This window comes from Equus asinus, chromosome 5, assembly GCF_041296235.1.
Source record: "Equus asinus isolate D_3611 breed Donkey chromosome 5, EquAss-T2T_v2, whole genome shotgun sequence".
NCBI lineage: Eukaryota > Metazoa > Chordata > Mammalia > Perissodactyla > Equidae > Equus > Equus asinus.
The window spans coordinates 43,162,749-43,234,837 of NC_091794.1; the positions used below are offsets into that span (position 1 = coordinate 43,162,749).

General features: G+C 41.3%; 1 long non-coding RNA gene across 1 annotated transcript; it reads left to right on the forward strand.

The window, feature by feature from the left end:
• Positions 1–27,845: 27,845 nt before the first annotated feature.
• On the forward strand, positions 27,846–33,680 carry LOC139045409 (uncharacterized). The gene is made up of 3 exons (XR_011503742.1): positions 27,846–28,010; positions 30,946–31,058; positions 32,259–33,680. It is a non-coding gene; the product is annotated as an uncharacterized lncRNA (long non-coding RNA).
• The last annotated feature ends 38,409 nt before the right edge of the window (positions 33,681–72,089 follow it).

The following is a 72,089-nucleotide window of genomic DNA, read 5'->3' on the forward strand; positions in this document are numbered from 1 at the left end:
TGGTTGATTGAGCTGCTCATTCTGCTCTGAAACCTGTCTGTCTGTTCCACTACTTAGAATTGTCAGTAAGGCCCTCATCACCCTTTGCCCCAGCATGATTTTGATTGGACACAAATTCCCTATACCACACACCTGGGTTATTACATAAGCGTACTGGATGCTTTGCTGCTTGCCTATGTTCTTTGCACCGGGTTGATGTACCCAGCCCCAGCTGTCATGACTGTTGGCTGCAAGAGACACAGAGCTATGCCCGTCTCAGGAGAATTGCCCAAGACCAAATGGAGCTGCTTCACCTTGGAGGTTATGCCAGTGACTGATGATCAACTACCTTAGGCATGGAAATCTGGCCCCTTGCTTAAAGGGGCAACCATTTCTGAGGTGCAATTTGCTACCCACATCTCCTCATAGGTCCTAGCTTAAGCTAGGCTCCAGCCTTTAACTTTCTTTCCTGCTCTCCCTCCTGCTTTCCTTACTCCTTCTGCTAAGGGCACCTCCTCAATAAGTCATGTACACGAGAATCTGTCTCAGGCTCTGCTTCTAGAAACTAAGACAATGATCTTAGCCACTCTTCCAGACCCAAGACTCTTTTCATTCACCCTCTCCCACCTGCTACTTCTAGCATATCCTTCCTGAAACACAATTTTCAATTCACCCAAGATCCTGCCTCCTCCTGCCTAGCAACTCCTCAGCCTGATCAGCTCCAAACTTCCACACAAGGCATCATGTGGTATTTCAATCACCATATGATGCTTTTCCTACCTAGAGACATAGAAAATTTCCATAATTTGTCATCACTTTCCTGAGCAAGCTATGTCAAAAATTTTCTAGGTTTTGTTCTGCCAACGTAGCTGCAGGTTGTGCACTAGGAAAAATGAATATGCCTAGTTTTAGGAAGCCTCCTGCATCACGCTATTCCCCCAAGGCACGGAAGAGCAGGCTTGCCCCTCGTTTCATATCTAATAAGATTACTTGGGGGCCGGCCTTGTGGTTTAGTGGTTGAGTTCGCACACTCCGCTTCGGCAGCCTGGGGTTTGCCGGTTTGGATCCTGGGGGCGGACCCACCCACTGCTTATCAAGCCATGCTGTGGCAGGTGTCCCACATATAAAGTAGAGGAAGATGGGCATGCATGTTAGCTCAGGGCCAATTTCCTAAAAAAATAAAATAATATTATTTGGGCGAGGACAACTGCCTACTGACAATTAATAAGATTCATCTTCAGGTTAGTGAGCAAAGTTTTGTCATCAGGTAACAACCTCTGCTTTCTTGGCCCTGAGACCAGGGCACACTTCCAATCGTGGGAACATGGAGACTGGACACTTCTCTCAGAGTTTAACTGTAAGTGCACTTGCACACTTGTAAGCTCACATGTGCACACGAATGCACATACATATGTACACACTCTCTGGCCCAAAAAACAAGTAGTTCCAGCTTGGGAAAGGATGAGGGCTGCAGGGTACGAGGGCTTGGACAGGCTTGGACAGGCTTGGACACTGGGAAGTTTCCCACCTTCAAACAGAAGAGCTTAAAGCAATGCATTTCCTATCTGAGTAAGGGTGGGTATCACACTGAATGGGCAGCCAAAGTTTATATGAAGACTGTTGACCAGCTTCTGACCCATGCTGCAGTGAAAAGTTCATTTCATTGCTATTAAAAGACTCATTACCTGGCCCAGGGAAAGGAAATCAACCTTCATATGAGGCAGAGCCCTAAACACCGGGTATCTTCTTCCTTCACATCTGCCTTCCTTGTTTTTCAAATTCCATTCCAGTGTGCATGCTTGTCCCACTTATCTTGGAGTGTAGACACTGTCTTGCTACCTCCTTTTTAAACAAAAAGAGGATTGAACTAGAATCAGGAAACAAAAGCTTCTATGTGACCTTGGGCAAATTATTCTCTCTCTGTGTGTCTCATTTCCCTTATCTGGTAAAAATAAGGCACTGGACCAGGTTGAGCTAAGGTCCTGTCCTTTTCTAATAGCCTATGAGACTTTACTGGAAGCACAAGAGGGTGGGCTTAAGAGAATGGGATCAGAGGCAAATGACCTGGGTTCATACCCCAGATTTACCACTGACTGTTTATGTCTTTGGATAAGTTCCTTGCTAAGCCTTAGTTTCATCATCTGTAAAATGCGATAAAATGAGCACCCCTCTCATTGGGTTGGGGTGGAGATTTAATGACATATGTACAGAATGTACTTAAAATTGTGCCTGGCGCACAGCAAACATCCAATAGATATTTCACTGTTGTGATTCATCCTCTTTTACCAAAAAGGACTCACCAGGTTGATTTTCCCGTTAGAAGACATTAAACGTTGGTGGACCCAAATGTAACAAGACTAACACTTACTTATTAAGAACCATGTGCTGGATATTGTTTAAGAAATTGCATAAATTATTTCACTTAAACCCATCAAAATTATATGGGGTTGAAATATTATTTTCCTCCATTTTAGAGATGAAGACACTGAGGAACAAAGAGGCTTAGCAACTTGCTTATGGTCATGCAGAATACATTTTTTAATATTCTACAACCAGCTCTCTAGGAAAAGAAGCTCTATTTTGTGGCATGGGCCATTTTCCTTTCTGTAAATCCTTCCACCATGGCTGATTACAAGCCACCAATGTGGCATCATTGAATGCAGAGTTGGGAAGAGGTGAGCACAACTGGCTCTCCTGAGCTGCCCCACACATCTCTGGATACAGTCAGAAGGCTGTGGAGTGAGCAGGCCACTCCCGGGCTCGGTTAATGTCTTCACAGCATGTTTGTGTCTTTCTACTCCTGCAGCTCAACAGTACTTTAGAATGCAAAGTAAACGATATGCACACTCCTTATAAAGCATCTAATTTCAAAAACTCAAAACTCAGGTTTTGCTTGGGCTTCAAGGGTGCAAGCTTGAATAGAGGTCTGAGCTATGTTATTAACTGTGCATCCATTTTCTTTTTATTAGTGAAAGGGAACAATTGTTTCACTTCAAAGGGATTTAGAACTGACTTATTTCTGTTATCTGCTTCTGTGTGCACCACAGTTAATATTGTAATTTATTTGCATGATGTAATAAACAATGTTAAAAAAACAGATTTTTCTCTTCAATTATAAATTTAATCTAGTCTTCAACAATGTATAAATTTCCTGCTTGGTTGGTGGGTTTTAAAATGTTTAGATTGCACAATTACTATATATGGTGAAAAATGTATATTATAATTCTTTCTCATTGAGTATTTTATGCAAATTAATGTTTCTCAGTTGAAATTGTTGATTCACTTCTGCTAGCTTATTAATAACACATTACCAGATGTTTCTAAATCTCTCCATACAATTTCAACTCTTGATCAAGCCTGACTTACAGAATTTCATCAGAAGAGCCTTTTCTTTCTAGTCTTAATTTAGAATATGCATTGACTTAGCAATTTAAAAATTTAGTGTAAGAATAAATAAGAAGATTCTCAGTTTCTAATCCTTTGTGGTGGCTAAAATACCATTTTGTGCAGCATAAAGCAACTATACAAATTTATTCACAGATAAGATGCTGGTAGTAAGCGAGCTGTAGAAGTTGAGCTATACGTTCCTTCAAACCACTAGGAGGTGTCTCCTCCATCGAAGAGTCTCTGGGGCCTTGGGCTTCAGGACCTGCCATCATGTTCTCAGCTGCATGGCGCTGGCCAAGGCTTGAGTTGGGGAGCCCTCCCTCTGTGGTCTCTGTCAGCATTAAGAAAGGCCAAGTCCAGGGCTCAGGAGGCCTGCCATGCTCTTCTCAGCTCTGCAAGTTCAGGATAACAAAATTGGGATGGAGGTAAAGGTTGACGTTAGCACTTCCTTTCTTTTATTCTTTGAACACCCAATGCCTCCCTCAGAGGTCTCAACCTTTGAAAGCCTGGAATACACTAATTCAGGCTTTGAGCTAATCCGTTATCCTTAACCCCATCACCCAGTGTCTTCATTTTCAACAACTGCAGAGAAATGGCCATGATTGGCTCAAAGAAGAGGTTCTTCAAAGGTGTGCTTTCAGGGACTGTCACACCAGGACAGTTTTAATGGGAAGAAATCTCCCCAAGTCTCTGAAAGCACACTGTATACACAGCTCTCTACCCATTTAAAGCAACCTCCAGCCCATCCCTCCCATCCCCCACCCTACCTTGGCCCATCACCTCCACCTAATCCCCAAAGAGCAATTCTCCATGCTCGAATGATAAACTATCTCCTCTCTTCAGAGGAGAATAGTGTCAGGCTCTTGCTCTCTTCTATCACAAACAACCACTAATATTTACTGAATATTCACTGTAGGTCGGTCTATGTTCTAAATGCTTTACACACATTCAGTGACATCATCTTCATTCCACCCTTGTGAAGAACTAGTACCCCTTTTGCATGTGTAAGGAAATTGAGACACAGAAAGAGTAAGTCACAACCCAGCTGCCCACGGGTGACACGTGGCAGGGTTGGCTCACTCTGGTAGCCTGGCTTCCAACGATGTGCCCTTAACCGCCACAGTGCACTGCCTTTTGCTGGTGGCATATGACATTAGTCCCTTAATCTCTCCTCAGTTTAAACTGAAGACATGGCTTACATCCTCTTCCAACCTGTCCCCACTCTGACACTGAGTCCCTCATTCAGGTTTGGTCACATCGCCGTCTCTCTTAACTTGATGGCAGAAACTCTCATTATAATCGTCATTTTCGATGACACAGCCTTCTCCTGTGTTCACAAGACACAGAACCAGACTTTTTTCTCCCATTGGTGAAAATTATTGACTATTTTTAACAAGACCTTATTGGTTTTCAAAAGAGAACAAATTGAAAGAAGGTGGCTTTTGGTCAACTTTGTTAAAGAACTAGGTTGCACCAGGAAGCCTGTGTCTATTTCTGCCTGAGCTGTTATTCCTCAGGGGCTTTTGAACAGCCTTGTCCTTCCTGAGGCTGAGTTCCCTTCCCAGGGGAGACGCAGGCAAAAGCACTGCTGCCGGAGGAGCTTTTCTAAACTTCCGTGGAGGTGTTGCCTCCTTACATTCACTTCGGTCACTGCTTAGCATTGGTTTTACTATTAATATCTGAACACGAGGGGAACGTGTGAGAAAGGATATAGTTGGACAGTCTTTAAAGAAGGTAAAAATGAAGAAGCAGGGTGGTTTTCCAGATAATTCAACTTTCCAAACAATACTTTATAAGTAGATATGACTACAGAAAGATTCATTTGGGCGTACAACCAGCTACTGATGACTGAGCTACTTAAGAGACCAATTGCTAATTCAGTCATTCAGCAAATACATATGGAGGGCCAATGAGGCAAAGTTGACTAAGCGCTTACTTTTGTGCCAGGAACAGTGTTAATCACTGAACATAGATTATCATATTTAATTCTCACAAGCAAATCTCTGAGCACCTATTATTCTCATTTTACAGATAAAGAAACTGAGGAGGGTGAGTAACTTGCCTGGGGTCACGCAGCAGATAAGTTCGTAGAGCCAAGGCTTTCGTTTTGTTAGTGCCTTCAAGTCGATTCCACCTCCTAGCGACCCTGTGTACAGCAAAGTGGAACCCAGGTCTTTTCGCACCTTCCTCTCACCTTCCACGCTATATCAGATAATGCTCTACTGCTATTCATAGGGTTTTCACGGCCAATTTTTTCAGAAGTGGGTGGCCAGGTCCTTCTGCTTACTCTGTCTTAGTCTGCAAGCTCTGCTGAAACCTGTCCACCATGGGTGACTCTGCTGGTGTTTGAAATACTGGTGGTATCACTTTCAGCATCACAGCAACACACAGCTGCCACAGTATGACAATCGAGAAACTGGTGATGTGGTTCCCTGACCGGGAAATGAAGCTGGGCCATGGTGATGAGAGTGCTGAATCTTAACCTAGACCACCAGGGCTGCCAAAACTTAGGCCCAGATTTATCTGGTCATGTAGCCCCAAACTCATAATCATTGTGCTTTACCATCCTCCAGAAGAGAAAAAAAAAGATAAGGAAGAGGTATTTTTTGCCTCAAACAGCTCACAAGCTGGTAGGGGAGATAACACATATTCAGAAATGACTACATTGCAAGGCAGAGACCTACCTGCTGTTTCCATCAATCGCTGTGCCGACAGAGCAGTCTCGCGACTATTGTAAAAGGGACATTTCAATCCTATGTGAAACATCCTCTGTGGGGGTATATAAACATTCTGTGCACCCCACTTCTTTGGTGCCCTTTCTTCCTTCGGGAAGAAAGGCCCTGGGCCATGGTCCTCAGATTTCAGCTCAGAATAAACTCTCCCAAATTTTCATTTATAGATTGGTTATGGATTGTTTTCGTCGACACTGATAAATGGTCCCTGCAAGAAGGAATGAAGGTGGTAGCCTTTGAGATGGAGAAAGGGCATGGATCAAAAGACTTACACCCAGAAGAACTTTGCCTTCCCTACAATTCTCCTTCCTCACCTCATCTAGAGATAGTAGAAAACTCTTATATTGATTCAGCAACACTGAGTGTAAATAGCGCCTCAACAGAAGAGGAAAAACAAATATGCAATTAGTCATCTTAGCATTTATTCTGTCTATGTGATCAACCAATGGATATTCCCAAACATCTGGAAGTTTTCAGATATCCACCTGTTGGGCAATAATTAAAGACCAAACATCTCAATTTTACACTGGGTCTTTTTGCTTTTTGCTCAGGATTTTTGTATTAGATAAAACCAAGATCTCTATCTTCAAATGAAGACCAAGGTGATGTTTCATAAGTCAATGGACATCTATTCTAACTTTCTGCCCTGACCAAGTGTCCACCTACCTTAGTCTAAATCTAACAGTGTTGGTCACATTCTCTAATTCTGTAGGAAAAGATTTTTTTTTTTTTTAAGAAAAAGGAACTATAGAGCCTGGCCCTGCACCCTACAGTTTCACAGTTGGGAAGGTCTTCACTGCATTTAGTGCCCCATTCCAAGTTAAAAAAAGGTTATCACAGCAAAATACTTCATATTATTCTTTAGCCAATAACAACAAGGTGACTGAGTAATGGGGCTAAAGAGGGCCGAAAAAACAAGGCCCTCCCTTCTGACCTATTCTTCCTGAAATAGAGAGAACCCAAAAGAATATTAACCACACACATCCAGTTCCTTCCTCCTAGGCTAACTGCTTCAATAAGCCCGCTCTGCCATGGGAGAGATGGGGGAGCCTAGATACATTCCTCCCAAACCATCCCCTCTGGGGAGTGAAAGCTATCTCAGATATAACTTAGATGAGCACTACTGATAGGAATTACGTCCATAATGTATTATTCAATGAAGAGTGTTTCAAAGCCATATTGGAGAGGGGAAGTATATATCCACCCCAAAGTGTTAGAGTACTTAATCCTTTTAAGTGGGATTACCAGTGTTTTTAGTCCTCTTTTTCTTTACCTGTACTTTGACATATATAATTCAAAAAATAAAAAATTGCTTTTTCCATAAGAAAAAGTAATTTTTTAATTTTAAAAATTGCAAAAGTAACTCTGAAAAATATATTGACACAGCTGGTTTTAGGTTTTAGGGCATAACAGTTTTGTGGTGATGCCACAGTTTACCAAAAGCAATGCCAAAATGCAGCTGAGACTGTCTGGAGCACTTCCTCTGCTCCAAGGCTCCTCACTCCTGATGCCACCCATTCTTCTCTACCACTGTCATTGCCCACAAATATGACCCGTGGGCTCCCCAACAAACACCCAATTTCGTTTAGCAGTAACAACCAGAAAAAGAGGAAGATTGTTTGCATCCTCTTTGCTCTCAATGCATTAGTCCTCTTCTCTCCAGACTTTCTGGAAACGAGACAACATTCACCACCCTCAGCCATCAAAACTGTGCCCATGCTGGTGACCACAGAGGCCACTTCCTCATCACAGAGATGCCTGAAGTCCAGTAACCTTTTCTTTGGCCAAGTTACGAAGTTCCTTAGAAGCAAACTTTCCTAATCACATGCTGATCTGTCTTCCAAAGATCAGTCGAAATACTACCGTCCTCATATAATTTGTAAATGCCACATGTGAGAGCAAGTCACTGAAAAGGACATGATCTAATCACACCTGAGCTGTCTTTCTCTTTCCTGTTCCCTCTGGTTTGAGTGCAGAGAAGCAAACCAAAACATGGAATCTCTTTCAAGGCTCTTGTGTCCTTTGTAAGCAAATCAATCACAAATGGAATGCACCTCAAATTTAATTTACTGATGGCATGTATTAGAATGAGGTCAGAATGTGATTTTTCAAAACGTTGTCATTTTGTCCATTTTCACTGTTAAAGTATCTCTTTAACCCGTATGCCCACTTAAAACTGTTTTCTTTAACTATTCTCTTTAAATACCAAGAGTGATTACAACTTCAATAAAAAGTAGAATAATGACCTATAATTTTTTTTCCCTCGTATTAGGCCATTTCTAAAAGAGATCAAAGTGATTTGTATGTCATACAGACAGAAAGCGTACCTTTTAGGACTGAGATGGGACTTTAAAAATAAAAAGGGAACCAGCATAGGGATCCCCACTAATCCTTCTCTCTATCTTCATTCTTTGTTGGGGCAGGGGTGAAAGAGTTGCTGCTAGACATCAATTCAAGATGCTCTCTGGGTCAGAAACAGAGCTGGGAGCATTAAAGTCACCAAAAGAAGTGCCAGGGTGTCATTGACACCATTTCCCCAGACACTCTCCCCAAACATGTGTTAAGTGCCATCTTCTCACAAAGTATTGTGCTTATTTCTACCTGCTGTTTTGGCTTCACCCAACAGAGTGGGCAAACTACATAATCTTCACATACAGTTGTCAACCGTAGCCTCATCTTTATCTTCACTGCTCCTTAAATAAAAGAAAAATAAAAGAGTATACTCTGCCTGTTATGCTTGACTACGAGCACAACAGTTGATTATCTCACTGCCAGTATGACCGCTAAATATTATTCTATGAATGGCAGCCGCCATCATATGAAAAGCATGACTGTCTTAAAGAGCAGATGTAAAAGTCAGAGATATAATGCAGAGTGCTAACCTCAATGCCCTAGGAGCCCAGCAGGTAACTTGAAGAGTGAGGCAGACTGAGGGTAAGCCAATAGAGAGATGGGACTGAGGCTCTAGAGTGTAGACTCCCTTCAAAAGGAGACAAGTGATTGTGGCCGAATATGAATAAGAGTTCACTGCCCTCCGATCTTCTGATTTTTCCATAGCTGAGAGGCCTGTCATTGTTCTTTGATATTTCGAGTTAGGATCAGATTAACAAGGAGGCTCCAAGGTTAGTTGGATACTTTCAGAACAGAGACTCAGTCACTTGCCAGAAGAGGCCACATGTGGATACCAACTCCAAAGACCAGTGAAATATCCAAAACTGTTCCATCTCCACCCTCTAAGAGTAGCATGTTGTCACAAAGGGATGAGTTTCAGGAAATACTGTGGGACAAGAGTATTTGACATTCCTCAGATTGCTTACCGCTGTAGGGACTGGCTACACTGCTTATCCTGAGGCTGAACATGAAATATGGTTACACCTGCCTCCTCTTAGGGAAGACACCAGCTATAACTGCTTCAAAAAAAGGTAATTGAAACAATTGGGGAAACAGATGGGTTTCCATGGAAAGAAATTTTACACAAGTCTGTGATCCCAGAAAGGCCCAAGTGGAGAAGACTTCACACAGCTGTAGTGTGTAAATTCCTTGATATGCGTCACTTATAACACATTAAGTTAATGATAAATCTCGACTCCATTTTCTACTATGTACACCCATCCATGCTGTCACTAAACCACCTAGGCAATTGTTAGGAGAGAATGATCCAATCAGACCTTTCCCTTCTTATGCAATGAAGACAATTCTTATTACATAAGACCTGAAGTTGGGAAAACTCTTTGTTATTTCAAAAATGATGAGCGAGGTCCTTCCATGTGCCAGGACTTAGACAGTGGAAAAAATAAGATGGGTCATGCAAAGTCCTTGTTCCATATGAATTCCAGTCTGAGTGGGTGTCAACCATATAAAAAACTAACCAAATGACAATGTGAGAGAAAACATGTGTATGAATAAAGAGCTATGCTATTATGGGCGTGGGAGTCCCTAATTCTGCCTGGGAGGTAGAGAGAGGGACATTCGAGCTAGCTTTTAAATGACTGTGAAATGTAGGAAGGGCTGTTCAAGAACATGATACCTTGTCTAGAATTTCATATTCATAAAACTCAATATCTAGTTACTAAGTGATTACCAAGTAAAATTTTTGTTTCGTTTGTTTTCATCTTGGGCTTTCCTTTTGTTTGGTTTTGCCTTCGTTTTTATCAAGAGCACTTAAGAAATTTATCAATTCTTTTACTAAGTCCCATATTGCCCTTGAGTTTAGTTGGGGTCAAATTATAAATGTTTCTCATCTCTTTCCCTAGCTCCTAACTTTCTTTAAATAGGATCCCATAAAGTGACACAATGACATTTAATAACAAACTCAATGCATAAAACTGCTGAAGTGTTTGAAAATATAAAAGCTTTATGACAATAGATATCAAATGATACAGAATATGAAAAGTCCTGGAACGTTAGCGGGATTGGCTAGAAATAAACCCATCGTAAATTAACCTCAGTTTTATACAAGTGGAAATGGCGATTATATAGAAACAGAGGAAGATTTTCAAAACCAATACTTTTTATGTTATTAGATTGATGTCCCAACACCAAAAATGGCTCATTGTCATTTGATGACAGTACCAGCCTATTTAATTCTTAGGAGCTTAATTATGGTACTTCCCAGGAGATGAACTATGGGTGAAAAATTATGAGCTTTCTATAATACAACAAACCAGCCAGAAAAATTTATCTGAGATTATGTAAAAAATGAGAACACATCACGTATTTTCAGATTTATCATGCTACATGCCTTCAAGATAATTATCATTTGTCATTTTGGTTTATAAGTGAAAAAAATCTGATAAAAGATAGGCAAAATTAAATCAAATGCTTTTAGCAGGCACTTAATGAATTCCCTCTACTAATGTTTACATCGCTAGGCTATCTATTTGAACATCATCCGTCATTTGTTTCCAAAGGGTTCTATTTTCTGATATGATACTTACAGTGTGCTATGAATCAGCTAATTATACAATAACCTTCACCAGAAGCAAAACCAGAATTACATGGATTTCAGGGCAGTTATTTCTAATCCTCATTTTAAATTGCATCTGTCTCTTAAGACAGGAGAAGGAAAAAAAGGCAGTCGGTAAACAAGCCACCTACAGCTAAAGCCAATTGATGGATTTGCTTTGTTGGACAATCATAGTTAATAAGAGCTGTAAAGCAAAAGATTTACATTTTCATAAACTAAATGCCATGTATAAACATTATTTTTATTCCTAGTTAATGATATCAGTTGGCCCAGACTTACTGTCTTTATCTGGTGAATTGCTTATGATATAGAGAAACAATCTTTAATGGCTTCCAAAATGTCCTTTGTGGAAAGGGACACATAGGTGGATGTGAATAAATAATTGATCATTTCCATATTTATTCTTGTGCAAATGAGTTCAAAACTTTATTTCTTTTCTATTTTTCATTGAATGTAAGGCATCCAGTGACTGCCTCTGTGATGGGAAATGTTCTGCCTTGACTTATTCTGTGAGCTTTGGGCAAAATCTGTTGAATGATGAAATGTCTCCCCACTCCTTTCCTCCTCCTAGCCCCTCTGGACCCATTCTCTACCTTGCTACCCTTACGGTATTTGGCACTTTCACAATTACCAGAACGCCCCATGAATGTAGGGCAGTTGATGTTTAAAAGGGGGTGGGTGGGGAGAATTACTTCCTCCTTCCCATCACTTGTTAGCATATGGGGGAAAAGCTCGTCTCTCTAATTTTGGGTGGAGGGCCATGTGGGTTAGTCCACACGTCAGTTTGGGAACGGATCGTTCCCATTAGATGAGTCAGTAGAGATGGGAATGTTCATTTCCTTGAGGGGACATTTGTCAACGTGGTTCTGAGAAAAGGTGCAGGCCTTTTACCAATGAGCTGCATGACAAGGAAAGCTCTCACTGTGACCTTCTTCAGGTGATTTTCTAGGGCCAGTGGGCCTCTCACTATCACCCACTGCATCATTCAACAAAATCTATATGTGACTGCTAAGAATTGAAAGGATGCTGAACCAAACACAGATGTTTACATGTTCTGATCTAGCATTACAGGGCCCTCCCAGACAGGGATATGAAAGTGCTGAGCCCCACTTTTAGGTGCTATCCTGATTTTCTTTACCTCTGGTTCCTTCGCATATCCTTCACTGATACCCCGGTTAGCAAAGAGCACACCACGACAACAAGCCACTTACCTAGACTTCATAAACTGAGTCATGGGAAGGAGAAATTCTCTTTTCTAAATCCCTCCTAGACCCTTCACTTCAATCAGATTTTTTTTCTGATTCAAGAAGGGGGAAAAAAGCATCTATTTTCTACGTACTTAGCAGCCAGATTGACATCTATCAGATCTAATAAGTGCTGACATATTCTTCAGAGATGAAGAAAAGTCTTAGAAAGAGAGGAGGAAAAGCCAAATCTCTGGGCTTTCAGGGATTTGAAAGAGGCTGTGAAAACATACTGCTGTGCCCCATCATTTGGGTAAACCACCAGAAGCTCCCCCCCAAGGAGGGGTTACAAAGCCACCTGCCAACCCAGCAGGATACGTAAGCTTTCTACGGTGATGCCAAGTGTCCATTATGTCAAAAGCCTCAGGGGAAAATTTGGTCATCTAACTACCTCCCTATCTCACTTTTTGTGTCTTTCAGAGGAAGTTTTTAACAGGATTTTTTAATGCTTGCCATCTTTACCTTTACACCACTCACTACACTCCGATTGAAATTCTTGTATTCTCATCTCTCCCCTCCCCCTACAACACATTCCCCAACTCCTAACGAGTCCTTTAGATCCCTTTTTAGAAGTTGCCTTTGTTGAGATGGCTTTGCCAATCCCCCAACCAAGGTAAGCACTCTGACACACCTTTGTTGTAGCGCTTATGACAATCTATTGTCATCATCTACCTCCAAAGGTAACATTTACCACAGACAGGTTTGTAGAGACCAGAGTCTGGCCCTCAGCCTTACAAAATCAGAATGCAGATTTTGACAACACCTCAAGAACACATTCCTCTGTTAATGACAATCTCATATTAATCAAGCTCATAGAGACCAACATACAAATCAGAGAGTCAAGTTATCAATTTATAACAAAACTATACCACCTTTGCACTGGAGTATCCCTATAGGTGTGTCCTGCCTATAAGAGAGGTCAAATCTCACTCAGGTTGCCTGGAGAACATGGAACCAGAGAGAGGCAAAGGGAGGGAGTTCTACAATTCAGACATTTCATTGCTTCTTCTTAAGCCTGCCTTTACTTCCAACAAAGTCCCGGCTCAACAGGGAGACCAAAATACACCAGGCCTATTGGATAACGCTCACTCCCTTGACCCTAGGTAGTGCTGGACAGGTACTGCCAACATTTTCCTTTAGACTCTGCTGTTCTATTTTCTATTCATTCCCCAACAGTCATTCTAGTTAACAACTTTTCTTCAGAAATTTTAATGTAGAGAACCAGGTTGCAAATCAAGCATTGCTAACCTTGGACCTATTTTCCTTTGCGTACATCTGATCGCTTCTGTATTGAATTGTCAGCTTGTCTTAATTGACCCCATTTCCAAATTCTGGGAATTGCTACCTCTGCCTCCTATGATGATCAGCCTGGCTCCCCGGACCCCCTTGCTGGCTTAAGCCTTACACCAGAATCTGTTAATGGTCTGGAGGAAATTAAAGAATCCTATTCTGACAGACTCTAGATTCAGCATCAAGTCAGCCTTGCTTTTGATCCATGTAGGACTGTGTGCTCATTACTTCATAACTAAGCCCTAACTCGTAGCCCATTTCAGTATATGGGGACTTGGCTCATTCCCCCATGGCTGAGTCTCTGCCTTGGGCACAGTTCCTTTTGAACTAGAGTCCTGTTGGTTTTCTTCATGACAGGTCCCTGCTCCCGCTGCCAGACCTCTCAGCACCAGCACCTGCCCTCTTGCACCTTCACCTCTCTCCTACTTACAAGTCCATCCCAGCCCCTAACTTGCTCTGACGGGTGTCTAATCTCTAGACCCAGGTCGTCCTCCTTCCCCACTCCTGGTTCAGCCCATCTTATCTCTGTTCTCATATCTAACAGAGACAAAAACATGAGATGAATTAATTTTCCATTTTCCAACTGCTCTTGTTGATATTAGATAGTCACATAAAGCAAAAATGAAGATATCACTTAGAAACTCATCTTTTCTCATTGGAAATGCATTGAAATAACATAAACACAATCCCCATTAACAGGCATTCCCAAATCCTACCATGGGAAAGAATATTGCTTTAGGAGTCAGAAAACATGACCTATTTAATAAATGTCAGCCATCATCGGAACACACCTTTACTTCTCCAGCCCTCTCCATCACCTTAACGTGGTGAATTCTAAAGTCTTGTCCAATTCTGAAAATTCTATAGCCACAAAAGGGATCATGTTATAATTGCTGGTGTGTGTGCGTGTGTGTGTGCGCGCACATGTGTGGGTGTATATGTATGTTTATAACTCTCTGTATTTTCTCTGGCAAGAAAAACTGTGTTCTATAACCATTGATTAATGATGTGGTTTGCTAACTTGAACCAGAGACTCTTCGCCAGAAGCTTTTAGTTTGGGAAATTCATATAACTGTGGCCAAAACCAATGCTATAAAACAAAAGAAATGAGATAATGCCTCCCCCTGCAGCCCCCTGACCTGTGGCCCAGGCCTGGCTCCGGCCTGGACCCCCGGGAGGGGAACAGCCTGGGGCCTGCTGGGACAGCCAAGTGGCATCACACCAGCTCACGTGCAGCGGATCTGAGGTTACCCAGCAGCAGGTTGGCTGTCCCCCAACCAGATTATAAATTCCTCAAGGGCAGGGAACACATCCTTTATATTTTTCCTGTATCCATATGGTGCAGAAAAAAATAAAAAGATTTTCAGGCTGGCAGCCCAGCCAGAAGCTGAAGAATGTTATCCGCCCCCATCCCCAGCCAGCCTCCTCCCTTATAATCATAAGAGGAAGACATTCAGAAACAGCCTTTAAGAAGTGCCTCCCTCGTTCCTGCCTAAGAAGATATGTAGGTAGTTCATGTTCTCCCACACTTGAAGGGGAGACTCAAGTCCACTGATGTAATTGAATGAAATGTTCCTGCGTCTGAAGGATAAGAGGCCAACCAAAGCGTTGTGTTCACATCCCATTGCAGTGATCTGCTGAGCTGGCAGCACGTCCCACCTTTCCAGTATAAGGCTGACAACTGAGGAGCTAGACCAGAGACAGACCCTGATCAGGCACCAGCTGTGTGGCTGGAATCTATGCGACTAGAAACACCCCAGCCAGAATCAATGGGGCCCTAGCTGGACCCCTGCATCTCGGCAGCAAGGTTGGCCAGGGTCAACTAGGCCAGAGTATTTCTGGTTGTGGTATACGAGGGAGTCACTCAGGACTTTGGAAATAAAAGATTTTACTGAGAGATGAAAACACTGAATATCATACTCAAGTATCCTCGAAACTTATTTAGTCCCCTCTCTAGTACCTTTCAATGAGCAGCGCCCAGCTGTGTGAATTACTTGTCACTAAGCATTGTTAAATTCTTTCCTTTGATTAGACTGGAAACAAACTTTCAACTTAGGAGCTAGTTGTCCTTCTCGGTAGTTTACTGTTGGCATCATCATTATCATTATTGTTGTTATCATTACTAAAGTAAGACACGCTTGTGGCAATAAAAAAAATGCAAACAGTATAAAAAAAGATAAAGCTAAAAGTTACATGTTCTTATTCTCTGCTATCCTTTCTTCAGTCCCACTCTGATCTGCTTCCTAGAGAAAACCACTGTTAACAGGTTTGTGGAAATTCCTAAAAGTGTTCCATACATCATGTATAAGTATATACACATAGAAAAATATTACATACATAAATGCACACAAACACACAATTCATACACACATATACATGTATCTTTCTTCACAAATTGATCATAATGTAATGTCTACAACATGTTTTCACTTAAGATATCTGACACTCATACAAAAATATATCTATATACCTTTTTATGGCTGCATAGTATTCTATTATACATCTATGCAATAATCCATTCTGTGTTTCTCTCTTTGCATCATCTTATCTTTGGAGTCCAAGTTTATCATGGTTGACTCCTTCTGAATTGATTTAAGCTCAGTTTTGATGCATGGAGCTGACCGCTCTAGTTGTTCCTGCCACTACTGTTGCTGTTCACTGATTCTGCGTATGTTTATTCAATCAATCTTCGTCTCTTCACATTTGCACTTCATGCATTGCTTTACACAGCTGAGAGGGCCCTCCTTGCTGTCTTCCCAGGGAAACCCATGCCCCTCTAATTGTCTTTGCACTTCATGCCTGCAGCCCCCTGTGCTGGGCTCTAGTTCCAGAGACATGCACTGTCTACTTGGCTTCAGTGACCCATCTCCCTTCCTGTGGCACTCTTGGTTTGGATTCTTCAGGCTGCATTTCGCCTTTGACCATCTGTCCCTAAAGGATGGGTTTCAGGCCTTAGGCATTCTCTAGAGAACTGCGCCCTGGCTGCATACCTACCAGGTCAGTGACCTTACTGGTTACAACATTCTAGTCCAATTGACCACATCTGCTGGGCCCAAAATGGGCTCATTCTATCATATTTCCCTCAAAGTCTCTGCCTCTCTGGTGCCATCACATACCAGAGGCGGTTTATTCATTCTGTCCTAAGTTTCTAAGAAGGAAGAATTTCTGAGCTAAGAGTCACTAAGGAGATTCTCACCCTACCCTCACCCTTCCTTGAAATATAGGTATGTTGTAGAAACATTATTCTTGTCGCACATTGTGAGGGCAAGGAACAAAATAAATTATGCTAACACAGAAAGTATAACTCCCCTTTGAACTGCTGCTCTCCCACCAGAAAAGTCTCCTTAGCATCTCGAATTTTGTTACCACCTAGTTATACATCATATTTGGATTACACCGGCCTCAAACACATTACCATTATTTAAACAGCAGATAGCAGGATGAACAGGCTTTGTTTCAAAGGCAGTTGGGAAGGGTAGTGGAAGAATTGGATGCAAAGTGTCTCTTCTAAACATATTGCAGCTGTGCAGTATATCATAATGACTTCATAAAAAAAACATGCGGCGTCTCCAAGAAGATGTCAATCACATAAAAAAAAATACAGTTATTAAAGCTCCCAAGAAATCCTTTCCCTCTTCATTAAAGGCCCAGGACTTTTCTCCTGAGTAGGGGTGCCCCTTGTGTGTAGACACAGCTTGATGGCTGCAAGGTTCCAGCTGTTTAAGCGGAGCCGGCCAATATCTATCAGGAGGTTAGAGGATTGCCAGGAAAACTCTGTGACAAGCAGCTCATTTTTCATCTAAGAATTCGATTGAAATTCTATCTCCCTCACCCGTGCAGTTTAATTTAATCGATAGAACATTACACTATGCCACATTTAGTATTAAAAATAAATGATACAGACCAGATATTCGAAAACCGGGCATTTGTTTTTGCCGGCATTTTGACTTTCCCATGGCACACATCCCAACTGGCAGTGCTGGAAAAGCCAGACATGGAGAAGTGTCACCTCAAATTAAGCAGTTTTCGCTTTACATTTGTTGGGCTTTGGGTCCCCTACTTTCCTCAGATTCCCAGTCCCTTTCAACTCCACCAACGTTCTCATTAGTGACAAGGCCTACAGAGAAATGAAAATGCTTGATGGCGCGGCCTTTCACGTTTATGGATTGCAGTTATGAGCTGAACATGACAGATGTCTTGGGTTGAAAAGAAATATTCGCAGCTGATTATATCACCACTGTTCATTCAAGTAAACCGACGCGGCATCACAGCTTAGAATTTCAAAACACAGAGTAGTTATTTCAACATATTAGTGGACTTCTGGGTGATGATTTCTTGTCAGAAATAATAACCCCAAAACATAAATCCAAATGTAAGCTAAACCCATGGTTGCACAATGCTTTTTCCCAATGTTTTCATTTAAGATAGAAACAGAGAATTTCTGGGCTGAAAGGAATCTTAAAGATCATTTTAACCAAACTGCTAAATCTGTTTTTTTTTAATAGAGGAGGAACTTGAGACCCCACAGCCTCTGTGCCATCCTCAAGGTCCCACAGTGGGTGGCAAAGCCAGAACACTAAGTCAGCCCTGACTGGTTTTGATGAAAAGGTCATCTCTCCTTTTTTGGTCTCCAGAACAGCATCAGCATTCCACCTGCTCATGAACCCTGACCTGACTTTTACTTTCAGCTCAAGTGCGGGCTTCTAAAACCTTCTCTCCCAGATTTACATTCCCTTTCTTACATTACCAGTCCTGCTCCTGACTTCTCAATATTTGGATGACATGTCTTTTCTTTGTTTCCTCAGTCCTGACCCAGATTATTCTCCAGACTGACTCAGCATCTCTTCTTTGGGCTCTGAGATGGCTGTCTCTATGCTCACTGCCTGGCCCCTTCTAATTCAGGACTTCCCAGAGGTGTCCTCGTCTTCTCCTTCTCTCCCTAAACCTCCTAGCCCCTGCCACATCAGCCCTTGGCTAGGAAATCCTTTGTCATGGTTGCGGGTAGCTACCCCATTAGCAGATTTTGAGTTGACCCCTTTTGCCCCCAAATGCACACAGAGTTCCAACAAAGGTAGGTCTTCACGGGTGATTTCATACAGTATTTTATCACCTTGATTTTTATGTGGTTTTTAGACTTTTAAATTGATAATTTTTTTACATGTATATAACACCTATTGATCGCAAGCATTCAGAGAAATGGAAACTGTCAAATACTACTGGTGGCGACATAAGTTATTACAACTCTGTAATGCAATCCAAATACCTTAAAACGTCATGTACCCTTTTCGCCTGCTGTTCCACTATCAGAAGTCTATCCTAAGGAAGTCATCAAGGACGTACATAAAGTGCTCATCATGGCAGTTTTTGTCAACGGGAAATAATAGAAACCATACAAATGTCCAAAAATAGAAGAATGGTCACATAAATTATACTACATTCAAACAAAGGAACTCTATAAAAGCAGTTAGTAGAATATGTGATATGGAAAAATATTCACAATATAATAGTATTTTAAGCAGCTTATAAGAGAGTTTGTGTCATATAATGTCTGACTTTTTTTTTGAAATCTACAATCCCAAACCTGGAATAAAGCTCAGCAGGATATGTACAAAAATGTTTGCAGTGGTCACCCCAGGGAGCAGGATAACAAGTGATTTTATTTTCTTCTTTTCATCTCTATTTTCCAAAATTTCTATGGTAAGCCTATTGCTTTATAAATAAAATTATAAACTATATCAAAGGATTACTCTGGAACAATATTATTAAAGCCGTAATCTCTTCTGTTATTTAAACCAACTATGTGTTAAGCACTATTAGGCACTCCCGTGTATTTATAATTTATACAAAGATAAATCAAATAAAACTCTCTGGTCTCATGAAGCTCACAATCTAATAGGAGAGAGACAAATAAGACAGAGTTACTGCTCAGTGTAGCAAAGTGCTTCAGAAGCACAAAGGAAGGCATAACTAACTCCGAAGGACAAGGTGGGTGTTAGGAAAAGCCAAATGGAGAAGGTGCTATGGAGCAGAGGCTGAGAGGGCTGGGCAGACGATAGCACCCAGGCAAAGCATGCCCTCTGATTTCAGGACTTTTTGAAATATTTCCATCAGCTTATTAAGGATGACCACTTCATGAAGATAAAGGAGAAAAATACAGGTTTTTGTGATGACTAGAGATTTTCCAGGCAACACATTCATAGATTACAATCCTCAGCCCTTTGAGTGGCTGAAAGAACTTCAGAGAAACCCCGACTCCAATGCACAGGGCTGAATGGAGACCATCAGCCTCCTGACTAACTCCATCTCTTGAGGAGAAGGCCTCAAAGCAGTCCACACCTCACCACCAATTCCCTGTCCTTTTCGCCTCCGCCTCCTTAGGACCACAGCACACTATTCCAATCACCTCTTCCAAGAGCCTGCAATGAGCTAGCTGTTTTCTTTGCTTTGAGGGTGTGGGGAGAAGTGGTGAAGGAGATAGGCAAAAAAGCTTCCTTTATTAGAACTCTTTATGCTCATTTTGCAACCATTTGAAAAAACATCTGTGCATCAGGTCACATGAGAAGAGCAGGCAGAGAACTGAAAATGCTCCTTCCCCTTAACTTCATAGAAAGAAACAGACTCAGCCTGGGACTTTCTTTCCTCCTAAGCCAGCACTCTTTCGAAGCACTACCCTCCCTCCAGATGGTTCCAGATGCCACCACGTTGTTTTAGAATGAGCACTGAGAATATCCCCAACCGTGCCACTAGGGGCTCCATGGCTTCATTAGGTCTAAGGGTCAAGGCACGTCAGCCACGTTTTTGCCATGGCCAAGTTACCAGATGCCACCCCACAAGGCCCTCATAGAGCATATGGGGACAAGAACATCACCACAGTCCCGTGTCTGCACACCCTCTAGTCTAAGAGAAGCAGGTGCTCAAGAGATGCTCAAGAACTTGAAGATTTCCACAGAATGCAAACAAGTCTTGAATGTCTGTGACACTTCGAATAAAGCCACTGACTGGGTCCAAACGCTTGAGTCAGAAGGTGACCAATTCTCTATCTCTATTATAAGTTCAGGGTTTTTCTCCACTGGGAATTAGCTTCCTCAAACCATTTTGTGTAGCAGTTCTAGTCTCTTAGGATAATTTAAACGTTTTCTTCTAAAAGTTAAAAATAACATTTTTTATTACTGTCGTTCATCGCCATTAGCAAAGGGCTAGAATAACTTCCTCAGCTCCTAACAGCAGTGAAACATTGTGTTCTCAGAGTTGTTTATAACAGAAGGAAAACTTAGAATTAGGTAATGTTGGTGATTTAGCAGTCCCCTGTGTTGCAAATACTAACAGACATTGCAGCTCACAATGTAACCTTTGAGTACATAAAAAATACATGATACAATTGGAAGTCCTGGCATTGCATTTCCCCACAGGCCACCGTCAGCATTCGGAGGCATCAAACCTTTGTGCCTTTTGATCACAGGAAAATATGAAGAGTGATTTTGCTTAATCTTAAGAAAGCATCTAATAAAAGAGAGCTCGCTAATAATTAACTATAGCCTCTGGACTTCTCTGGAGGAGCTTTAACTCTTTCAAAACTCCCTTAAAGACTGGATACATGATGATTTTACAGGGCACAAGGGGTGTATTTAGCAGGATTTGTTTCAAAAGAGAAATAATGGTACAACCCAGTTAAATATTCTTTCCAACATGTGGAAACTTTTATAATAATACATAACTATGAACTTGTTTTGCAAGATTAGAATTTTTTTTTCCTTCTTTATTGCCTTTAATTACCAGTGGGTTTGCACGATCTGCTCAAGCATTGACAGAATCCTAGAAGGTCAGTTTATGAGCTGCCATCCAGAGTCAGTGGATTGATTAGTCACGTAAAATGAGTATTTTCTATGCTACTGATTGCTAAACTTACACAGTTACCACGTTTTAAATCTGCAAGTTGAGGGGACCTTATGAAACCCTGTGTTGTTCCATAAAATGCTAAGAAGACTTTAACATGGGATCTCTTCTTGTTCCTTTCCACTCTTTGGCTTCCAGAATATTAAAAACACGTAATTATCTTAGAGTTCAAGAGAACTTTGCCTCCAAATAAACCTTTCAGTTTAAACTTAAAATTCTTCAAAATAAGTTTTACTGGTAATGAAAATAATTGTGTTCATGTTGTAGAGAATTAGCTCCATAAGTCAATCAAACTGATATTTTAAAAAAACAAATGCTATGCAAATATAAACAAGGGCATCTTTTCAGGTTACTGGAGCCTGAAAAGGAGGAAGCTATGATTTCCTCCAAATAATAATACATTGGATTTGTAGATCCTCCAGTCCACTACTGGATTAACATAGAATAGCATGGCTGGAGTTTGATGTTGGCACAGAGAACAGGTGATTCATATCCCTCACCCACTCTTAATCTCTCAAGAGAAAAAATTAACGTGACTACTACTCTAATGGATACATATTAATAAGAGATCACTTAAAAATCAACAAAACTCTCCATCATAAAGTTTATCACCCTCAAGAATTTTAAATTATAAGATACCCATTTGCATAACACAGCATGATGCTCTGCTTTGTGATCTCGGAATATTGAAATAAGCCGTGACAATACCAACAAGAACACTTTTATTCAGTAGTGTGTTAAGTAGGTAAGACATTAAACTGTATCGCTTTGAGAATACCCTTTAACTTTTGTAAATAGTATACATTGTCCTTCTTTTGTGACAGTCCTGGGTAAAATTAATCTCTCATGGCCCCCCTCTTCCCTTAACTAACCCCCTCTAATTTATCACTGCTGTGCCAACTCCACGCTTAACAAGGCAGCTGTACTTGGAGTGAGGTGGTCTCAAATTACATATTGGACCTACCCCTATGTAGCCATGTGACCCGAAGCAAATTATTTATCATGTATCAACTTCAGTTTCTTCTTTGGTAAAAGGGATTTTCACCTCCCCTACTTGCTAAAAAAGCTTCCTAAAAGTCAAGTAAGTTTTGTATGATTTTTTTTTAAAATAAGTGAACATTATACTATGTAAGCTCCATGCCAGTTAGAATTAAGTTTAGCTGATGTAACAGACAATCCAAAATGATAGTGGCTTAAAGACCCTCTAGGACACAAGTCAGAAGTTCATTTCTTTCTCGTGTGAAACATATTTGGTGAGAAGCTTTCCTGGGTCAGTGTAATGGCTACAAAATGCAGGGACCCAAACTCTTTCCCTTCTGATGTTCCACTGTGCTTAGCACCTGACTTCCTAGCCGTGATCCAGGTGGGCCACGTGAGCTCTGCCATCGTCTCTGCATGCCCAACAGCAAGAATGAGGAAGGCAGGAGGCATTTGCGCTCCCTTTAAGGATGTTTCCAGGAATTGCACATGACACTCCAGATGGCATTTATTGACCAGAGCTCAGTTATATAGCTATACCTACCTGCAAAGGAGGTTGAGAAAACATGTGCCCAGCTGAATACCAGAAATTGTATTACAAAGAAGGGAGAAGGTGCTGGTTATTAGGGAACAACTAGGAATCTGACAGACACCATTTTTTCTGACTTCCGTAGGAATACTCCATACTCGAGGTCCATCTGACTTTGAACCCCTGTTAAACTTTCCTGTCTAGATCACATTTCTGTTAAACCATATTCCCCAGTTTTTAGATGACACTGACCACACAATGAATTAACCATATTAAAGTATTTAAAAGCAGATAATGATTTATTATCGCCAAGACCTCTAAAATGCTCTCTCTTTACAAATTCTTCCTACCATATCTGTTCCGCTAATTTTTGCCGCCAGAGTTCCAAATTTATCCACATAAAGGCACCAATCTAATTATATAATTTCCTTGCTTAAAACAGGCAGCAGCACATTCTGACATAGGGAAATCATATGCTCCCGTTTGCCCAAGACCATCTTGATTTCTGCCTCTAGGCCTAGTGTCCATCTAGTTTAGCACTTGTCCTGGATTTTTTTTTTTTTTTTTTTTACCAAAGTGATATGAATATTTGCATTAAAATAAGCCATGATGTGTTTAATGATCCTCTATTTTATCCTTCCAGCTTCTGCCATAGGCTCTTCCTGTACTGTGTAAGAAGCACGTGCAATGGATAGATGTCTTGCTTTGACATTAAATCTGAAAGATAACTGGTGATAATCTACTTCTCTCCCCCCAGTCTCTGCAAGATCCAACTTAAGTTAGCGCACAGGGTTATTTATTCATAAATTGAACTGCACTTTGATATGTTTGGGTAGAGTCAATTAACTCTTTCTGGTCCAGTGGCGCTGTCTTCAAGGTGCAGGAAGTCACCAGGCTTAGTTGGCTAGTCAAGTGGAAACATGAAAAATATAAGTTAAATAAGTGAAAATATGTGCAGGAAACAGAGACTGAGCAACCCTGCTAAAGATTGTAGAGAGAATAGTCCGAATGTTCTTACTGAAAAAGTTTATCATTTATTGCATAGTGTAGATCTATAACTATGCTTTATTATTTATTAATGCATTTTTATTTTGCAATAAACCTTTTTAGTAGCAATGAGCTGGAAAAAAATCAAGCTTAATGAAAAATTAAGACTGAATTTCCATTTCTCAAGAAAGTTGATGATTAAAAAGTAACTCATGGGGCTGGCCCAGTGGTGTAGTTGTTGAGTTTGCCTGATCTGCTGCGGTGGCCGGGGCTTCAGATCCTGCACTCGGACCTATACACCACTCAGCAAGCCATGCCGTGGTGATGTCCCACATACAAAATAGAGGAAGATTGGCACAGATGTTAGCTCAGGGCCAATCTTCCTCACCAAAAAAAAAACGTAACTCATACTAAGTTTTGTTGAAAAATATCACCTACTGTGTGAGCAACTGATATAATTGGCCACGTGAAAACCAAGAGACGCAAAGCTTCTAAAGTAACACCAGCCACTCCTCCAACGGTTAATAAAGACTTTGTCCAAATGTGGTGATTTAATACATGCAGCCACAGAAGGTAAGTTTCCTTATCACACTGTAATGCATGACTTCATTTAGCTCAAATGGCTCTAAATTAATCGTGTTCATTTTTTACTCCAAATTTTCCTGTGCAAGTAAGAAAATAAAGTGATAGTTGTCAATGTGCTATTTCTATCAGAAGAAAAACCTCAAATAGTTAAATGGTACAAGTTTTACATTAGTGTCTTCAGCTTCCAATAGAAAATCAGTTAATGGTTGTTTTCATCGATTTATGAAATAAAATAGTTCATTCTGGCATACTTGAAACATCTGACATTTTTGCAAATGCTATTGTAAATTCAGTTAAAATGTTCAATATTGAGAGTAATTATTTGTTTTTGTTATGGTAAAACAATTTGAAATTTTGATGGAGCCCAGAATCATGGTAAAAACAAAGATCTAAATAAATATATTTGAATAATAGAAACCGTGAAATATCAACGCTGTGTCTAGTAGGGGACAGAGAAATGAAATGCAGGGGATATGGTGGTGGGCCGTGTAGACATGGGTCCTCCTGTAAGTGGAAAAAGAACAATAAACAAGTTAATTATCAAAAAAAATAGAAACAATGCAGAATTTTACTTGGCATTTGTTGTGGTACACATGTAATTCATAAGTTTGTCAAAACAAGCTGTGACATTCTACTATTAAAAATACAGTAGTATTTTGAGAGCAGTACCTCTCAAATTTTACATATACATATGTACTTATATACATAATTAGAATGATTTAACTACATAAACTTTGTAATGACACTGGTACTGAAGACAAAATTATTCCACATGGCAATACGTGCTTTCTCGTTTTGTTGACTACAATCAATTAGAGAGTAGAAATGTTTGAGTCTTTGAAGAACTTTTTATTTGTTTTATTTTTTGAAAAGATTTTTGTTTTTAAAGATTGGCACCTGAGCTAACATCTGTTGCCAATCTTCTTTTTTTTTTTTTTTGAGGAAGATTAGCCCTGAGCTAACATCTGCTGCCAATCCTCCTCTTTTTGCTGAGGAAGACTGGCCCTGAGCTAACATCCATGCCCATCTTCCTCTACTTTATATGTGGAATGCCTACCTCAGCATGGCTCGATAAGTGGTGCATAGGTCTGCACCTGGGATCCAAACCAGCAAACTCCAGGCCGCTGAAGCAGAATGTGCTAATTTAACCAGTGCATCACCAGGCCAGCCCTCCAATCTTCTTTTTTTTAATTTATTTTTTATTTAATTTATTTTTAAAATTTTTTCTTATTTTTTTATTTTTATTTTATTTTTCTTTATTATTTTTCTTCTTCTCCCTGATGCCCCCAGTACATAGTTGTGTATTCTAGTTGTGAGTACCTCTGGTTGTGTTATGTGGGATGCCGCCTTAGCATGACCTGATGGGCAGTGCTATGTCCACGCCCAGGATCCGAACTGGTGAAACCCTAGGCCACCAAAGTAGAGTGCGCAAACTTAGCCACTTGGCCACAGGGCTGGCCCGTGAAGAATTTTTTATATCAACCTAGGTGTCCTACAGTGAAGGTGAATTTTTTTATCAACCAGTCCTCTAAACATTTTTTTGCATTTTGTTCAAAATTAGTTGGCAATATTTAATCGAAGTACTCCATGAATGAAATGTAAAAATCTTCAGTTTCTGAAGCTGTCAGTGAACTTGATTACTAAAAACAAAGCTTACAGCAAGGAAGTCGTTGAAACTTATCCCTCTAAAAGCAAAGGAAGAACGGAGCAAATTAAATAAGGGCTTAAAGGAGATGTAAGTTTCAGTTTTGAAATTCTGTACTTGTCCTTTACAATATATTACTTGGAGAATTATTGCATAGAGCTACTTTTTTTTTTTTTTTTTTGAGAAAGATTGGCCCTGAGCTAACATCTGTTGCCAATCTTCCTAGTTTTGCTTGAGGAAGATTGTTGCTGAGCTAACAGCTGTGCTCATCTTCCTCTATTTTCAGTGAGAGGCCACCACAGCATGGCTTGACGAGCAGTGCTAGGTCCATACCCAGGATCCAAACCTGTGGACCCTGGGCCGTGGGAGCGGAGCACACGAACTTAACCCCTATGCCACTGGGCTAGCCCCTAGAGCTACTATTTTTAATTGGAGAAATTTATGTTCTATTCTGGAGTGGATTGAAATTGAGAAAGGCTGTAATTCTGCAACATTTATATTTGGTGAAAATTCAAAAACAACGTGAACAGAGACAACTTGTTTGATGAGTTTTATTTTATGAAAATATTTGTTGAAGAAAAGTGTGCTGAATAGAGAGGGAAACAGCCCGAGATATTTACACATTTCAACTCAAAAAAAACCATTGAGAATATCCTTCATTTAGCATAATTTGTTTTGAACATTCCTCAGTGCCAGCAGGGAGAATATTTTCTCAATTAAAGCATGGGTTCACTGGAGTTATCAAACATTCTAATCTGCATACCATAAACTAGAGCTTTAAATACTACTGTTTCATTAAAACATTAAAAATAAGATTATATCAGAAAATATATATTCTTCAGAAAAATACTAACGGCATGGTACTAGAGATAGTTAGAAATAAGAAGCATATTAAAATATGTGGCTAGATATCAAGAAGAATTATTTTGCTTGTGTTATTTTTATTGTACACATAAAGAGTTTTTATTCTTGCTTTAACATATAAATGTTTTTAAATTTTTAGAAACAATTTTCTCAAGAAGAAGTTTTTAACAGAATTAATTTGATGGTCGATGAATATTCAAAGAATTGAACTCCAGTGATTTTTGGCACCTCCTTTTACTCTCAGAAGTGTCTCAGTTTGGACAATAAATTTTAAGGTCACCCTAACTATAGCCAATAGGATAAAGCACATTCCTTGTAACGGGGCCCCAGGAACCGTTCCAGCCTCCTCTTCCACATTTGCAGCCTCCTCTTCTCCAAAACCTGCCGAGCTCAAGCCACGCACTGCTTCTCACTGGCGCAGCACAGAGTTCGCTGGCATTGCTCTGCCCCCCCACTCCCCTCTGGCCGCAGTGCCCTGCGCTCTCATAACCCTGGTGAATTTTAAGTCAACCATTAAATCTCCCTGTAATATCTCCTTACAGCTTTCCTTGTCCTTCCCCCTTCCCGTTGCCAGCATTAATTACGTAGTTATCTAAGTCCTCAAGGCACTTTACATACAACCCTGATTGCTACAACTACCTCGTTTTATTTCCGCTCCTTCTTTTTGACTGGGTGGGGAGAGCTGAGACGTCACGGACTTTGACTTCTTCATCTTTGCGCACCCAAAGCCTGACACATTACTTGACACACAGGGCTTATTAAATAAATATTTGTCCAGCGGAATTGTGTCGTATTGCAAAGACGGCCTTTCAGAATATCTTAAAACACACTCCTTAGGCATCTCCCTGTTCCGTGTGTGTGCATAAGGCTCTCCGAGGACCTGATCCATGAGCTGCTCAGCTCCAGCGGGGCCTGTTTTCTCTGGAGTTTGGTAGGTTTATGATCAGCTGTTGGCATGCTTTTGCTGGGGCTCTGGGTGAACAGATAATTAACCTCAGCTGTCTAGTGATTCGCTTAACTTCTTAGAATCTGAGATAGTATGTGAGTGTGAGTGTGTGAATGTGTGGTGCGCGCGCATGCACACGCGTGTGTATAAAACGAACTCTGATGGACAGACCAAGAATAGGCCTTTACACAAAGCCCAACCAACAAATCTATAACTACCAGAAAGGGCAAAGAGTATAACCTAACCCTAAGCCCTAAAGCTGGCCACAGACCCCCTTCACTGGGCAAGAGGGCCTCAGGTAAGAAAACGCTGCACCAAAGTGAATCTACGACATATACCATGGTGGGACTCCACGTTGTGTTATGTCTCATTCAAACAAGGCTGTTTTTCGGTATACATATAATTTAAAGGTGCTATAGGAGTGCGTGTTATACACACATTGAGTAGATGACACCTGCTATTTATTCAGATGCCCATTGTCATCAATAATACTGAGAATTCCACAGTGCCCTAGAAAGGCCTTGGAGCGAGACAGGCCTGTCGTAGAATTTTGGCTTCATCTTTCCTTGAACCTTGGTTTCCTCATCAGTAAAATGTGGCTAATACTGCCTGCCATTCAGGATTCTTGAGAGGATTGAAGAGAAGGACACTGCTTGGCTCGATAAATGGTAAATTTGTTATATTTCTTGTTGCAAGGTCCATCCTTCTTTGACTACCATGTAACCTGCTAACATTGGGCAACCTTAATTCTTATTCTCTAAAGTCATGAGTCCCCATTACTGCCAAGTTCTGTTTTCAGGGGCATTTTAAGCACAGCCTCCCTGCCCAGATCCATAGGAAACTGTCCTGCCCAGGGGTTCCTCTGTTGCCTCCCAGCAGGCAGCTCTCTTAAGAAAGCAAGGGGTGAGCGGGTTTCGGTGATCCCACCAAGGTTTGGCTGGGCTCCACATTCAGCCTGGTGACTCATGTGCTGAATGAATTTAAAGTGTTGCCAAGGAATTTTGCAATTCACAGCAGGTAGATGCAGAAGTTACAGAATCACCTTTCTCCAATTAGTAACAATGGATATTTGTGCCCACAAGAATGAGGGCACCTTGGAAAGCACCATAGGCAGTTTGTCTTCATACTTCAGAGCAGACCCTGAAACACCAATGTCACTTTATCATCTTCCAGTGTATAGGAATGCACAAATGCATAAAAAGACAAACCCTATCCCAAGCAGAGGGTCCAAATTCATAGGCACTAACAAGTATTTTATAAGCGTTTTTTTTAAAAAAAACGTGAACAGTGAATTGATGTATACAAAACCAAAGAGAAGTGATGAATGATTGTATTATTCAATTACTCCACTTTACATATAATTTTAAATCTATCAAAGGACATTTCCCTCTCCTTATCAATACAACTGACTGTTTTCTCTCTCTATGCTGCATTTTGGGCAATTTTCTTATGTCCAGCTTTCAGTTTTGTTTCTTTAACCATCTTTAACCAACCAATTTAAAACCACGCACTGAGTTTCCATTTCAATGACCATTTTAACGACTCTAGAAAACTCGGTTATTTTTGAGTGATTTTTAGTATTTTGCTTAAACTTATGTGTTGGTGTTTTGGCTCTAGCCCTTTGCATAATTTTTATGGTTGCCCTAGGGATAACAAAATGCATATCTAACTTTTACAGTCTATTTTGATTTAATATTTTATCACCACCAGTGAAATACAGAAACCTTACAACCTAGTGCCCTTTGCCTACTCCCTTTTAGGTTATGGCTGTCATGTGCTTTACATCTATACACATTGAAAACCCCACCAAAGTTACAATTTTCTCTCTCAACTATCACAATTTAAAGCACTTAAAAGGAGAAAAATATCCTTTTAAATTTACCCAGACATTTACTATTTTTATATTCTTTTTTCATTCCTGAAGTTCCAAGTTTCCCTTTAGTATCATTTCACTTCAGCCTAAATAACTTCCTTTAGTATTTCTTTTAGAGCAACTGCTGCTCTAAATTCTTAGTTTTATCTTCCTTCCTGATATATTTTTACTGAATATAGAATGGTGGGTTGACAGTATTTTTTTTTTCAGCACTTTAAACACACAATTCCACTGTCTTCTGACCTCCATGATCTCGGGAGAGAAATCTTCGGTGACTCAAATTATCGATCCTCTAGATGCATAGTGTTATTTCAAGATTTTTTTCTATTTTTGGTTTTCAGCAATTTGATTATGACATTTTGGGCCTTAGTTTTGAGTTTATTCTATTTGGGTTTTGCTGAGCCTCTTCAATATGTGGATTTGTGTCTCTTACCAACTTGGGGAAGCTTTTAGCCTTTATTTATTCAAATATTTTTTCTGTACCAATCTCTTTCCTTTCCTTCTGGAACTCACATGAGAAAAATATTACACATGTTGCTATTGTCTTCGGTGTCCCTAAGGCTCTACTCTATTTAAAAAAATTTTTTTTTGTCCTTTTGTTCAGAATGTATAATTATTATTGATCTATCTTTGAGTTCACTGACTCTTTCTTTGGTCATCTGATCTGTTACTGAGCCCATCCAGGGACTTTTTTTTATTATTACTCATATTATATTTTTCAATTCTAAAATTTCTACTTAGTTCTTTTTTATATTTTCCTATTTCTCTGTCCTTTCATTTATTACAAGTGTTTCTATCTTGATACGGAGCACAGTAATAGCTGATTTAGAGTCTTTGATCAATGAACTCTGAGTCATCTTGGGGTTGTTACGTGTTTTTTATCCTTTTTTCCTTGAGAATTGGTCACATTTGCCTGGTGGCTTTTTTGTTTGTTTTTGTTATGTTGTATAATTTTTAATTGTACGTTGGACATTTTGAGTTTTATGTTCAAAGACTTGAGGAACTGCTAAAGTCTTCTGGAGAATTATTATTTTTTCTTTGTTTTAGCAAGCAATCAACCCAGTTAGGTCTCGAATGCCAAGTCTGCCTCACCATGCCTGGCAATAGCTCCACGATCAGCTCGGTTTTCAAAGCATTTGCCGCATCCCCTGCTTGCACAGGTAAAGGGTGAGACTGGAACTTGTTCCGATTCAAACATAAGAATCCCATCTTCAACTCCCTCCTCTGAAATTCCCCACACACTCTCTCTGGTGCCCCTTTTCCGACCTGCTGGCCAGAAAGATGTGGTTTATCTTAGAATTTGAGCTGCAGCTACAGCTATGCAGCTGGGGCCCAATTTCAAGGCAAGATGGAGAATTTAAAAAGGGGAAAAAAAATGGTAATTCATTTCTGCATGAATCACTTCTTCAAATTTTCACTTCTTCCCCAATCTACCCGCTTTTGCCAAACTTTCAGAGTTCTCGAGTACTTGCTTTTTGGATCGTCTGGAATCGTAGTTTTAATTACTAAAAGAAAGAGGCAGCTCCATCTTGGCCAGCAGCAGAATTCAAGTATTTGGATGTTTTTTCAAATCTTCCTATAAATTTTTCACTTTGTCTTATTCTTTCCATACAGGTTCTATTTATTCTTTTTATCTAATTGTTTGAAGCAATTTGTTGTCTCTATCACAATATTCTGTGATCTCAAGTTTTTGCTTATGGTGAATTCTTACCTTGCCTGTTTATAATTTTGTATGGTGAACTCATCTTCGGTCAAAATCTTTTGGAATCCTTTGTGACCTGGGCTGTGAAAGTGCCCTTCAGAGTGCCTTTGCATTTGTTTCTCCAGAGGTCCCTGGTCACTCACTAGCCAGAGATCAATTTATATGAAATTTCTCAGTATCATGATTTCTAGACCATCCATCGTATAATTTGGACTCAACACCTGTAGATACATAGTTGGATGTTAATTTATCAAGGAGGTTTTGTTTTTGTTTTGATTTGTTTTGTCCAGCAAGAGTTCAGGCAAAAGGCAATCTTTTTTGCCATCTCCCTGGGCCAACTGGCAGTTTATCTAGTTTTGGGTTTTTTTCCCTTTCATAAGCAGCACAGCCAATTAACAGAGCAAAGCAGTGACAAGGTGGAGGATGGATTTGAAAGTAGTGAATGACCAGCACCTTCTCTAACCCCAAGCAGCTGAGGCCCGATGAGGCCTCTCCGTTCTTTTAAGCAGGTCTCAGGAACTCAATTTGTCCCATTATCTTTCTGCATTGGCCACCACCAACCTGTCAGTTGGGGTGCTTTTCCCTTACACCAGCCATGGAGTAAATTTCCTCTTCCATCAAATGGAAAGAATTAATACCCACTCTGTTTATTTCACAGGGTCATTGAGGATATTCTGCTCAGAGTCTCAATAGCCACCAGGTCCACAAACCAGACAGACTTGAACTGAAGGGCAACTGAATTTTGTTGGAAATTGGCTTTGCTACTCTAGTGATGGGAACCACTCTGAAGTAAAGTCCAGAGGAAAAAATATGCAAATCCAAGTTATGGTGCACATTTCTCTCTACTTTCCCTGATGCATACAGATGTCATTGACCTTCAATCACTGGTCAAACCATCATAGCTGTTTTGCAATTTCTTCAGATCCTCTGAAGATTAGGGGTTTTTGTTGGGAGACAAGTTTCCATGGATCTCTCAATATTCCTGCACATTTTGTGAGCAGAGATAGTGACTGCCTTTTGTTCTGAAGTGTCTTTCCAAGGTTGTTCATATAGGAAACAGCCTTGAAATATAGATATTGTATCTCCCTCCAGAGCAAAGAGCAGGTTTGCTTACAGCCTTGGAAGATAGAGGTAGTGTGTCCCTGTGAGACAAAGGTCACCTATGCTCACTGTCCAGTGTAATAAAGAAAATGTCTCTCTCTGAAGCAAAGGTCAAGCATGCCGACTGCACATTATACAAGATTCCGGTTCCCTACGTTCAGGCTGTTTCTCCTGTAACAAACCTACCGCATTTGCAGGCATCATTGCCCTCACGACACTCTGTGAGAACTGTGGCTTGGAGTCTGGTGCAAAAAATGCTGATTCTCTGCCTATTGCTGCTGCTGCGAGTAATATACTGTCCTCTGCCTCTGACTCAGGAGTCTCAACTTTTCTCCCAGCATCCTTGGAAGTGTGGCAGGCTAACCTGACAGCTTGTCCGTAGGGTAAAATCTTAGAACCTCATTCTTGGCAGTTATATAATGCCTTTCTATGCCTGCCCAGCCTTCCCATAGTATTATTTCTCCACCAAGGGTGGGATGGTTGCCATGTATTTGAATAGCATCTGGGCATGCACCAATTTGCCAGATCGTCTCAGGGTTCTATCCCAGAACTGTATTTCTTAATACATACACATAGATCCAAAAGTAGTCACTAGCTTCTTTGTTTCATCCTCATAGTTCTACATATTTCTCTTTGGTATGCATATCCTCTATCATATATCTCAACAGCTGCCAGCAGAAGCAAACACACATCAGATCATTATATTCTATGGCCACTGTATGCCTCTATGCTAAACCTATACAAATGCATTCATAAACCCACTTGAGATTAAGGATATAAAACCCCATGTAAGACGATCTATAAATATGAAATTTTATTATTATGAGCTCCCATAATATAAGAGCAAAGGTTGGCTACCCCTGAGCTGCCTTTTAGAATTTTCTCATTCCTGAACAGGAGAACTTCAGTTGAAAGAAACTCAGTGAGCACTCAGCTAAAACATTTGCTGGAGACCAGTAAACAAAGTTTGTTTCCTCCGTCAAATGCTGAAAGGGACCAGGGACCATGTTTAATCTGCTGATATAAAGTATCGTTTTGCCTCTACGTTTTGGTTGTATTTTACTGACAAACTGGTTACTAAGTTGTTAGATTCCAGAATTGACTCAATTGAGTCTATACTTCGTCTAGCAATGCATATTAAGTTAATGAACAGGAAGTAAGTTACAGAAATTCCCCAGCTACCTTGTTTGTCTTTTGTATTATTTACATGGTATCAAAATCTGTTCCAGTTACTATGGATGCATGACAAATTGCCCCCGAATTCAGTGGCGTAAAACAGCAATGAATCATGCTCACTGAATCTGTGGGTCAGGAATTTGGATGGGGCACAGTGAGGACAGCTGGTCTCTGCTCTCTCATGTCTGGAGCCTCCGATGGGAGACTCAAAGGCTGGGAGCTGGAATTATCTAAAGGTTTCTTCACTCGTGTCTGGTGTTTGGTGGTGGCTGTCAGCTGGGGGCCTTGGTTGCTCTCCACGTTGGTCTTTCCATGTGAGTTGGTTTGTGCTTCCGCACAGCATGGTAGCTGAGTTCTAAGGGCAAGTGTCCTGAGAAAGGGAACAGATGGAAACTGTATCCTTTTTATGATCTAACCTTGGAAGTCACATAGCATCACTTCTGCCACATCTATTGATCAGAGAAGTCAAGTCTGCCCAGATTCAAACAGAGAGACTACAGACCTCAGCTTTCAGTGGGAGGATGTCAGTCACAATTTAAGAAATGCGTGTGGGATCGGGATATGTATATTGGTGTGGCCATCTTTGGAAAATACAATCTGCCACAGCATGTATTTGTGGTGAATTCTCACAATAATCCTACAAAACAGATGCTTCCACATTTTTCATCTTATAGATGGAAAATGAAATTCAGGCAAGTTAAGCAACTTGGCCAAGACAACACAACCATTGGTGAGCCGATGCATACCCTTGACACACATAATGCCTAAACACCTGATTATAAGAACATCTATCAGTAAACTTACCCATATTTGAACTTTGTTTAGACAAAGAATTCCTCCTCCCATAACCAGAGATGAGTTCAGTCTCCACATGGAGCCACTGTTTTCAGGACTCCACTAACCTGTCTAGTTGATCTGGCCATCACCTATAAGGTATCAATGTCTAACATCTGGCACATAACCTAAAGACCTGCCTTTTTAAGCTTCCTTTTATTTCAATTGTTTCTGGGATCGTATTGGCATAGGAGCCCAGAGGAGCTCATGCAGCACAGAGATAATGTGAATAAACTCTGGAAGCAGAGCAACACAGGTTTAAATCCTAGCTCTAACACTTTTGTTTTGATGCAGTCAACGTGTTACTTAAGTTTGCTAGCCTTAGTTTTTTAACTACTGAAATGGGGACAATAATACGCTTTTAAAACCTGGCACAGAAGGAGCACATTAATAAAAATAAGCAAAGTATCATTGATACCTGACCCCACATTCTCAGGTAGCTCCCTAGAAATTTTCGTCTCATCGTAACTAGAAGTTCTCAGGTGTTGTCTCATAAACACTTACAAATGAATCACCACGCGATGCCCACCTGAGGCTTCCTCTTCTGATCCAGACGCCTCAGGAGGTCACCTGAGGGCAGTGCGTCATCACTGCTTTGGTTACAGGCGCTCCCCCAGGAAAAGGCTGGCACCTAATGAGACTATGGCAGTAATCCCTGAGGATGCCTGAGAGGGACAGTATTCTGTTGATCACTGGAAGGAATGCTCCCTCTACCACTCCACTAGGGTCACATAGAAAAACAGAAACTGCTTTTGCTAGCAATTTCTTTCTCCAGAGGGCTTGTACATTGGTCTTTGGAGCCAGGATAGAACATACACCCTTCCACAGTCTACCACAACCATCCTTCCTCCTTCCTCTGTCTTCAGCAGAAGCAAAGACACACACAACTTAGGCAAGTCCCATCTTCTCAGGCCTGTCCATGGCTTTCCAGACCCTCCTGACCTGCTGATCATCACACACCACCCTTTACATGCTCACTCTCCCCTGCGTGTTTTCCTTTCTCTCTGATTTCATGTCCTCTCTTATCTCTTGCCTTTCTCTTTGTCCTCTGCTTTTATAAATGATGCTACATCCAGGTGGGAATTAGCTTCATTTAGTTGCCTTCTGTCAGGAGACCTGTTGCCCTGGTTTGCCCACTCTGGGTACCCAAGTGCAGTTATTGAGGTCCTCTCAGTGGTACAAACATATGTAACATTATCAGGAGGGCTCTTTACCTGCACACTTCATTAAAAAATAAAAAGAAAAACATTAAATAAAAAGAGAATGCGCTGAGATTGAATCACACCCCACTGTGGAAAAAGGATTATATACAATTCACATGCCAACAAGTTAAGCTGAACTAAATACACAGTAAACTGCAAATAACATTCAAAGTAGGGCCAATAATCCTATAATCCCTGATCACTAAGAAATTTTTTAAAACCTTTGACCAGATATGGCTGAGCAGAATATTTCTGCCTGGTCCTCCTTACATGTCCTTCCTCTGTCTTTCAGATCCAGCTCTTCCATTGCCCAATGCTGAGTCTATCTCTGTCCCACACTGTCTGGGGTAAAGTAGCTACTCTCCTATGTCAAGACTTCTAGTGACATTTATGTCATCTCTGCGTAATGATTCAAAGCCCACTTTTAATTCAAATTCCTCATCAGTTCCTTTTGTCAGAGGTCGATTTCTCCAAATATATTCTGCAAACTGCCATCTCTGGCTGCTTGTGCCCATAAATAGCACCTCCGTCTCTGCATCCTGTGCGTTGCAAAGAGAAATGTTGTATAGCCCTAGGCTTTTCAGTGGGAAGGGAGCTACTTCCAGTTCGGATACTACAAGAAAAGCTTCCCTTGTTGCCCAGATCTCTGATGCTTCCTGTGTTTCCATGGCAAACTTCCCTCTTGGATGCAGCTGCTCAGGAGGGCTGGGGAGAAGAGAACGACTTAACCATTTTGTTCCCACTATGCACATTTTATCTTTTTCTCTTTTTCTCTGCACACTACATTTCACTCTCTGTCCTCATTCTCCTTTTAAGCACCCTTCTGCCACCTCCATGCACACATATTTTTTTCAGCTCTCAATGTGTTGGGTTACTCACTTAACCCCCAGAAATCCTATCCTGTTGGCAGGAAAGTATTGGATTCATAGCAGTGCCTCTAGAAAAGCATTTTTTAAAAATAATTTCTCCATTTCTAGCCCATCTTGGTCCCACCAGAATGAGGAGGCCCTTGAACCCCCAAACCAGGGCTGCTGTGGTCACTCCAGGAAGTCACCCGCAGCTGTGAAAACCAATGCATGTAATAAGGATAGGATTTTTGGCATTCTGAATAGATATGTTTTCCTTTCTCCCTTAAATTATGCTCCTTCACAGCCTCCGCATCCCAGCTTAGCCAAAAGGCTTATTGCTGCAAGGAATAAAAGGCCATTGATCATCTTTGAGTCATAAATCTGACTTTTACAGATGCACATCAAGACAACAGTCATGAAAGCCAAGCTTTGAGTAGAGAGAAAAAGATGCTCCAAGTTGCCCTGGCCCCATTTAGCGTGGGAAGAGCCAGGCCCTACCGCCTGGGGTGTCTCACCAGGTGCCCGGGGTAGGGAGAACTCAGGACAGAACACAAGGAGGAGGGAGCTGCCAATGCGACTGAGCAGCCCGGCCTCCTATGCTCCATGCCTGTCCCGCCCCCCCAAAATGGGGATATAATTCTAGAATGGGGTTTACACAGGTTGAGAGGAAAGCCAAACTGAGAGGTGTTTTTGCCTCTTTTCCCATTCGAGACTCAGAGAAGCCGCCACAGAAGAGCTGCATCAGAGGAACACTGGTCATACAAGGTGATTCTTGGGGGGGGGGGGGGGGGCGGGAGGGGGGGAACTCAATTTAGCCCCCAGAGGTTCCCTCAGCCCTCATAGGGCATCAAAGTTATCTAGAAATTTCCACAAGTCCTGAGAAAGGAAGCAGGCTATATCTGATGGTACTGGGTAGAGAGCTTACCAGAGGGTCACTGTGATGCATCCCAGGGGAGCCAGCTGGGCTAGAGGGTCAAGTGGAAGGAACAGCCTGTCCTCTAGAATGGGAGTGACACCAAATCAGCAGAGAGGACAGTCAAGCCAATTGAACCAAGAGATTACAGCGCACGTGTCCACCAGCTGTCAACTTCAGCTGTCGAGCAGCAGGGCAAGAAGTCACTGGGCATAAAAGGGACATCATTGCAGAGAACAGAGGAGCCAAGGCAGGACAGATGTGGTTCCGAGGCACCTCTTCCCCACAAGATCAGTGGGCCTTCTTCCCATATTCTGAGAAACCATTTCAGAAAAGGAAGAGAAGGAAATCTGAAATTCTGAATGATTATCCAAAGGGTACTGCTACCCACATTTGCCAAACTGGGCTAAATTTTGTTTTTTCTCCTTGGGGTAGACAGCTTCTAAGATGGCTCCCAGTGATCCTCACTTCCTGGTGTTCATGCCCCTGTATTGTCCACTCCCCTTGAGTATGGTTCAGACTTAGTGACTTGCTTCTAACAAATAGAACACAGCAACAGTGTTGGGATGTGACTTCAAAGTTTAGGTCTGAATGAGACGCTGCTTTCCAATTAGTTCTCCTCTCTTCCTCTCTTCTTTGCTTTTGCTGATGAAACAAGCTACCCTGTTGTAAGCTGCCCAGTGGAGAGGTCTGTGTGGTCAGGAACTGAGGGAGGCTTCCGGCCAACAGCCAGAGAAGAACTGAGGCCCTCATTCAAACAACTCCTAAGGAACTAAAGCCTGCCACATGACATGGATAAGCTTGAAAGATCATCCCCAAGTCTAGACTTTACTTGAAACCTAACTAAGTAACCCATTCATCCTAGTTTTCCCAAGACTTTGCCAGTGTTAGCACTGGAAGCCCCACATTTCAGGAAACCACTCATTTTTGAGCAAACCCGGACAGTTCGCCACCCCTGACCTAGCCTTGCATGGCACCTTGAATGCAGCCTTCTGAGAGACCCTGAGCCAGAGGACCAAGCAAAGCCATACCCAGATGGTTGATCTAGAAATCATAAGATAATAAATGTCTGTTTTAAGCTGCTAAACTTCAGGGTAATTTGTTATGCAGCAACTGATAACTAATACATTACCCAACAGATTAAATCTTTGAGAAAGATCAGATCAGCTATAGAAAAATAAAGAAGCTCCATTTCTTTATGTATCTGCGTGCAGTGCAAGTTAAACTAGCAACCTTATTATAAGTGTATTATACTTCTAAACAATTGATTCAAGGAGCACAGTTTTCCAAAAAAGAATTAGGTGTGCCCCTTATCTTCAAGGAATTTAAAAGCTTGTCAAGAAATATAGACATAATCACAGAGATCAAAAATTGCTATCACAAGCTTAATCTCCCTTCTGGAGAATCTGTATATAGATTAAATGAATTTTCCTAGTCGTACAATGAATCTGTCCTGTAGGTAGGACCAGAACCAAGATTGCTCCCTATCTCAGGAAGCAAATACATCATTAAGCCAATATGGAATATGAAAGTAGGAACTCTTCAAATTTTCTCCTGTCACAGGAAAGTTGGCTTCTTTGGGTCAATCTGCTACACAGAGATCAGCTCCGTACCATGTAGACTGGCGCTTAAGAAATGCCAGTGCGTGATTAAGGGGCCTACAATATAGCATATTAAGATCCTGAATATTTTCAGTGATAGGTCTCTATCTATCACAGGCAGTAGCCAAACGATTAATTTCAGCCATGGAAAAATATGCCATGAAGGCCAATACAAATGTTCTTTTTATCTTGAGATAAAAAGAACAATAGCCATAGCCATAAATATTTGCACAGCGTTTTACAGCTCAGGAAACACTTTTGCACACACTTTAGGTCAAAGATTCTTACGCTTCCACATTTAGGGCTAAAAGAATTCTTATCATTCTCATTTGATAAATAAGAAAATTGAAGTGAAAGATTTAAATGATTTTCCAAAGTCACATAACTGAAATTCACATCCAGACATCTCCCAAAGGCACCTGCTGCTCTCTTTCCTCCCCCCTCAGTGGAGAGAAAGTGGAAATATTCATGAAACATCCAATTCCTACTTTCACTGGGAAATTATCTAGAAAGCACTGTGGCAGGCAGGGAAGATCTATAAAGTATATTTATGGAAACAGCAGAACTGTTAGGCATCATTGTGGGGATTTTTTTCCCAAAGTCCTAGATCGCGGAAACACTGTTCTAGTAGTAATGACTGTTTAGGTCCAGATGTACAGTAAGTTTGAGTTGAAGTGTCTCAGGAATAGAAAATCTAGAATTACTGGGAATAAATTATGTTAGACATTTGAAAAGCACATGGCAGAAGTGCATTTGGGCAAGAGCTCTGAGAAATGGTAATGTTCAATTCAACTCAACATACCATGATCAAGACTGCCTCCAGTAAGCCAGGCAGTAGTGTTCCAGACCTGTGCTGTCCAATAGGGTAGCCAAAGCCACTCATGGTTATTTAAATTAATTAACATTCAATAAATTGAAAATCCAGTTCCCAGGCACACTGGCACATTTGAAGGCACTCAACAGCCACACAAGGCTAGTAGTTAGATATAGAACATTTTCATTGCCACAAAAACTTCTACTGAAGAATGCTATCAGACTCTTGAGAAGAAATAACCAAGCACCTCCCAAAGTGGCTCACACTTTGACAGAGAAAACACTCTACTCCACAATACAGGAGTATCACTCCGGCCAGGCTCCCTAACAATGCCCTATGAGAGGTCACACATAACTTCCGGAATCATTCCAAATAGGTGCAAGCTAATTAGAGGTTTTTCTCATCCTTTAAAGATGTTATGACATGTATTAAAATGTCATGCCTTCCCTTTTCCACACTTATCAAAATTCTGTAGGGACTGCCACATTGGAGTTAAGATTTAAAAAAAAAACTAGATAGCATCTATTGTAGAAGTGAATTTTCTGTGCACAGCCATCCTAGAGAATGCACCCATCACCACAGTAGCTACAGAATGGATTGGCTTTTAATCCCTGCAAGAGGTCTGCCAGATTCAGATTCACAGAGCTCAACTGACGACCCAGTCATTGGTCGGGCAAGCCTAAGAATAGGAGGAGAGAAGGAGGTGGAGGAACGAGTGGTAACATGACCTAAGGAACCAGTCATCTGAATAGCCATATGTTATAGCAATGAGCTCTCAGAACCCACCCTTCCTAATTCAAGACCCTGGCCTTGAGCAAGTTTGTTTGGCCTCAGCTAGAGGTCAACAGTGCAATCTGACATGCAGCTCAGAGAATTCTCCAGACATTCTCACTGCCCCACACGACCATCCTGGTTGTCCAGTAGAGACAAGCTTTTCCCCACCTCTGAAGCATCTCTGGCAAGCTAGACAGAACTTGTCCCCATATTCAGTAAAGATCTTAGAGTAAGAAGGAGGGAAAGTTGGAAATCATCTCTCCCATACCTTGAATCTTATAGATGAGGCACAGAGAGGGGAAGTAAGAGACACAAGGTCCCCAGAGCAAGAGCATCAGTTTCTGCACCTGTGAAATGGAAATCATATTTGTTTTCACACAGAGGTGTTGTGGCAGCTATCTCACCCTCACAATAGTCACCAATGTCGTGTTCCTGTGCTGACCTGCCTCCCAGTTCCCGCAGCACCCTGCAGTGTCACCAGCATTTTGCCAACTTCCTATGGGTGTGCTTATTCCCTCTATACTGCCTGTGTTTTAATCAATGAACAACTCCAAATCCATGAACTGATTGACTCTTGGTCATACTTTATGGGAAACATCCCAACAGAAGCCTATAATAAGTATAGACCCTAACAAGACCGATTCAGTTTGGGAAATAAGGATCAAGGCCTGTTGCCCCAAATATAACTGATAAAATTGCTATTGTCATAAAATTGGATTTGCCCAGGTCCCCCTGCCATTATACTTTTATTTTTCAGAGGATTAAAATATTTCCAAATTTCAGTCACACGAGCTTCACATGTGAACCGCTAACCCATAATGAGCTATCAATGCCTTAATAAAGATTAGGGTACAGCTACTCCAACTAAGAATGGGACACCAGATAAACCCTGCAGATTTAGCTCCCTGCAAGGGGAAATTTAGGGCCCAAGACAAAACTTAACTTACATTGAAACTGTGTATAGGGCAGGCCTCATATTCAACGGTGAAAAGGTGAAACTTTCTCAATAGGTCACTGGTTTTTTTAAATTATAGTCTTGAAGAGTCAGCCACTGAACTAGGTTATGGATCTGTGGGTGCAGCACAGTGAAACATTTAACAAGGGAGCAGAAACTTTCGGGAACAGATAAGCCAAATGAATGCCTAGGCGTGGAACTGTTAACTAGCAACGTAAGTTCAGAGTACAGCTGTGTCCAAATGAGTCGGGCTTCTGGCCCAACAAACGAAGTCTGTGAAAGATAGAGAAGAATTATACTGTTTTTCCAACAGTGGACTTTTGCCATGTTAATTCAGAGTTTCTGCGATGAGATATGAGAAATTAAGAAAGCAAAATGGAATGGTTCAAAGCAAATATTTCCTAAGTTATTGTGTTGAGGAGATAGGATGGGGAGGGAGGGCTTCTTTCTTTCTTTCTTTTGGCGGAGGAATAGTTAGACAAGACATCTTTCAGGAAAATGCCTCGGATTTATTTCAATGACCTTATAGTCTGGGTATGATGGCACCAAAAATACACTGAGTTTATTAGTTAATATCTAATGAATCACATTTTATTTGTGTGTTTTAGGACAATTCATAAGCTCTTGTGGTTTATTCAGGCCACAAGACATGACCGAACAAACTATTACTTCAGCGCCTACATCGGCCATTTCACATTCATGGTGGAGGAATGGTTCCAGGAACCACGCAAGGCGTTACTTTTGGCCAAACTAATCATCACAATTAGCCAGCAATATGGTGACCACCTCAAAGTATCCATCAGTCATTACTTAGGTAGGCTTTGGGTAGAAGATAAGTCAGACTCAACAGGCTCTGATTAAAACTGTTCTTAATAACTGTCATATACTGAGACTTCCATTTGTCAGACACAAAGGGTTTCAAATGTATTTTCTCTTCTTTATTCTATAAGGTAGGCTCTCTTATTTTCTCCATTTTATATTTGAGACTTAGGCTGTCTTTAAGACTTGTCCAGAGTTATGCATATGGTATGGCTGAGCCAGGGCCTTCAGAAGAGCCACTGGAATGTCTCTGTTGAAAACATTAAGCTACACTGAACTAGTTGTCAGTTGAATTGAGTGGAAAAAAATTTACCAAGTCATATAATTAGCAAACAGTACAAAACTGTATGGAATAAAATGCTGAATAGTGAAAAAGAGATTCCAAAGTCCTCAAGAGGTATAGCACAAAAAGAAAATCCAGACAGGAAGGTACAGGGAAGACTTGAGTAGAAGGTGCAATGTGAGCTGGCCTTTGGAGTGGCTGTGATGGTACAGACATAGGAGAGAAGGCGAGGACAACAGGAGGAAGCGGTTAGGGGTGTCTGAGTTCATGAAGAGGCCAGTCTGAGCAGGTGGCACAGGAGGGAAATGGTTGCCTCCTTTTAGGTTTATTTACCCAATTTTTAAGCTCACAAGGAATTCAAGGGTCATGTAGGCCCACCCACGCAATGCACAATGGCAGACCTGATAGGGAATTGGGCTGGAATCTCCTTTACCCAATCTACAGTGCTTACTATCAATACTATGCCACAAGTCTGGGCTCCTAATTCAATATAACATCAATTGAGCACCTACTGGGGACAGATACAGTCCTAAATATTGAAAGGCTAAGAGTGAATGTCTGGTCTCCGGGGAGCTCATGTTAAAACCACATAAGAGCACGACTATTTGTGGAATGAGTGGGCCTTTGGAGGAGTGTGACAACAGACAAACTAAGTGTTAAAAGGGACAAAGGAAGGAGTGTTCCATCTGTCTTGAAGCAGAAAAGACTTCTGAACAGGGAACATTTGATATGCGCCTTGCAAGAGGAATGAACTATGATTGCTGGAGAAGGTGAGTAAGACAGTTGTAGTCAGAAGAAACAGCAGGAGCAACTGCCTGCAAACACAGAAGGATACTACATGTGCTCCTAGAAGGAAAAGTAGCCTGGCTGAGCTCAGTCTGAGAAGAGTCGAGGTGCATGAGTTGGGGAAGCAGAGCCAGCTGGAGGAGCAGCTAGGAGATGACTGGAATGAGGAATAACAAGAAATTTAACAACATAATTGAGGAGCCATAGAAGAACTTGGGTTTGCAATGAGGTTATTTGATCTCGGTTTAAGATAAAAATCTAGCAGCAAAGTGAAGAATGGATTTGTGGGAGAGGAGCTAAAAGACTCCTTAGCTATTCAAGGAGGGTGATAACGTAATGACGGAAGCCTGAAGTCAGGTGACGGTGATGGACAAGATGAAGGATTCATAAGGCATATCAAAAGTCAATCAGCCAGGCTTAGTAACTAAAAGATAATGACAATTTCTGATTGTAGTGACTTGGTGGATAGTGGTGTCACTAAGTAGCATGGGGACATCAAGAACCAAAGCAGTCAGGAGTAAGTGCTACTTGAACTAGAAAAATACCAATAATTCTGATCACACCCTGGTGGAGTTGCAAAACTGGATGATGCTGTTTTCTAGAATGACTGTAGTCTGCCATGGCAGGTGGCTCATGGCAATGGTAATAGGGAAACAAGACCTCCAGGTCACCAGTTCAAAGTCACAGTTCTCAAGTGTCCCAAACTTGTTCACGTATCTGCAGCTGTTCAATGACTTATGTGAAAGGAATTAGAGGTCTTAGTTTAGGTTCTAACAAGACAGGTGTTCCTCTTTATAACTGACACCCTTGCTGATAGGAGAGATTTTTCTTTGTTTAAAGAAATTAAACCAGTTTGAGTCCTCCTTGGGTTGCCTCCTGAAGTGGTTTTGGACACTAATCGGAGTCATTTTCTTCCAAGAGCACTCAACTGTGGCATAGCTGATTTGTTTAAAATGCTAAAAAATTTTTAAAAATCAAGGATAGGAGTCGGCCAAAACAGTGATAAAGCAATCATTTAATATAGCTCTTTCTGCTTCCGTCTGTCCTTCTTTAATCTTTCACTGTCACTTAGAAAAGGTTATCTGCCACGTTCCAGGTCTCTGTTCCTTTCATTTCTTTATCAACATTTGGATCCAAATAAAACATTCGGCCTGCAGTAGTGGATCCCTCTCCCTTATGGAAGACAGCACAGGAGCACCATAGGTGTTTGAAATACTGTATTTTTTAAATGTTTCCTTCCTTTCAAACCCAAAGTTCCAAGTGGAAGGATGTGCGTCCTGGCCATTAGGTGGTCACCCAGGTTGTTCCTGAAGGCCTTCACAGCATGGGGCTCCTCGAGCTTCTGGGGAACCCAGGACGTCCAGGGACCCATGTTTGTTTACCCTGTCCCATGTGTGGACTGGCCTGTGGCAAACCACCGTAAAAAGAATGGAGTCTCAGAAGAGTTGTGATTGAGTTTGTACATTCCTTGGTGTCGGCTAAAGCCACAGGAACTTTGGCAGGATTTTCAAGTTACACCCATTCCCCATTGCAATGCAGGTCTGTGAAATAATGCCTTCGCCCTGCCAAAAACCACAATGATTATCAACAGTGTCAGTAATCAAGCAAAAGCACTTTTCCACAGCCCACTGGCCAGATTGTCAAGAAAGCAAGAACTAGGAGCAAAAATTGATTGCCATTTGCAGAGATAACTTCTATCTGAATTACAATATGTACAGCAACAGTGATGCAGAATGTGTGCCTGGCATCTCTGCAGTAAGCACTTTAGGTTTAATTTAGAAATCTGAGTCATTAGAAAAGTTCTCTCTCATTATGATGAAGGGGCCGCCATGGACTCAGCACTATTACAATCTGAAAAGCAAGAGGGAATAAACACGCAAGCTACACAAGCTAAAGGAGAAAGAATTACCATCGGGCCAAAATAATGGGACAAAATTCAAATTAGATAGCTGCTTACTATTGAATAGTTAATACAAGCCTGGTTGTTTTCTGTTCTTAAACAACTTGAGTGGTTTCAATGTTCCAATATAACGTGATACGGTCATCGGTTTGTTGGTGTTTTAAAGCCTTCATTTCTATAAGGGAAATAGGGCTTCAAATTGTAGGAAATAAGGCCAAATAGAGCAACTCAACAAGGCCTCCTCAGCCCTCAGAGGCGCCTGTGCTGCTGCCTCGGTAACTGCGAGCGTCAGTAGTCTATACCTCAGGCGGGCAAGAAGTTCAACCCTAGGCAGCTGGAAAATCTTGCTTAAATCGAGTTTTTCACTATTCAACTCTTAATGTGAGAACCAGAAAGATGTCTAGTGAAAAACAAGAGGCCTTCCTGGAAATTAATGTAGCATAAACAATAGACTTGGGCCTTGAGCCTCCTCCTGAGATCAGCAGCTGTGAATCAGTGGTTCAAAACCTGGTTGTGTTTTAGCGTGACCTGGAGGGCTTTTAAAAAATACCGATGTCTGGGGGCTGGCCCAATGGAGCAGCAGTTAAGTTCACATGCTCTGCTCCTGCAGCCTGGGGTTTGCAGGTTTGGATTCCGGGTGCAGACCTATACACCGCTCATCGAGCCACGCTGCAGTGGGGTCCCACATACAAAATAGAGGAAGACTGGCACAGGTGTTAGCTCAGGGCGAATCTTCCTGAAGCAAAAAAAAAGAAAGATTGGCAACAAATGTGAGCTCAGGGCCTATCTTCTTCACCAAAAATAAATAAATACAGATGTTTGAGCAGCCCCCTCCAGGGGCCACCTAATAAGAAATCCAGTCAGAAAGGGGCCCAGGCATCAGTCTGTTTTTAAGCCCCTCCCCCAAGCTGAGTCCAACGTACAGCCGGGTTTGAGAATCACTGTTCTGTGTTCTGGCATGCCTGTGAGGAGAGAATTTTGGGCGTATTTGTCTAGAAATACTCGCAACTGTTTATGCTAAGAGCTGCTGGCACTCAAACTTCCATGTCCATTGGAGACACCTGGGGAATTTTAAGAACGCTCATACCTGGATCTCACCCCCAGGGATTCTGAGGTTCTGTGAGTGGACAATCGCTCCCAGGTGATTCCAGGTGTAGCCAAATTTGAGCTACGAAATCAATGAAGGCTGAGCCTGAGGAGGTCCAGTGAGTATTAACAAGACAGGACTCAGTGTAGCCAATAGACAGCCCACAAAAAGAACAGGATCCCTCCTCCTGTTGTCGGAACTGTCAGATGCTGACGTCTAGACTGTGCAGAAACAAGCACACAAATGAGTGTCTATTTTGAGTAATAAGATGGAGTTGTTTCCATAGAAACAACTAATAATCAAAATGGCTAATTAGATAAGTGATTTCCAAAACCCATTTGGAGAACTAATGAAATAAACTTCAGACTTCTTATTCAGTGACATATTTTTTTCTTAGGTTCTTAATGGTGTGTCAAGGCTTGCCACTCCAGTCAATAAAAGCCAGGTTTTTAAGCCTTAACACCTCAAGAAGAATTACTGAGGAGAAAAGTAGCATTCGATAACAAGTTTTGGTTTTGGAGTCAAACAGACCAAAATCTGAGTCCCTTACTCTGCCCTTTATTAAGCAGCCAGCCTCAGGAATGTGGCCGAACGTTCTTGTCCTTGTTTTCTCGTCAGTAAAAGGGAAGTGATGCTGCCCACCCCACCGCGTCGTAATGAGTCGTAATGAGGACGTGAGATAACGAATCTCACCATTAAAATGCTAACATAGCTATTACTAAAAAAATCACAGTAATGATTATTAAAATCATCATTGCCTAAATGGGGGGGCTAGTCAAGGTTCGAATGATATCAGAGTTAAATCTCTCCAGACAGGATGACCCTACGGAGAGGTCAAATGACTCCTCCTTATTGCCATCACACAGTCTTGCAACAACTGTGTCTCGACGCCCTATTTTTCAGCACATTTTGGGCTATTTTTGGACCACTGACCAAGATATGTGGTGGTTATGCCTGGTGCTATGGCCCTTTCTGGCCACACTGGTTCCCTTCAGTTTTCCTCTGGGTGGGGATGACTGGCCTGTTCTTGATGTTTCTTCATCCCTCTCTCTTCTATTTCTGCCTCAGTGCAGCTACCAAATCCACATCTCACAAACAAGTTTCTGAAGCTTAATAAAAACAAAAGACACCACCATCAATCTTATTTACTCAGGTAACCAAACAAGCCCAGGTGACATGCTCACACCCCTCTGTCCGTCTGCCTCCTTGCCAGAGTCACAGTATCCTGGGGCTGGGAAAAGTGCAAAATTCGTTACTCTGACCCCCTTATTTTATACATACAGTAGTCCCCACTTATCCACAGCAGATATGTTCCAAGCCCCCAGTGGATGCCTGAAACCAGATAGTACCAAACTCTATATATACAGTCATGCGTTGCTTAACGACAGGGATACATTCTGAGGAATGCGTCATTAGGCAATTCCGTCGTGCGAACATCAGAGTGTACTTACACAAACCTAGATGGTATAGCCTATGACACACCTAGGCTATATGGTACCAATCTTAAGGAACCCCCATTGTATATGCAGTCCATCGTTGACAGAAATGTTATGTGGCACATGACTGTACTGTGTCTTTTTCTATACATATATACCTATGATGTTTAATTTATAAATTAGGCACAGTAAGAGGTTAGCAATAATAACTAATAATAAAGAACAATTATAATATACCATAATAAAAGGTATGTGAATGTGGTCTCTCTCTCAATATCTTGTTGCACCATACTCATCTTTCTTGTAATAATACGAGACGATACAATGCCTACACAATGAGATGAAGCGAGTGAATGACGTAGGCATTGTGACATAGCGTTAGGCTACTACTGACTTTCTGACAACACGTCAGAAGGAGGACCGGACCATCTGCTTCCGGGGCAGGCTGTGGTTGACTGCAGATAACTGAAACCACAGATAAGGAGGGACTTCGGTAGATGTGTCATCGTAAAGATCTCAGCAGAAAGCTTCTCATTAACCCTGTGCTTTCCCACGCAGATATATCTCAAAAGCCCTGTGAGGGAGGTATTGTCACAAATGAGCAAATAGAGACCCATAAAAGATGACTTTCCTGTAGTCACACAGCTGCCAGAGCTGGAATGAGAACTAAGGCCTGATTCCTAGTTCAGTGCTCTGTATATGAGGCAAGTTTACTGCTTTTCAGCTTTTTCTCAAACTGTCTGTCTAGAGCACCACCGTAGTGAAAGTGTCATGCATTTATAGCGCAGAGGTGAAATGATATTCATTCTTCCCTGAGAGATTTGCTAGCAGATCAAGGTTTTGTGGCCGACGGCATGACTGACAGCATTCAGCAGTCTAGCCAGGTCCTACACTGTAAAGTAAAATCAAGTGGTCCTAGGAAGTTTCCAGTCTCCTCCCCAACACTGATGTTGCAAATTATATTACAGAGGAATTCTGGGAGCTGCTTGTGAGAGAGCCAAAACCGCTGTTCTCATCTCTAGAAACCTGACATGCTTGATCCCCAGTCTGGGCAGCCCAGTGCAGCTCTGTGAGTGCCTGCATGCAGCTCATGTGGAACATCCGGCTCTGAACGGAAGACCAGAGGAACGGTGGCCTTCCTCTGAGCAACCGTTTGCCTTGGGATAAATACATCAAGAAAAAGCAATTAGCACCAGTCATACCCTACTAAACGCAGGAAGATAAGACCACTAGTGAACAGCAACTGGTTAGTGGCCTGTAAGAACTTGGGGTCCAGTCTAAAGAAAGCAGCATGATGTAGATTCCCAAAATGTGGTACACGTCCTCTGATGTTGCAAGTAATTTAGAAGGTACAGGGACCAAACCATTTTTAAAGTATTTGGGGAAAAAAAATTGCGTTTGAAAAAAAAAACCCAGCCCACTAAACCCATGATTCCATGACCATTATTGTTTAGGATGAAGCTAAGTGTATTTAACTGGAAAAAAAGCAAGTTGAGAAATAAAAACATTGAACAATTGGAGTATGCATGGTAAAAAGCTTTGGTAAGAATAGTGACACTGGTACGAAAATGACTACAGTTTGGGAAACATCAGTGTGCTGGTTACAAGCATGACGGGCTTTGGAGTTAGAAGGACTTTACCTTGAATCCTGGATCTGCTCTCTTGTAATTGGGTCAGACTCAGGTCAGTTTTCTCATCTGTGAAATGAGGATAGTGATACTGACCTCATAGGATAGTAGCAAAGATTCAACTAAACGAAGCACTGTAGGTGAATAGCCTGGTACATCTGCTGAGCGACTATCATTATTATCATAACTGCCCAGATGGATTCAACAGATTGAATAAAACCAGTCCCATCAAGCAAACTTCACGGATGCTATTTACAGAAGCATCACAATTAGACCCTAGACTAGGGAGGTCCATGCTGCCTATAATGGGCCTGTTATCCTGTCACAGCTCCAGGACTGTCATGACTTCCCTGGCTAGCACGGCCTGCTCACAGCCAGCCTAGAGTTGGTCAGGTAGTGGGAGGCAGAATTCTTCAAGGGTAGAACTGCTCATGCTCTCCAGGTGTGGGCGCTGACATTCTGCGAAGTTGTCTTCTTGAAGAGCATGGAGCCCTAACAGCACATTTGCATTCCGAGCACACAGCTGACGACTCTGCTCCACTGCTGGGCCAGGAGGGCGACAGCCTGCATCCTGACCACAATGAGGAACATGAGATGTCTCAACAATGGCTGCCGTAGGCTGTCTTGCCTTGTCTTTTAAATATTGCAATCCAGTGAGGATTTCTTTAAGAACCCCATGTCGGCAAACTGCTAAGATGAATTGAAGCAACCATTGCCACCCCAAGAGAAAGTTCTCAACAGGGACCATCAAGCCAAGATTGTCATGTACCTGTGAGGCTTGGCAGCAAGGCTGACGTCTCTGAGAGATGAAATGAAGAGCGCCCGGTGTCACCTGGCAGACTCAGGGCCCATGATGATCACCATTCTTCTGTTCTTGTCATAAACATCACATGTACTCAATGTAGAAAACTTAGAAGATACAAAAATATAACAACAACATGTCCCGAATGCTACAACTCAATAAAAACTATTAACATTTTGACTCTTCCTTCCAGCCTTTTCTTAAGAAATTTTTTTACAGTTATAATTATGCTATTTATATACTTAAAATTATATCGAAATTGCCCCATATCATTAAGTTTTCAAATTTTTTTCCTAATGTCTAGATCATTGCCTCATATAGATATACTATGTGATTAATCAATCTCCTATTATTGCTTATTTACATTTTTTTTTCTTTTGGTGAGGAAGATTAGCCCTGAGCTAACATCTGTGCCATCTTCCTCTATTTTGCATGTGGGATGCTGCCACAGCATGGCTTGCTGAGCGATGTGTAGGTCCATGCCAGGGATCCAAACTCACGAACCCCAGGCCACCAAAGCAGAGTGCAGTAACTTAACCACTACACCACCGGGCTGGCCCCACATTTTCATTTTTATCATAAATAATCCTGTAATAAATATCTTAGCATGTGAATCTTTGCCTACTTTTCAAATTATTTCCCTAGTAGAGTTTCTGTTTCTAGACTTGGAATGACTGCATTAAATAGTGTAAGTGTTTTGAAGTTCTTGATAACAAACTCCCCAATAATAACACTTTACAGTCCTACAATAGGCATGTGAGATCATCATCTCACCAAATTCTTGCTGATTTATCCTTTTTCATTCTTTGCCAATTTAACAGACAAAAAGAAAAATGATAGCTTCTTGTTTTCTGCATTTTCACATTTCTCTATTGCTTTCAATTTTTTACATGCCTTCAGCCATTAGTTTCGCCTCTTTTGTGAACATTCTGATCATGTCTTTTGCCCTTTTATCTTTTAATTTTTTTTGCTAAGATCTATAATTAAAAGCATTCTTACTTCACTTCCATTCAAGTTCACTATAACTAATTTTTTCTCGCTGAAAGAATAGTACATTACCTTTTGTATCAGGCAAAAAATGGTTTATCTGTCATTTTATTCCTGTGTAATTGGAATATAAAAACTTCTCTTTATGGAATGCAACCTGACACTTTAACTTGTTTAGAAAAATATATAATGGTTATGCTTATTTTAAATTGCCTTGTGCTTATTACTGTTTTGGAATGTTTTACTTCATGAATTTTAATTTGATAGATTAGATATAGTTTTGGTTTCAAGTACAAGATTGTGGGGCTTTTGGAGATATTAAAATAAGAACAGAAACATGGTCAGTTAGTTTACTTTCAAAGATTATGTTTCTGCCTCAGTTTCTGATACAAACTGTACCTGAAATGAACTAGGGCATAATATGTTAAAGTTAACTGAGGTTTAAAAAAAACAAAAACCACAATGTTCATACAGACAGATGGCGCAGATCACATCTCTCCTCCAGGAAGCCTTCTCAGAATTCCTCAGGCAGAATCCCCCCTCCCTCTCAAATATACCTACAACTTACTGTGTGTGCCCCAGCAACGTTAGCCGTTAACCTCTATCTTTCAATGGTGATATATGTGCACATCTCTCTCCAGCAAGTTGATTCGTTTCTGGAGGGCAGGAACAGCGTTTTATCTGTGTATCCATTTGTTACCCCAATACACTGCTTTGGGTGTAGTAGATGCTCAGTACGCATAAACTGAATTGCACTGAACTTTAAAATTTTGAGAAGGGGACCATGTGGAATAGTGGAACCCTGTAGGCTTTTAAGTCAGATTGAGTCAGTTTGGAATCTGCCTCTGACACTTACCAGCTATGAGACCCCAAACAAATGAACTTAGCCTCCTGAGCTGCTTTGTCATCTAATATGGGAATAACAATGCCTGCTGTGGCAGGCCCTCGAGGTTGGCTAACCCAACAACCACTGCCAACCCATTTCACCCTTGCCTTCCTTGACTAGAAAGCTAACTCTTCAATTTCCCAGCTTCCTTCCAGCTGGAAAGGTCATGGGCCACAGTTCTTGCCAATGAGACAAAAACAGAAACAGCTGAGAAAGTTCTAGGAAACCTTTGCGCTCTAGATAAAGCTGCTCACACACTCTGGAGGAAGTGAGTTGTCAACATGATGCCTACAGAAACAGCGCCCACTTTGCAACCACAAGGCCAGAACATGAAGACAATTGCCAAAGGCTAAAGAAGATAGAGTGAGAAGCTAGAGCCTGGAGTTTTTAGTGGCATCACCGAGATTCAATTCAACAACTGCCTCCCTCTGGACTTTTTATGTGGAAGAAATTGTCCATATTTGTTTAAGCTGCTGTTAATCAGGTCTTCTATTATTTACTCCCAAACACATTCCCGAATGACTCTCCCTTATAGGATTTCTGTAAGCCTAAATCATTTATGTCAAGTGTTTAGCATGTGACCTAATACACTGTAAGCATTCAATAAGTGGTCACTTTTAAGAGCGCTAGAGAGAGTGTGACACGCTGGTGGACGGAAAGGAGTTCTGGCGCATAGGGTGAGAATTTGGAAGATGACCCTGGAGGAAAAAGCAGGGAACAGAACAGGAGGGAGCTTGTAGGCCATGTTAAGAACAGGAATCCATCCTGAGGGCAATGGATGTAGAGTCTGTCAAGGAGAGAGAATGAGACTGGATGGTGCTTAATGGTCTCCTGTTCTCTGGGATCCTGGAAATCAAATCCCCTTCATCATTGATCCCACACACATCTCCACCCCACACAGTGGGAAATGCTTCAGAATCTGTGCTAAGAACACAAGGAGTCTTATAAGTTGTTCCCACACTAGGCTCCTCTGGATAGGTAATTCATCTGCACCTTGATATACCAATCTCTGACATGGCTGCCCTGTGCCCCAGTGGCCAGGTACATCCCTCTAAAAGCCACTCCCCCTAGGATTGGATCCCCAGTATTGCCCCAGGTGCTGGAAACCTGTCTCTTACTTCTCTTGCATACCTGCCTTGGTCACTCTCACTAATCACCAGCCCAAAGTTTTATAAAAAGTGGCCTTTTGGGGACTTGGTTAGCAGAACATGGCTCTGACCTGTCTTCTCTCCCTTCCACATCTATTCTGATTTTTCATATCCTAGAACAGCATTTCCCAGATGTGTAGTATGGAATTCTAACTCCTTGAGATGTTAGTAAGTAACTCAAAATATATATCACGGTTCAAATAAGTCAGAAAAACGTTAGGTTAAGCAGAGTTAAACAGGTTTCATTCCTGTATGACTTGTCAGAGCTTCTATAACACTGTGACTATAATATATAAAACACAGACACACACAGCATAGCGTTTGGTAGTGTTTCCCACACTTGTTTGTCTGCAAATTTCTCGGTCCATGAATATCTCAAGGGCTATTGCTTTATGGGACATACTTTGGGAAATTCTGTCTTAGGTAAACAGACTTCTGACTTCCCTCCCATCATTGGACACCCTCTCCCTCTGTTGTTAAACTTTCCCTTCACCCTACAGATTTTCCCACATTCCAGGTCCCCAAGTGGCCCTTATTCTACTTTTCTTCTCATACCCTCTCACCCTTAACCCTAGATTCTACCCACTGGCCTTTGCAACTCCCTCATCAAGCCATGCTTCTCCCACCTGCAGTCTCTGCACAAGCTATGCCTCCTGCCCAGGAGGTTCTTCCACCTGGGAAATGCCTATTCATATTTCAAGACCCGGCTTGAGTAGCGTATCCACTGTGAAATCTTCCCCAATTATTCAGGGCCAAATTCATTACTCCTACCTCTACGTTCCAAGAAGGCTTTGCAATCGCTTCTGTTGCAACATTTATTACGTTGGTTACAGTTGAGGGCTCACCGTCTTTCCTCTGAGCAGACTATTAATTCCTCAAGCAGTGTTTGTCCATAAATCTGCTCCAAATAATCAGCAGATCTTGAGTGAATGTAGGTTTTATGAAGGAATGAAAAAAATAAATGAATGAATGGACTATCTTGAAATCCACAGAGACTTGCCTGTATATTTTGACCAAGGGTATTATAAGTTAATGTCAGATTGATTACCATTGCAGCTACCAAGGTCCTGGTACAAGCCCAGTGAGACTCAGAATGCCAGGTAAATTCCCACAGCCCCCAATTACATTTTCTCTTCAAGGGGAAAAAAATAAATTTTATGTTTAATGGCTAACAAAGTGGAACCAAGTAATTCTAGTTTTAATATAAAACTACCACCAACAATCTGCCAACATTTTACATATCATGGGAGTGGCAGGGGTTACATTGTCTGTGGTCACTCCCTGCAGGCTGGGCTCCCCAAAGAGGAGCCAGCTGCTCACACAGAGCCGTGGAGACCAGCCACTCCTGAGTACTCTAGCCAATCAGTTCCGGCCAACTACAGGGCTTGGGCCCCATCCTCACCAATTACACCAAGCGAGGAGCAAAAGCTTCCCCAAGCATGAACACCACCGTGAGTCATGTCTTAAGCTCACCATATCATACCAACCACAACCTCAAGGCTTAGACCCCAGCCCCCTAAACCTGCCAAGGAAGGAGCTAATATTTCCCCAATCATAACCACTGGGCTGGCAGGATAAGGACGGAGTCAGTCATTTTGCCTGGTCATTTTGCATCGAATCCCAACCCTTGGTCATGCCAGGGGGAGGGCCTGGTGCTGCCTAGACATATAGCTGAAAAGCCCCACAGTCCCAGAATCTGGCTCCACACTGAGACATTTATTCCCAGCCCTGCTAGATTATACATGCTGCCCTGAAATGCTGGGGGGGGGGGGGGGGTGGAGGAGGGGAGGTGGCAGCAAACAGCTGCTGTGGCACACGGCCGTGTGCTGTCTGGCTACTTGCCTTCATTTACCCAAGAAAATTTAACAATCTATTGTGTATTTAGCGAGGAGGAAAATCGGGGTTGTTGGGTTGGTTGGTTGTTCCTCTCTCTTTGGTGAGAGAAATGGCAGGAACACTGAGGAAATGGTAGCCCCCCCACCCCCAGCCCCGAAAAATACTGTAGCTGCTGCAGGGGCAATGCCACCCAAGCAGTCACTGCTACCGGATGAGTCGAGAGACTCACTCATCACCTCTACTTAGCATTCAACTTACTCATGCTAACTTTAACTTACTCATGCTAGCTTTACTTACTCATGCTAGCTTTAACTTACTCATGCGAGATTTAACCGACATCCACCAGCACCAGGGCAAGCATATCACAACAGGGCAAAGCTGGACCAGATTGTCCCTGAGAAACTGACAAACCCAGAAAATATCTGGACATATAACAGGGAAGGAGTTTAATCACTGGAGACGGCAGACACATCTTCTAGATGTTCTGCTCTTACCGACAAGTAGAGAAATTGAGCTTTTTCACCCTGGTAACTAATTTGCACCTCCAGCTAGGAAGCTGGACACTCTTGGGCTCACATATTTGATCCCTAAGCAATACAATGCAGTTGAGGCAATGAGGGTATCAAAATAATAATAAAATCATTTATTCAGCACCTACTACGTTCCAGGTACTGTACTTAGTATTACTAAATGTTATTTCATTTAATCCCAAAATAGCTCTTAGGTGTTTCTCTCCCATTTTATGAATGAGGAAACTGAAGCTCAGAAAAGTTATAAATTCAAAGTTAAAACAGCGGTAATTTAAAACCGATTAAAACTCACATCTGTCTGAATCCAACATCGACAAGCCTCCCTAAAATTGTAGCTGCTCATATTAAATAGTCATGGTCAACTTACTATGGAATATGAGCATTAGAGAATATGGCCAACTTATTATGGGGAGGTAAGCAAGCCACAAAATACAAATAACTCAATGCCAGAGGCAAATCTAAACTTAATCATTTTCCAGTTGACTTTTCACACTGGAGATTGCCTACATCATTTCCACGCACCAGATTTACATGACTCTGTGAACCAAACTGCCTACTTAAAAGTCTTTTTCAGCATGAAATTTTGATCGATGTTGTCTTCATTTTTTTTCTGGTTATAATCTCATCCCCCGTATTGATGACAATTGATGATGCACGCCTAAATATGAACAGCAGAAAAGAAGAAAGGGCAGAACATCCAAGACACGGAAAAAACCAGTCATCATGAAAGTATAAAATATATAGTTAGAAATGAATGAAAACTCCTACTTTGAGGTAGATAAAATCTCTCTGCTGATGTTAGTTTGGTTGATTACTCATGTTAAAATAACATCTGTTTACAACTCAGTGTCCTTGTTTGTGCGGCATCCTTTCCACCTTCCTTTACCCAACTCCTACACATCCTTCAAGACATGACTCAACTATCATCTCCTAGATTTCCAAGTGGGCTACTTCCACCTTCTCTACATTACTGCGGCTCCCTGTGCATGATGGTGTCACTGCCATGACCACAGGGGTTTCTGACCTTCTTGTAAACCGTAAACTGCTTGAGGACGGTGTGTTTATTCCCTAGCATGCCTCTAACCCATGACAACACTCAGGAAAAGCTGGATTCTCCAAACTGAATTTTTCCATCTTTATAAATAAGTACTCAGACAAATGATATTTAAAATCGAGATGTAAGATCTGAATTAGGGTTTTAACCCATCTGCTGAAGACTACACATTTGCAGATAATACCCAGCTACAAAACGCCAGAAGGGCCCAACCCCTAATTGTGTAAATTAAGGCCATTAGTGTTGAATGAACTATACCTCAAATTCTTGCTCAAGAGAAAGTTATTTCTGTGGCCTTTTTGTATATCAAACAAAAATTCTTAAATCCTAGAACCATCTCAAGTGAATTCAGTGGTTGGTGTCATTCAACACATACTGAGCAGTGGACATGTAGTCTCTTTCTTTAGTTTTAAAGGACCCTAAATAATTCTACCCTCACCATTTCCTAACTGATCTCCCTTTTTTCAGTTTCTCCTGAAACGTGTTTTTAAGATCTGGGGCTTCTCCTAGAGTTGCACAACCTTAAGCAGCCATTCAATATCACTGAATCTCAGGGGTTTTTTCTGTTTGACCATCTGTAAACTCTGCCTTCATGGTCTCATGGAGGAGGCACAGAATTCTAGAGCATGCTGAGACAGAGGTTGGCAGGACTTATGCTGGGATGGTCCAGCAATATCAATCCAGAATTAGAGACTCCAAATGCGATTCATGTAGATCATAAAATATTTCATTTTTTTGAACAAATTAAGTCCTTACAGAATATGAAAATATTGTGTCAGGTGGGAGCCAATTGTAAAAGAACCAATTTACTATTTTTAAAAAATTAGCAGGGTTGTAAATACAAGATCAGACCCTATTGTAAAACATACCTTCAGTTGGAGTGTACATGAGTGAAGATATGAAGCAGAAGGAAGACGGAGCAGGAGGAAGTCAAAAGGGAGAGGATTGTCAGTTGAGAATTCCTGGCACTTAACTCTGGGGAAAAAAAGAGCGCTCCTTCCCTCATACTCCTGAAGCCTTGAAGAATGAGGTAACATACCAGCATCCTCTCTGGAGCCTTGTTTTGCTGAATCAGTACCAGTTATTTCTGAGAATGTTCCAGAAGAATTTCTTTCCCATTAGCTCCATTTATTTCCCCAAAGCTACAGAAGACTGTCAAAACACCCGCAACTATTCCAAGGCCTGAAAGTCTCTAATAACAGATCTTGCTGCCACATCCATTCCCTTGAAACATGGATTTTATCGTGTCATCCCCTGCTCAAGGATTTAAAGTGTCTCCCTCCTGCTCTCAGATCAGTTAGTGTCATTGAACATCCTGTTTAGTGCACGGCTTTCTGCTACATACAGGAATAACTAATTCACGTTTTATTCATTTTAAAAAATGTTTATTGAGGACCTACTAAGTGGCAGAAGCCATGTTGGGCACTGGAAGGGCGCATAGATGAATAAGATGTGATCCTTGCCCTAGAGAAGTGCCAAGTTTCCTGGAGTTGGCAAACAGATAAACAGCAATTACAATACACTGTGATAAGTCAACACTAAGATATGTGCACAGAATTCTGTCAAGCCTAAGAAGGCATCACAGAGAAGACATCAGCTGGGCTTTCAGGGATGAGGAGGCATTTACCAGAGGACAAGCAGAGAAAGAGTACCCCAGGCTGAGGGAATAGCATGTGCTGTGTTGACTCAAGTAAAACACAGGAAACAGTGAGAAAAGCAGACTCTTACTATGCCTCACTTGCTATTTTATGATGTGCTACAGAGCATATACATTTGAGGATACTAGAGATTGAGAAGGCAGATTCCCAGTCAGAATCACAGCTCCCCTAAAAAGCATGTTGTAGCCAAATAAAAAATGCTGAGGGGCCGGCCGGGTGGCAGAGCAGTTAAGTTCACGTTCCGCTTCAGTGGCCCAGGATTTGCCGGCTCGGATCCCAGGCGCAGACCTACATACCACTTATCAAGCCATGCTGTGGCAGGCGTCCCACGTATAAAATGGAGGAAGATGGGCACAGATGTTAGGTCAGGGCTAATCTTCCTCAAAAAGAAAAAAAATACTCAACATCACAAATAAAGGAAAGTGAATATAAAAAAACAATGGAGTGTGGTGCTAAAAAAAAAAAAATGCAGAAATTTCCACAGCTTTTCCCCATATACCCATTAAAACAGATTATATCTTGTCCTTCCCCATAAATCTGAGGAAAGTCTTACTCTTTAGGACCAGTTATTTGGGGCTTTGGAATGCAGAGTCAGGGTGGGGGCTGGGAAGAGAAAGATGAGAGAGGCCCACAGACTAGGTCGGGAGCACTGGGATAAAGGAAGCTCAAAACTAGCGCAGGATGAGGTCACAGGAAGCTGTAAGAATTCATCTTCAGGTATTCCAGAAGCCCAAGAAAAGAAATTCAATTACCTTAAACTATTTTTTTGGTTATACATTAATATGTTGTTATTATGTTCTCTTCTGATTTTTAACCAAAATACTGCCTGAGGCCAGGCTACATGGGCCGTGGCTTTGCAGGAATCACGCTCTCTACGTTAGAATCCAATTAGCTATTCAAGGGCTTTAATTTAGCCTCTTCTCTTTGCTTAATCTGCAAAATGTGAACATACACATCTGAGAGATTTGATGAAGATGAAATGAATAATGTAAAATTCTGGTAATCAAAGAGGTTACTTTCTTTTCCACTCCTATTCCTGCCTTTTCATTCAATTGTTTATGCAGTTCATACATTTTGACCAACTGCTGCTGCCATACCCTGTGAAACTCTTTGTTTATATAAATCCTGCCCATCTTCAGTGCTCATCATGTTTTAGTCTACTCCGCATCCCGTTCCCTCTTTTCTTTCCGCAGCTTTATTGAGATAAAATTATACAATGTTAGGTCAATTATAAGGTATACAATATGATTTGATACACACATATATATTGCAAAACAGTTTTCACAATGAGGTTAACACATCCTTCACCTTGCATAATTACTTTTTTCTTGTTATGGTAGGAACATTTATAATCTACTCTCCTAATGACTTTCAAGTACATAATATTAACTATAGTCACCATGGTGGATATTAGATCCCTAGAACTTATTCCTCTTAGAACTGGAAGTTTGTACCTTTTGACCAACATTTCCTCATTTCCCCAACCTCCAGTCCCTGGAAACAACCAATCTACTCTCTGCTTCTATGGTTCTGCTTTTTCAGATTCCACAATAAGTGACTCTTTTCTCCTTAATAGCGCCAAACTTCTGATGACAGGTGTGGGCACTTGACATAAGCTGGCTAATCATGATTTCTCCTCTTGGGCCAACACTGCTCCATCACCCCAGCTGGGCCAATCAGAGGGCTTCTTAGGATTTTTCCAACTGGAGCTGGGAGAGAGGCTTTTTCTTGCACTCTGAAATTGAGGCTTTAAAGAAGTAAGCATAAGCAGCTAACAGCCCTAATTCCAGCCACCAACTTAGAGAATTTTGAGAGAATGAAGCCAACCCACAGAGAGAAGAAAAGAGAATCCCTGGCCTTCCTGGGAGCTGATTATAGGAGTCAGTAAACGTAACCCTATTTGCTAAGCTAATTTGGGGTGGTTTCTCCCCGGTGCTAATCAAAGAGCTCTGGCTGATGCAGTACTTTCCAAGACCTCACTCAATGCCCTTTCTCCCAGTCTCCGGGCCATGCTGACTTCCTAGTCCCCATAGCACTATTGCCTGTACCATACAGCAGGCTTCTGACGATGTATGTCCACCATTGTTGTGTGATTCTTTTTCCCAAGACCTTGTGCTTCTTAATGCCAAAGGCCTCATCACTAACCACATAGTAGATACTCAAATGTGTTGAGATAAACCGAATAATCTCACAAATTATTAGAGCTAGAACGGGTCTTAAGAGAATCAGTTGGAAATTCCCTGGAAACTCAGAAATGTATGGTGAGTTTTTTCTTTCCGTAATAGTATTCCCTGGGAGGTAGCAGGAAGGTGGTCCTATAAATGTACACTGCAATTCTTCCTGAGTAATCACAAAATGTCATAATATCAAAACTGCCCGCATGTAAGTACTTGTGTGTATAAATGCACCTAGATGTACTTTATTATAAGGAAGTATTCATGCGCAGGACTCCTGAGTTCAACTGTGGTTCATTGTCTCCAAAGACACTGAAGCATATCACATAATTTAAACTGTAAATTCAGCAATAGATATGAAACACCTAAAAAATATACATATCTTTTGACCTAGCAATCGGCTTCAAGCAATTTAAGACAAGAATTTGGAAATGTTTACACAGATTTAGCCATGAAGATTTTTCTTGTAACATTGTGAAAAATTGCAAGAGATGGAAAAATATCAAATTGTCTGTTCATACGGGATTGGTTAGAGAAATTGATGGCCTGTTCATACAACGGAATTCCATTTTTAAAAATCATACGACAGGAAAAGATGCTTACATTATTGTTAAGTGAAAAAAAAGTAGGGAGCAAAATGGTGTGTATATAGAATGATCCTATTTTGTGTGTATATTTAAATACACACGTGTATATACATATGTGAACATACAAAGCCTGGAAGAATATACATCAAAATGTTAACCGTGTGTATCTCTGGATTGTAACATTATATGTGAGTTTGAATTTCTCTATTTTGCTTATGTTTATTTTGGGAGTTCCTCATCCCAAATATATATTATTTTTGTGTAATTAGAGAACAACAAGAACAAATTTTTAACTATACAGGGAAATGTACTTAGAGAACATCTAATCCAAAATCCTCACGTTGCAGAGGAGGAAACTGAGGCCCAAAGAAGTTATGCAGTTTTCCCAAGTTCCTACAGTTAGCAATGGCCAAATTAGCACCCCACATCCAGGGCAGAGTTCTTTCCACCAGACCAGGCAACCACCACTATGGGAATTGTGTTTAAAAACTCCAGCTGAAATTCCAAAAGTCCCAGGCACCCCTATGTTCATTGCAGCATTATTTACAATAGCCAAGACGTGGAAGCAACCTAAGTGCCCATCAACTGATGAGTAGATAAAGAAGATACAGTATATATATACAATGGAATACTGCTCAGCCATAAAAAAAGACAAAATCATCCCATTCACAACAACATGGATAGACCTTGAAGGTATTATGTTAAGTGAAATAAGCCAGACAGAGAAATACGAACTCTGTATGACTCCACTCATAGGTGGAAGTTAAACACAGAAACAAAGAGAATTGATTGGTGGTTACCAGGGGAAAGGGCGGGTGGGGGGAGGGCACAAAGGGTGAAGTGGTGCACCTACAACACGATTAACCATAATGTCCAACTGAAATTTCACAAGGTTGTAAACTATCATAATCTTAATAAAAAGTTAAAAAAAATTCCAGCTGACTTCATTTAGCTCTGCGTTTGGAAATGGCCATCCTAACACATGCGCACTTACATATGGAAGCAGTAGCGAACAAAAATGCACCTTGAATTTCATCTCATGCATCGCTTTCAGTGCTTTAAAAAATAGCACTGACATTACCTCATGGCATTGTGTTATAGGATGGGATTTATTATGGAACTGGGACCAAATTCTTCAATTAATAGGCAGAACATAGGTTTAATATTAAAGTCAAATTTCTGCAGCTACTCTAGTTCTCAATTCTTCCACAGCTTAATTTGTTACCTTTGTGATTTTAACAAATGGAAAGATTATGTGTTCATTTATAGTAATTGGCTATATGCTTCCACTAACTTACAAAGATTCAATGATTTTCAGGAATCATAACAGACCGTGACCTATAAATTCAATTTCCAATGGTAAAAATTCCCTGACCAAAGTGGATGTTGATGACGAACTAATGTGCTCTGTAACAATCTGTTTTGAGCATTGAATTGACCTGTAAGTGTTCCAGATACTGCCTGACGAAAATGGGTTTTATTATTTTCCATTAGCAGGTGCTCCAGCAAAATGAACGGCCAGTCCACAAGGGAAATAACAGTGCTTCCCTCTTCGCAGTTGCCTCTGCTGCAAATGTAAACAAGGCCAGCCCCTCCTCCCCTCCCCTCCTCCCCACTGAAGTTTCCACACTCCAGGGCCATGGCTAGCAATTCCTGCATCCGTGGTATCTAATGAAAGCTTTACGCCATTTCACTAAAGTATTTGCAGAGCACCTACTATGCGCTTGGCAGTTGCTGACTTTGGTACGCAGGAAGGTGGGGAGATAGCACAGGGGAAGGAAGACATTGGGAAGAGGGCTCCCAGCCCTGGAAACCACCACTGGGCCTTCCAGTTGTTTCTTCTTCATTAAAATAACAAGTGCCTATGCTGTTAATATTTTATATATGTAATCTCTGATTCTCACAACAGCCTTACAAAATAGATAACATTATCCCTCTTTTACACATGTGAAAAAATGAAACCTGGAGAGGTCAAGTGATGGACACAGCTAAGTGATAGAGCTGGGCTTCAAACCAGGTCTCCCTGGTACTAAAGTCTGCACCCTTAGCAATACCCTGAACTGATCCTCAAGTCCATGGGTCACAGCTAAGGAAACATGGTGTGGCGTGGTGGGAGGGACCCGAGACTGCTCTCAGGAGACCCGTGTCCTCATCAGCCCAACTACCTACAAGCTCCATGCGACTTTAAGCTGGTGTCCGAACCTCAATTTTTTCACCTGGAAGAAGGAATAACACCTCCCTCATATGGATAGTGTGACGTTTAAACAAGATTAAATGAAATAGTGTGGGTAAAAATATTCCTGATACATAGTAGTACCAAAAAATGTTTTACATTGGATCCAGTGCTCTAAAGTTGACCAAAAATAAAAGTGTGGGAGGGGGAGTTTGGGAATGCAAAAAAATGTGTCTCCTCCAAGTGGATTTTAGCCCATGAAGAGGTTCCATGACTGACTTTGCCTGCCAACCACATGGAGATCTTGTAGGAAGTCTCCTTGCCATTGTAGTGGTCTGCTTTACCCTTGGTTGCTTCCTGCATTTATGAAATCATTCAATGCTATCTTCGTTCCTACAAGTTAGCCACAAAGCCTCTCACAATCTTTCCACTTTGGACATTTGAATGCTGCAAAATAATCCTCTTTTTGACAAATGCATACATACCTGCATATACACAACAATTTAAAGAAGTCATTTCTTCAAAAATTTATTAGGCTTCCTTCCAGAGAGAGAAAAATCTCTCCAAGGTGTTATACAAAAAAAGAAAAAGGAAAAATAAAAGAAAAGCCACTTCCTCTGCTGGCTTTTTTCCTTCTTGCCTGCTAAATGGAAGCATGACCCAAAGCTCTTTTCTCTGACCTCTCTTCTCTCACTTCTGTCTCCCTGGGTGATCTCATCTAATTCCACAGCTTCAACACTCACCTAATACATGCGATTCCTAAATCTCTCTCTCTAACCGAGACCTCCCTCCCCCAGCTCCTAATTTGCATTCTTACCTGTCTGCCGACCAGCAACACCCATACACATTCCTGACGCCCCAAGCAGAGAACCGCAAATCTAAAACCCATGTGTCCTCCTGTGTTCCGTGTTTCTGTTCAAGATACCACCATCTTCCCAGTCTAGATCAAAACCAGCAGACATAGTCACTTCTTTCTATTCTCATGCCCTTCACCCAAACCTATCAATTCTCTCTCTGCCACTTCATTGATCTCTCTCTCTTCCTTCCCACCATTTCTACCACTGTCCTAGTTAAATGGTTATTATAGCTCTTACCATTGCCTCCTGACTTCCACACTTTTAGTCTCTCCCCACTCGAATTCATTTTATACATTGCTGACCGAATAATATAATTCCTAAAATATAGTTCTGATCATGTCTTCCCACTGAGAAGCTGTCAACAGCTATCGCTTGCTCAGAGAAGAAAACACAAACTTACAGAAGTGCTCTAAATTTTTTCATGCTATCGCCTCACGCTGAAGGCCCTTCCTCCTTAATAATGACCTTTGAAAATCCTCCTTCCACATTTGAGCCCAGCTCAAATGTCATTTTCTCGAGATGCCCTCTCCCTTATTTGCAGTTCTTATTGAGCTGTTACATTGTCGCGGGAGCCAATTCTGACTTGGATGATACGGTACCACTTCCTCTCTAACAGAAGGACCTGGCAACACTACCCTTCTGTTTCTTCCTTCCCAGCCTTTATGTTATTATGTCAGATATTTGACTTGTACACACGTTATAAACCCAACAATACATAGCTATTTTAGTTACCTTTTAAAGACACCTAAATAATAAGAAAACTCGTCTTTACATTTACCCACATATTGCATTGTCTGATGTATTTAGTCTTTGGCCAGTTTTGCCCCACCGCTGAGGCAAATCCCTCTGAGTCCTCTACCTGGGGCCCCAGGAATCATTCAGGTTTCCAGTCTAGCTGGTTGGAACCGAAAAAATTCCCGGCCCCTGTGAGCCTTGAGGATTGTTTTCTCCCCTCCTTTCAGGTGATTCTCTCCCCAGCCTGAAGGTAGTTTTCTCACATGCGTGTGCCCATCAGTACTCAGCTGAATGCTCAAGGAGGACAGAGCTCCAGAGTCCTCTCTCCGTTCAATTCTCCCCTCTCCAGTGACCCACCCTGCAGATCTCAGCCACCATGGTCTCCCTAGACTCCCAGTTTCATTTCTCAACTCAAGGCGACCACCAGGCTCTGCCTAGCTTTCTGCCCCCTTCTTATGGCCCACAAACTCTGCACGTGGTAAGCAGAGACAACCACAGGGCTCACACACCCTGTTTGCCATCTCTCAGGGATCACTGCCCTTCATTACCTCATTCTGAAGTCTTGAAAACTGTTTTCTCATATATTAGACCCATCTTTTCAGTTATTTCAGGCATCGGAGTAAATCCACCTCCTCTTACCCTCTCCTGACCAGCAGCAGCAGTTTGAGAATCCCAAATTTAAAACTCCCTTTCAGTTGTTACTTGGAGGAAGTTCCTGAACCAGTTGGATCCAACTGACAATTGCAAAGACGAGTCAGCCTACCTTGCAGATAGCGCCAAAACAAGGGCTCAGCCTAGCCAGGGATTCCACAGTCAAATCGTCAGTTGCACTTTTCTCCAAGAAAAGAGTTCATGCCTAAAAATAAAGAAATTTTGATCCATATTTGGAATAGAGTCTTGAGCACCCAAATCTGTGAGATAAATTCCTTGGTATGATTGAAGGACTTGAAGATTCATTTCCTTAATTACAAAGAACTTTTACGTACCAACCGGTTATTTCAAATCACTCTTTCAAACATGTTTATAGGAAGCTAACACATCTGTGATGCATATATTTTCCAATAAGCCAGAATCCAGAAAATATATACATATTCTGCATGTGGGGCCTATGCAGTGGAGGGAAACTGTCACTCATTCTTTCCTAATTTTCTTCCTTCTTTTTATCTTTACATTTAACCTCCCATTTTATCCAAAAATTCTAATTCCTTAACCTTTTCTCTAGGCACAGCTATGGGGGTTGTAGTGGGTGAGTAGCACAAATGTGCCCTCTCACATTCTATCCCCATCTTTTAATCAGTTTGACAAGTTTTAAACCCAATTTAAAACTACTGAAAACCATTCTCCCCTGGATCTCATCTACTGCTCTCATTCTGTGAATCTAAATAAATAAAGTACCACAGCGGGCACTTAGAGGAACACACAGATCAGGCTCCCGTGTTCTTAGTGGAAAGACATGGCATAAATGCAAAGACAGGTAACCAGCAGGAAGAGAGAGGCACTGGAATACGGCAAATTATAGGCTTCAGAGCAGGAATAAGGGTGTTACAGATGAGGATTTGGGGCTAAAAAAAGCAGAGTAACTTGCCCAAAGTTAACATGTAATGAGTGTCAAAATTAAGATTCTAATCCAATTCTGTTGGCTGCCAGAGCCCATATACTATACTGTCCCCAAACACCTACATTTCTACTATAGTTGGGACAATCCAGATGATGTCAACTTCTAGACCCTCCCCATATTTATGAATGACAGTCTACAAGTGTAGACTGCACAGTTTCAGTGCCCAATAGCACTGCTCTGAGAGGTTTTACAATTTTTGAGTTTGGGGTTGTGGCAATGGCGGGAGCGCTGGTATTTCTTGATATTCTTGATGTCTGAGATTGGCTGTGAACCTCTGGGGTTTTAGAAATCCTGTTACTGGCTAAAGGGCAATCATTTAGAGGGACTCCTTTCTCTTCTCAATTATTTAATAATATTTCTTGAATAATGACATCATCCCAAGGCTGCCAGGCTCTTCTGAATCAGGAGGGAGGTCTCAGATCTAGGGGTGAGGACAGATTTCCACTGCAAAGCCAACGACTTAGCTATTCATTCAGACTCACTTGATGAGATCCACACTTTGGTTTTGCTAGATCGTTTGCTGAGGATTTCAAAGCAAAAGTCACAGAGTGTTTATCAAAAGAGAAAGGGAGGAAGAGAGGAAGGGAGGGAGGGAAGGAAGAAGGAAGGAAGGGAGGGAGAGAGGGAGGAAGGAAGGAAGGAAAGAAAGAAGAGAGGAAGGAAGGAAGAAAAGGAGAGAGAGACAGAAAAAGAAAAAGAGATAGAAAAAAAATATTCCTATTCAAGGTTTCAGAATAAAAAGGAAAATCCCCAGGATTACAGCCAATTGTCATGGGAGGAATTTTTCTTCCTGATCTATTTTTGGCAGTCAGCTCAACTTCATGCATCATTGTTTTACTTATGGCATGTACAGTAGCCAGAGAGAAACCCGTAATATCCTTTCTGTCTGGTGGGAATCTTATGTTCCTATGCACAGTGACAAATGGCCTGATCACAACAATTTTTTTCTCCGGGCACTGTAGTGTTTTAAATATCTCTGAATCTATAGAACACATTTAAAGGGAATGGGACTCTTACAACATTCCAAACACAGAGACCACAGTACAAATTAGCAGAGAGCACAGAACAGTTGGAGTAGCATCATTTTTTCAGAGGCTGTCAATGAATACAAAGCCGTGGAGTACGAGGAATGTGAAAGAACAAAGGATATCTAGGCAACAGAGGCATTCGTTTTGAGGACTATCTTTTTCCTCTTTAAGTAAGAATAATACTCAAATATTTAAGCAAGGGCAGAAAATTAGATTTAATCGTGGGAAAAATAATTACACATGGCTTAAGGCAGCTTAAGGTTTTCACCGCTTTATCCTTTATTTTCATTTTAACCTTCTGGAAAAGGCCGAGTTTGTGGTAGTGGCTTTTGAATCACGCTAATTCACTGCCTCAGTCATTTTTATCTTTTAGTGGAGATTTTTCAAAAACGTGAACCCTTCACAGGAAAATATCTGCAACATTAGAAACTGACTCACGTTTCCTAGTTTTTCATGAAACAATGACATTTTTTCCCTTTGATGCTCTCATCTAACTCCACAGGAAATTTTACTACCGAGCTGCTTTCATCTCTTTCCTGGTTTGAAGATAAATGATCCTTGGTCTCCTTTAGACCTGCATAAATCACAAAGCAATCTACTAAGAGATGCCTGTGGCAAGCAGCTTCAACTAGAATCAAAAGGACAGTCAGAAATATCCATACTGCTTACACAAGGAGTAACCGAGGCACAGTAATCCAAATACTGCATTCCCTTTTCTTATACATACAAAGCACGGCACACGGGGGTTGTGAAGAAATCTGAATTAGCTCCTCTCTGACATAAAGCACCATGGTGTCTGTTACAGTTAAGTGAGTTCCCCGCTCTTCTTCAGCAAGAACTTGGCCTGCTGGAAGCCAAGTTCTTACAAGGAGTACATTGATCAAGAAATCCATTTCCTTGGGTTTTTTAAAATTATTCTTTATTATGTTTCTTATTACACAGACAACATTAATGGGATACCAAGGGGAAAAGAAAAAAGATTATCACCCATAATCCTGCCATTCAACTAATTAAAATATTTCCATTTGCTTGGACATAGGCATCATTTGTCCAAAGGACTTATTGCGGCAGAGATATAATTTTTCATCACTCTCTTTTTCACTTAAAAAAGGCATTTTCTTTGTTGCACATATAACCTTCCTATTTGCCAAGGGATAAAATTGCATCAGGTGGTTGTACCTACAGTTACTTAATTTGCATCCTGTTGGATTATGAGACTGAAAAAGACAGAATAAATAAGTGGTTACTAGCCCAGGCTCTGTGAATAAACCGGCTTTGAACCCAAGTTCTGCCGTTACTGGTCTGGGGCCCTTAGGTTGATTACTCTGAGTCACTCGGCCTCCAATTTGATCTGTACTGTATAAAAATGAGAACGATGCTAGCCATCTCCGTTAAAGGGTTATTGTGAGAACTAAATGAGACAACACAGGTAAAATCCATAGCATCTCTCCTGGCTCATAGTAACCACTCAATAGATGTTGATTGTTTTTGTTATTAATAATGAAGAAATTTATTTTTTAGCTAATACAGTCATGCAAGAAGATAAAAGGAAAATCTGTCAGTTTACTTAAGAGACGTGAGATGTGATCTGCAATTTTGCCCATTGTTATGCAACTGCCGCACCCATCGCCTCTTTTCTCAGACACAGGGCTTGCAGCCAAGGGCCTGCCCCAGCAGGCCAATCGCAGAGGCCTGGGCTTTGATCTTGCATAATAGAGATTGGGTTGCTGTTGGCCTAGTCACCCAGAACTGAAGCGTTGAGAGGGAAAACTTAGACACCTTAGACACTGGCTAAGTCCAACCTCCACGTTGTGTTAAAAGGAAATTGAGGCCTTGAGAAGTGACAGGATTTCTCCAAAGTTGCAGAGAGTGGGACTCAACCACAGTCTCTCAACTCATCTGCCTTTGTTTGTTGCTTCCTTCTGCTGCAACTCTGGCCCTGTTTACAAAACGTTGAGGCTTTCTAGAGGAATTCATACCAGAAACATAGCTTTCCAGCCTTGAAGTCTTTCTCGGCCTCCTTGCTTCTGTGGTGAGGTCACCTTTCCTGGAAATCCCTATGATTTCTTTCCATGAGCCCTCAGCCATGCATGTGGCCCTGAGATCAGCAAAGCCAAAACTAACGATTGCCTGTGAAGTAGAATAAATGACATCTTTAACTAAGCTCAGTCAAAACCACAGTCAAATCTAGACTCTCATGTTCTCACACTTCAAAAAAGAGGGGACCATAGGGTTCTTCTTTATTCTCTTTTCCTTTTTTTCTCCATTGCTTTCTATATCTTTGGGTGTATTTAATTATCTATTCCTTTCCTCTGCCCCTAGAAGAACCCAAATTTTTCTAATAGATCATTTCAAGATAGTTATAATTTGACCTAAAACAGGAAGTGCTCACTATTTCATAGTAAGGAAATCTACTCTCAAGAAGATAATCATAATAGACCAAAAGGTTTTAGTAAAGTATGAAGAAGCCGCTGAATTACAGTTTATCTACAAACCTACCACTACTGTTAATCAGAAAAAAACACACTTCTGATAAAGTTTGTCACCTGAAGTAATCTTTACAAAAAACTTGAAAAAAATATACTGGCCGCCACCCAATCAGTTGGCTTTACCCTATGGGTGTCTGAAGCTTTGTTTTTACTCATCAGCATGTTAAAATGTATCTACAGATTTTAGGTTCTGTCCATTTTTTTCTTCTTCTTGAAGACTGGCACACAAGGTAACAACTGTTGCCAATCTTATTTTTCCTTCTTCTTCTCCCAAAAACCCCCAGTGCATAGTTGTATCTTCTAGTTGTAGGTCATTCTGGTTCCGCTCTGTGGGACGCTGCCTCAGCGTGGCTTGATGAGCAGTGCTAGGTCTGTGCCCAGGATCCAAACCGGCAAAACCCTGGGCCGCCTAAACAGAGTGCACGAACTTAACCGCTCAGCCACGAGATGGGCCCCAGGCTCTGTCCGTTTTTGATCAAGAAACCACAAGCTATGTGAACGTAAAAGTTATAGGATTTTAAAGAAATTGAACTTTAGAAGTTTCTAACATCCTGCAGATACTAACTCAAAGTAGCTTAGCTGAGTGTTGCCAAGTGGAAAGAAATGAATTAAAATGATGTACAATTAGCCCACCTTTAATATGAAAATAATTGCTTCGAAAACAGCAGTAAATTCTTGGTTCTCTTGAAGAGGCTAAATGTTACCAAAGTACGGTGTAGCTCAACTCACATCAAATTTCCACAAATTTCAAATTAGTGTTAGTTGAGTTGATGCGGTGTTTACTAGGTTTCCTTTTTATAACAGCATTAGGTTGGCAAGGAAATCTGCTTTCTCATGCTTGCTCTTGAGAAAACTCATGCTTTTTCTCTTACCATGTGCCCCATGCTGTCTACCATGAACACCCACACACCCATTGCCATCCCCGACTCATAGCCAGGGAAGAGAAGCTCTCCCTGGCACATTGTAGTTAAATAAAATGAATAGCTGTTTACCATGCAACCACTGTGTGCTCAATATAATACAAGTTGCTGTGAAAAATGAAAAGACCTGTGCCTGAATCATGGGATTTACAAACTACCTCATATTTCCTTGTGTCCCTGGCAAGTGCAGCACAAGCAATGAGCTCAATAGAGAATGAGGCAGGGGAACAGGCTAAGAACAATCATGGGCTCTTGGCCAGCCTCTTCTGCCTTTCAGATTACTGGAGCAGGCCAGGGCAGGCCCTTGCTTTGAGAAGTCAGTTTCCAAACCTTTGACATAAGCACCTCCCAATAGCAGCTACCCTTTGCTGAGCTCTTGGTTTGGTCCAGGGTGAGCACGTTCAGTCTTTGCAACAACCTTGGAAAGCAGGGATTGTGAACCCCATTTTACTGATGTGGAAACTACTGCATAGACATTTCAAGCTGGTCAAGGCTAAACAGCTTTAAAAAGTGGCAAAGCAGGAATTTGAACTCAGGACTAACACCAATGCCACACTTCTCAATCAGATGCTGATCACCTACTTTGCCAGGATCTTTACCTCCTAGCTCCACCTTTATCTGTGCCCCAAAAATCTTCCATCCAGGAAGAGCAGTCTCATTATAAAGAAATAGAAAAGAAAAAGCTTTGAGCCAGAATGCAAACCTTGGTTATAGCCATCAACAACCTCTCTTTTACTATTATTATTGCACTGAGCTATATAACATGAAATGTTGTTGCCCAGAGTTGTACTAAAGATATATTGACTAAATATAAAACTAGCCCACTAGCTTTTAAGAATTTTATTCTCCA